The 72,089-nt window shown below is 40.5% G+C and overlaps 1 protein-coding gene across 2 annotated transcripts; it reads right to left on the reverse strand.

Moving 5' to 3' along the window:
* Window positions 1-14,469: 14,469 nt before the first annotated feature.
* On the reverse strand, window positions 14,470-53,435 carry Isoc1 (isochorismatase domain containing 1). Of its 2 annotated transcripts, XM_048356961.1 has the most exons (6): window positions 53,054-53,435; window positions 41,697-41,816; window positions 41,388-41,591; window positions 39,850-39,966; window positions 32,570-32,753; window positions 14,470-15,234 (listed from the first exon to the last, which is right to left on the reverse strand). In XM_048356961.1, the coding sequence occupies exons 1-5, from the start codon at window positions 53,354-53,356 to the stop codon at window positions 32,607-32,609; spliced, it is 891 nt and encodes a 296-aa protein (XP_048212918.1). In that variant the 5' UTR covers window positions 53,357-53,435; the 3' UTR covers window positions 14,470-15,234; window positions 32,570-32,606. The 2 variants fall into 2 exon arrangements, with proteins under 2 accessions (XP_048212918.1, XP_048212917.1); XM_048356960.1 differs by lacking the exon at window positions 14,470-15,234 and having other exon boundaries at window positions 31,681-32,753; window positions 53,054-53,434.
* Between the last annotated feature and the right edge of the window lie 18,654 nt (window positions 53,436-72,089).

Genomic DNA, 72,089 nt, shown 5'->3' on the forward strand with positions numbered 1-72,089 from the left:
GCCTACACATTTAAACTGGAGAGGGTTACATCAGAGATTTCCTTCAATTCCTATAAAATACTTAAAAAAGATTATTAGGACTTGCAAGTCATGTATGCCTTTTCTGCAAGTCCCTCCTCTGCAATCTCCTGGGGTCAACCCCAGAGGCCTAAAGCCAAATGTTATCTGGCAAACTGATGTAACCCACTACGCTTCTTTTGCAAGGTTGAAATATATATTTATGTCCATAGATACTCATTCACATGTGTGCTGGGCCACAGCACATTCGGGGGAAAGAGCACGGCATGCTGAGAGCCACTTCCTACAATGTTTTGCTATCCTAGGGCTCCCCTTACAGGTAAAGACAGATAATGGACCTTATTTCATCAGTAAGCCTTTACAGGCCTTTTTCCAAACGTAGAATATTAAACATACCACTGGAATACCGTACAACCCAAAGGGTCAGGCCATAATTGAGAGGCATAATAAGACTCTGAAGGATCAATTATTAAAACAAAAAGGGGGGAAGCCCCCATGACCAGCTGAGGACAGCGATGTTTACACTGAATACTTTAAATTTCTCTAAGGACCAACCTCTGTCGGCTTTCCAGAGACATTGGTCAAGCCAAACACCTTAAAGGTGGAAGTCCATTGGAAGGACCCCCTTACAGGAACATGGCGAGGCCCAGACCCACTTATCAGTGCGGGAAGGGGCTTCGCATGCGTTTTCCCAACTGGGCAACCGAATCCAATCTCTATACCAGCTAGAGACTTAAAATATTGTTCATCTGAATGACCACCCAAGGGCACCTGCCCTTGAGGGATGTCTCTCCTTGTTTTCTCTTCAGGAAAACAAAGACTGTGGTGGATTTTTCCATGAAGAAACGGGAAAGCCTGCCTGTACCAGCGATGGAACCAGTGTCGGCCCTGTTTCTTCCCTGGACCTTGCCTGGCGCCTTCTGGCGTAATGTTTGCTTTGGCAGCGTGGCCCACAGCGTTGCACAAGAACTAAAGGGAAATTTTGCACACTGTTGTTCCTTCCTTTGCCCTTCCCTTTGTTGCTTATCTTAGGGGCCCCCATTGGAGGAAAACAGGAGCTAAAGGGTTTGGACATCTTAATGTTTTATGATAAATGTTTACAATAAGCAAGGGATTGGTACCTTGTTGCAATGTTTTCTATAAAGTGTTTACTAACCTCAATCGTTAAGTTACCAGCACCCTGGCTGCCAAATCACCAGGACCTGAACCTCCCTCTACCTCACCATCGAGGAAAGGGAGAGCCATCTCCACTAACTTGAGTGACTCCGAAATGGACCAGGACTCCTCTATCTCCTATGGACTGAGCCAGATAAGAGACCCTCCATTGCATTGTGCCTGTGTTATAATTGCTCATGTGTTACAGTTGTTCATGTTGCATTTGCATTGTGTTATGATTGCTTATGCTCATGTCTGCTTAATGCTTCCATTTGCATTATGTTTGCATTGCCCTGTGCTAGACAAATTGGTCTCTTATATTGTGAGTGAAAAGCCAGAGCTGTCCAGACAAGTGGCCTTTGGCCTTTAGCCATTTAGGAACTCCATGAGGTTGGCCACATGCCCATTAGGACCTGCTGCTCACTGAGGTCTGCTGGCATGAGAAAAAATTAACAGGACTTTCTCTCAAGTGCCAATCCCACTCTCCCCGAGTCCTCTCATCAGGCTGGCCGGCCCAGCAGGCAGGTTGGCCTGAAGTGCTAGTACATTAGCTGAAGACGGGTAAGACCCCCCATGGGGGGGCAACCTAAGACATGGTGCGCCCTCAAGTAAGGTACCTCCTGCTGGTCAAAAGGAAAAAAAAATAAAAGGGGCAGATGTTGGGATTCATCTTGGCCTTAAGGGGGGAAGGGCAGCGTCTCGGGAGCGCTCCCGAGACGCTGCCCTTCCCCCAGCCCTGGGGCAGTGTGGAAGTGAGCCACACCTATCTCCTTCTGGGTCCTGAACCAGAAGGGATAGCTTTGAGACCGTCCCCCACCTTGTGCCAGCGAGCACATGTGCTCCCCTTTTTGCGGGCTTTGCCCAGAGGGCGGTACTAAGGCAAGTGGCGTTAGCCCATGAGGGAGGTCCTTGGGAGCTGCTCTTGGATGGACAAGCTCACCAGCCTATGACCAGCTCTTGCTCAATCCTCCTCCTCATCATTATATTACTGTAAGCCCCTCCCAATTAAACTGGATTGCTCTCCGAAGTGTCTCCCTCCGAGATCCGTCTCCACCTGGCTTCCTTGGTGGGTAAGGAGGGAGGAAAAGGGGATCTCGTTCAGCAGCATGCACTTTAGGCTTGCCCGTGTCCCTTTGCTCCACCTTGGCCGCCCGTGGGTTGGGCACCCAGGGGAGAGGGTGAAAAGGGGAGCACTGATAAGGGAGTAAGCTTAGCATCCCCGCACCAGGGGAGGTAAATCTAGCCCGGCAGTTCTTTTCTTCTTTTTCCTCTTTTTCTTCTTCCTCTTTTCCTCATCCTCTTCTTCCTCCTCCTCATCTTATTTTCCTCTTCCTCTTCTTCCTCTTCTCCTTTCTCCTATGCCGCCGCCGCCTCCGCCTCCTGCTCCTCCTCTTTCTTCTTCTTCCTCCTCCTTTTCCTCCTCTTCTTCTTCCTCCTCCTCCTCCTCTTCTTCTCCTTCTCCTCCCCTTCCTCCTCCCCTCCTCCTCCCATTCCTCTTCCCCCTTTTCCCCCTTCCCCCTTCTCCCCCTCCTCGCCCACTCCTCCTCCTTTTCTGTTTTTGGTGCTGTTCTTGGGCTTGAATTCTGGGTCTAGGCACTGTCCCCGAGCTGGCGTATGCACACACACACACACACACACACACACACACACACACACACTTCATGTTTTGAGAAGTTACACAGCAAAAGATAACCAGAACAAGATGATAAAGATGATACAGGATGAAACTGCAGTCCCTAGCCTCACGCTTATAAATTCTGATAGCCAGAAGAGAGTAGAAACAGTAAGAAATGTAAAGATCATAAGAAACTAACATAAGTAATTATTAACTAACAAATTGAAAGCCTAGATGCAAAGGATAAATTCCTAAACATGTACCAAGACTGAAGATTGAATCAAAAAGAAATAGACGTGTTTGTGGTATGTATATGTGTGCTGGTACTGAGGTTTGAAATCAGGGCTATGGAGCTGTTTTTTTCTTTTTGTTCAAGGCTGGTGCTTTACAGTTGAGCCACAGCTCCACTTTCAGCTTTTGGGTAGTTAAAGGGAGATAATACTCTCATGTTCTTTTCTGCTGGCTTTAAATTGCAACCCTAACATCTCAGCCTCTTAAGTAGCTAGGGTTATAGGTGTGAGCCACCAACATCCAGCAAGAAGAATAGAAATTCTAAACAGACCAATAGTAAATAACAAAATTGAAGTAAAATCTCTAATTGAAGAAAAGTTCAGGGTCCAGTGATTTTACTGCTGGGTAAAACAAAACATTTTCAAAAGAACTAATGCTAATTCTTCTAAAAAATTCTTCCAAAGATTGGCAAAGAAAAAATTGTATCAAACTCCTTCCACAAGGACAGCAATTCCCTGAAACCAGACAAAAATACAACAACAAAAGAAAACTATGGGGTAATATTCTTGAAACAAAAATTTCAAAAATGGGTGAGGACTAGTGGAAGAGGGTTGGGCTGGCAATGGAGGCTCTGGAAGGCTAAATACTGTTGAGATAGATTATTTAGAATGTGGAAATGGAACAGGGAAACCTGTGTGTGGAGTACATGTTTGGAGGGAGATGGGCAAAGAGTGTCACTGAGTGGTTAGATTGTTTGGAATACTGTGCAGAATGCATGGAGATGTAGAAATGACCCTTCCCCCATGCCTAATATAAGCTAATAAAAAATCCTTAAAATCTTAAAAATAACTATTAAACTAAATCCAGAAGTATTTCAAAAATATGATACATCATGATCAAGTGGTGTTTATCTAAGGAATTAATAAGGATATATAAATATAAAAATGGCTCAATATGGGCTGGGATGTAGCTCAGTGGCAAAGCACTTGCCTAGCAAGTGCAGCATCCTGGGTTCGATCCCTAGTACCAAAACAGTAAAGACCAAAAAAATGGCTCAATATATGCAAATTAATAAAAAAGTATCTATAGAATGAAGGTAAAAACTTACAATGAACTCAGTATATGCAAAAAAACCCAAAACAATTTTCATGCTCCAAAATTCCTTCAAGATAAAAACTCAACAAATTAGGTATAGAAAGGCATGCCTTATCATGATAAAGGCTATGAATGACAAGTATATGACAAAACAACAGCTACATCATACAGGGAAGGAAAAAGTTCAAAGCATTTTATCTAAAATTGGCAACATGACACACTGTCCAACTTTATACCTGTTAATGTACCATCAGAAATCAGAAGTCAGAGCAATTAGGCAAGATAGTGAAATAGAGGGCATCAACTTTTTTTTTTGGCCATTCCTGGGCCTTGGACTCAGGGCCTGAGCACTGTCTCTGGCTTCTTTTTGCTCAAGGCTAGCACTCTGCCATTTGAGCCACAGCGCCCCTTCTGGCCGTTTTCTATATATGTGGTGCTGGGGAATTGAACCCAGGGCTTCATGTATACAAGGCAAGCACTCTTGCCACTAGGCCATATCCCCAGCAGCATCAAAGTTTTAAAGGAGAAAAAACCCACACATTTTTTTCTGTGCAGAATAAATGATTTTATATAGAAAAAAAACTAAAAAAGATTCTACAAAAACCACAAATCTGATGAAAGTAAAGAAAAGTAAATGTAGTAAAGTTACAGGTTATAAAAATCAAAATATAAAATTTAGAATTGTTATATAACAGTAATGAATTTGCTGAAAAAAGAATCAAGATAGCAATTCCCTTCAAAACAGCTACTAAAATTAAGGTAATTACACAAACAAAACCAAGGAAACAAAAGATTCCTATTATGAAAATGAGAAAATGCTCATTAAAGAAATTTAAAAGGACAAAAAATTCAAAGACATACTATGTTAATAGATTGGAAGTATAAAAATTACCAACATGTCCATAGTAACCACTGTGGTTTATAGATTTTATGACACCCCCCCAATATCACGTCATTCTTCACAGAAACAGAAAGCTGAACAAGACTAAAATTCACATGGAAGCATAAAAATCCCTGACTAGCCAAAGGAATAGTAAGCTGAAGAACAAATATGTAAGCATTGCAAGTTTAAAATGTACTACTGGGCTAAGTGTGTGCTCAAGTAGTAGTTTACCCACTTAGCCACTAACTCCCTGTTCCCCCCAAAATATATTACTTACTTTAAAAGATACTATGATAATCAAAATAGTGCAGTATTGGTATCAAAACAAACACCTAGACTAGTATAATGTAGTAGTGCTGACATTATTTCATGTGTTCACAGCCACTTGCTTAAAAAAAAAAATCAGAGTACCAAGAAAATATATTGAAAAAAGAATCACCTCAAGAAATACTATTAATGAAACTGGATATACACTTGGAAATACTATTAATCAAACGATATACACTTGGGAGAATACAATCAATCTCCTACCTCAAACCATATTTAAAAATCAAATCAAATATATTAAAGGTTTAAATGTAAAAGTGGAAACTCAAACACTATTGGCAGAAAACATGAGGAAAACTCTTTAAGAATCAATGTAGGCAAAGTACATTTTTAATATAAGATAAAAAATGGGCAATAAAGCAAAATGAGACAATTGTGATGATATTAAAACAAGAAAATTCTGCACAGTGAAGGAAACAAAAGAGTGAAATGACAAATCTAAAAAATGGTAGAAACTATTTACAAATAATACAACCAACAAGTCACTAATAACCAGATTATCTAAGAAGTCAAACAACACCAAGAAAAACCAAATACCTTTTGAAATGGGAAAATGATCTAAGTAGCCATTTTCCTCTTCGAGGGCTTTATTTACTTACTATTTGTTATTTAAGTAGTTATACAAAGGTTTTTCAGTTCAACACGTCTGAGTACAATGCAGCAGGTAAATGGAGAGAGAGGAAGTGTGGGTAAATGGAGTCATCACTTCAGTGCACATATATGAAAATGGGATCGCATAACGAGTGGAAAGGCAAGATTGGGAGAGAGGGAGAAAATGATGGGAAGGTGCTCTGATCAAGATGCATTATACTCAGAAACTGGCATGTTAAACTAAAGCCACTTTGTAACTATTAAGTGATAATCAAAAGTTAAAAACAAAAAAAAGTTAAAAACAGATTTGGAATAATTTTTTTGGTTTTGTTTTCATTTAGTGGCCCCCTTTTTCAAATCTGACTTGTTGACTGATAATCTCAATCGCTCCTCCTGAGTGCTCATTTTTGAGAGTGGAACCTTGAGAAAATACAAACACTTTCATTAGAGGCTATATAAAAAGTGTATGTCCCTGACTTAGCAGCTCACCTTGTCTGTCTTCATGTTGTAATCAACAGTAAAATAGGCTATCGTGAGAATACACCTGACTTCAGTCATTTTAAGGGACAAAAAGAACTGGCTCCTTTTGCTTTTAATATGACCTAGAAAGCTGATCCAGTTTAGCACTGTTAAAAAAAGGACAGATTCTTCTATAAATGGTGTCAGAAAAACAGAACAGTTGCTTCAGACTATAAACCAAAATTAACCCCAAATATTATTATCTGAAAATTTAAAATGACTACAGGAAAACATAAGGGAAAAGCTCCATGACATTAGTTAATGATGTTTTAAATATGACCCCCAAAACAAAAGCAAAGGAAATAATCAGCTGACTGAAAAGACAATCTAAACAATGGTAGAAAATACTTTCAAATTACATGTTCTGTGAAGGGCTAGGACCTAAAATATGCAAAGGACTTGAATAATAACAAGAAAACGAATAGCTAATTAAAGAATGGTCCAAATAACTGAATATTCTTCAAAAGTAGACAGACCCATCCTTTTTGTTTAGATGTAGCTTTTGATATGAGAGAAAACATGTGGTATTCGTATTTCTAAGTATGGCTTAACATGTTGGGCTCCAGTTCCACCCTGCAAATGTCTTGTTCTTCTTTAAGACTGGATAGTATATTGTATAGTGCATAGACCACATTTTCTTTATCTATCTGTTGAAGTGCCCCTGGATCGATTCTATAACTTAGCTACTGTCCATAGTGTGGTGGCAGGCATGAGTATATAGGTGTCTCTATGAGCTGACTTGTATCTCTTCAGGAATATGTAGATACACACCACACACACACACACACACACGAGAGAGAAGAGAGAGAGATACTGCAGAGTCATATGTAGTTTTAATTTTAGCTTTTTTTAAATTAGATTTTGTTGACAAGGTGTTGTGCAAAAGGGGTACAGTTACTAATTTTAGCTTTTGAGGAACCTCCATATGATATCCATACTTGCACAATTGAAATACATCATATAAATGTATGTAAAGATCATAATGAAATCCATTAAGAACTTAAGAAAGTTAATGAGGATAAAAAAGTCACATAGGAGTAAATATGATAAAACAGTAATATATGCATGTATGGAAATATTACAGTTAAAACCCCATACATTGGACAATTAAAATGCATAAATGAAAGTGTGGCTAATGTGACATACAACCAGATGCTAGTAGCTCACACCTTTAATTCTAACTACTCAGCATGCTGAGATCTGAGCATGATGGTTAGAAGCCAGTCTGAGCAGGAAAGTCCATAACGACTGCAATCTCCAATTAAGCACCCATAAAGCAGAAATGGAGCTGTGGTTCAAGTGGTAGAGCATTAGCCTTCAGCAACAATGTTCAGGGACAGCACCCAAGCCCTGAGTTCAAGCCCCAGGACCAGCACGAGAGAGAGAGTATGTGTGTGAGAGAGAGTGAGACAGACAGAGAGACAAAGAGACAGAGACAGAAACAGAGAGGCAGAGAGAAATGGTCAAAAGATACATGAAAGTGCCCAAGTGGACCAGTCATGAGTGAAATGCAAACTGTAGTTTCAGTGAGAAATCACCTCACCACATTTGAATGGCTGTTAACTAAAATATGAGTGAACAAATGTTGATGTGTGGGAAAGCTAGGTGCCAGGAAGTAGCTCAGGTCTGTAATCCTATCAACTCAGAAAGCTGAGATCTGAGAACTGTGATTCAAAGTCAGCCCAGGCAAGAAAGTCTGTGAGACTCTAATCTCCAATTAATTACAGGAAAAGTCTGAAGTGGCACTGTGGTTCAAGTGGTAAAATGCTAGCCTTGAGCAAAAAAGAGCCTGGGGTCAGCGCCCAGGCCCAGAGTTCTAGCCACAGCACCAGCGGGGTGGCGGGGGGTAGGGAAAGGGAGCCCTTTTGTACTATTGAGTATTTAATACATAGGGTAATATTATGGAAGTTATTCAAAAAATAAAAAATACAGCCACTTATTCCAGCAATACTCTTTCTGAGCATATATCCAGAGAAAACAGTCAGTGTATTGAAGGACTATATACACTGCACTCCTATATTTATTACAGGGCTACTCACAGTAGCTAAACCATGGAATCAACTAAAGTATACACTAACTCATGAAGGGATAAAGAACACTCTTCAGTCTCAGAAAATAAGGAAGTTCTGTCATTTGTGATAGCCTGGGTCAACCTGGGGGATTATATTAAGTGGAATAGGTAAGATAAACAAAAACAAGGGCTGTTGTTTTATGTATAATCAACAGAAGTCAAACATATGAGCACAAATGTCCCAGATACAAGGACCTGGGAACGTGTTCCCTCCAGGAAGGGCATTGGAGAGATGTTGGGCACACGTACGAAGTTACACTTAGGAAGGAGGAATAAATTCAAGGGATTCATTTAACAACATAGTGAATGTAGTTAATGCTAATGTGCTATACTTTTCAATCCTGATAAGCATAGATTTTAAGTGTTACCATGAAAATATATTAAGTCTGTGAGGTAACACATCTTAGATTGGTTTTGACACTCATGATGTTAATATGATTAAGACCCTACACTATACAATTTGTGTGGATTAAAAACTAAAATTTAAAAGGATATCCACTTCAGTTTTGATAGTTAGATAAAATAATGTATATGAGCTACATTGCTATGATGGTAATGTATAGACTTTTCTAAAAGTATTACCCCCAAATTTAGGTAAAACTTTCTTTATTCTTAATAATCTGAAATAATAGAACTATATCATCCTTCAGATAAGGGAAAATCATTGTCATAAAATTTGTTTCATTTCATACCTATATACTGAAGCAGTCTCAAACTCCATTAACATTTTTGAATAACCAAAGCTAATAAAATAATTTTCACTTTGCTAAATATTTTAGTGCAAAACTGAATTATTTATTATATATAATATTAATAGTAGGAATTATGTTATAAATTCTGATTTTGAATTCTTAGATGGATTAACATTTCTGTGGCAAGTAGGTAAGTACCTTAAGTTAGAAATATTTCTTGGTATGCTTTGCAACTTCAGATTTCATCCAACATGTTGAAAATATGAAAAAAATCATTGTTGAGTAAAGGAACTTGCAGAAAACATCATCAGAGACAGATGCAGTCAGAAAGAAACATATTAACCTTGCGTTGGGCTTTAATCAGATTATGACTAGCTATATATAATAAAGTGAACAATGAAGTTAGTGGGTGAAATTAAGTCCCATTAGTTAGGCATGGTTAGCAAAGTCCTCCACAGAGGAATGCAATTTTTCTGCATTTATTTAGACCAATCTCTCTCCCAGACACAAATCCTATTCAAACACCTTTGAATACACAGAGCAGAACCTATAGATGTTTCTTTATGCATCCATAAAGAAGAAACCTCAGGTCTTTTTCTCAAATGGCATATGCTCTTTTGAAATATAAGTATACAAATTCAAAAATAATTTTGAGATGAATAAATCCACATTTTAACAGTGATAAACAAGGAGGCTTTCTCTGTGTTAGTGCAGCTTTTCTGAATTTGAAGCAACCGGATCTTACAGCAGAATTTACCAAATAGGCCACTTAAAAACCTCAGGCTGTGATGAATGGAGACCCTACAAAATTAAGAAGTGTGAGGAAAGGGGTGGGTAGCAAGGGATCGGTGAGAATGTTGAAAGGGGTGACATTGATCAAGATATATTGTATTCATAAACTACTTTGTGCTCTTTTGTAAAACTATGCACAGGTAATTTTTTTTTAAGCTGTGGGCATCTGGTGAGCAAGATATAGGACCCAAGTGAGCAGATCACTCATAAGCTAAGAAGGTTAGGTCTACGCCTCAATATCTCATCTGTGATGGAAATTAGGTCACTTTGAAGGTTGAATTTTGCATGAAATTTTCCTAGGCTTAAACCTATATATCCAGTTTCTCAATATGTCTTACCATCTTAGCCTTATTACAAAATACAGGGAGGGTTGGGAAGGATGGGGAAGATGTTGAAAGGGATGACAGGAATGAAGATGCATGTATTCATGATCAGATTTGTTGAAAGCTAACTCCTTTCTACAACTAATTAAAGATAATAAAAATTGAAATAAAAGAGTATTGGGTTGCAGCTCAATGGTTGAGTGTGTGCTCATCTTGCATGTGTTTAATTCACAATACTGAAAAATTAACAAGTGAATAAATGAATAAACAAATGAAAAAAGAAGAAACACACAAACAAAATAAATTCTGTTCTACAAGCAATGAAAGAATATCAACTGGGCACTGATGGCTCACATCTGTAATCCTAGCTACTTAAGAGGCTGAGATCTGAGAATCACGGTTCAAAGCCAGCCTGGGTAAGAAAGTTGGTGGGACTCTGATCTCCAATTAACTACCAAAAAGCTGGAAATGGAGCTGTGGCTCAAAGTGGTAGAGTACTAGCCTTGAACACAAAAACTCAGGGACAGTTCTTGGGCCCTGAGCTCAAGCTTCGTGATTGGAAAAAAAAAAAAAAAAAGAATACCAGCAGGAAAAATTTTTTATAAGAATTCATTATATATTCTGGATATTAATTCCATATCAGTTTTATTCACTAACTAGAAAAGAAAAGGAAATCAAACACAAGGACTCCAAGAATTTAAATACTAAATGGGCAAATAAACTGAAGACCTCTCAAAAGAAATACAAATGGTCAATAAATACATTAAAAAATGTCCACTATCTTTGCCAGCAGAAATATAAACTTATGTTTGTTGAGGCACTATTCACAATAGTCAAGTAATGGAATCAGTCTAGGTGCCCAACAAATGAATGTATAAAGAAAATGTGGCACATGCATATACAAAATACATACACATATAGACATACTCACACATGTATATGTGTAAGTGTGTGTGCACAAATGCATGCACAATGGAGTGGTTATTCAGCCTTTAAGAATGAAACTATATCATTTGCAGGAAAATGTATGGAAATGGAGAACATGGCAAATGAAATACTGCAGATTCAGAAAGATAAATACTGCATGTTTCCCTTCATTATATGGAAAGTAAAGGCAAAAAGAAAAAGGTTAAAAAGAAGTAAAAGGGCTAGGCACTAATGGCTCATACTTTTAATCCTAGATACTCAGAAGGCTGAGCTCTGAGGATCACAGTTCAAACCCAGCTCAGGCAGGAAAGTCCGTGAGACACTTACTTCCAGTTAACCACCAGAAAACCAGAAGTGGTACTGTGGCGCAAAGTGGTAGAGTGCTAGCCTTGAACAAAAGAGCACAGAGGATAGTAGAAACCAGGTCTGCAAAACAATAAACTTCAAATAGTATTTCCATATGTTTGGGTCAGAAACTTTACATTATGTATCTAAAACCAAACAACTACTAAACATAAAAAAGTCTAGAATAGACCTATCAGTGGATCACAATAGCTCAACAGCTATGTACACATGATCATATAAGACGAGGATAAGCAAAAACAACTCTAAGAGGACACAGGAGGATTCTATTGTTAACGTTATCTTTAACGTTATCTTTAAAGTTCTAGGTGAATTTCCTGTGGCATACCCTACATGGTTACTGTATATGATTTTGGTACACTGGATATTGTATATATGCCTACCTGATCTAGGGAAGGGAAAGAAAAATGAGGGTGTAAGATATCACAAGAAATGTATTCACTGCCTTATTATGTAACTGTACCCCCTTTGCACACCTTGTCAATAAAATTTAATTAAAAAAAAAGAGCACAGAGACAGAGTCTAGGTCCTGAGTTCAAGCTCCACAACCACCACCACCAAAACAGCAAAAGAAGGAAGGAAGGAAGGAAGGAAGGAAGGAAGGAAGGAAGGAAGGAAGGAAGGAAGGAAGGAAGGGAGGGAGGGAGGGAGGGAGGGAGGAAGGGAGGAAGGAAAGAGGTGACTATTAGGAAAAGGAAGGGGACTGTTGGGAAGAAGCAGATAGGTGTGGCCAATAGGAAGAAGACAAAACACTATCAAAGCACTTTATATACATAAATAAAAATGTAATAATGAAGCCTGTTACTTCGTACAATTAATATATACTAATTTAAAAGATCCCTCGGGATTCTAAAGCATAGCAAAAGTGAAAGCCATTGCCTCAGATAGCTTCTGTGAACCCCAATAGCAAAGACTCATTGGCACACTACTTATGAAAAGCAGTGATGGGCTAGCTACATCTTCTGTCCCACAGACTGAAATCTCCAAGTCAGGATTCTCATTTTGTACAGAGTGTTTGGTAGCTCTGACATCACTGACTCTTCATTCCCAGTGGCAGCTGTCTGTCAGGTGAGCTCAGCAGGGCTGATCTGGCTCTTTAGAAAGCATATGAGCTTTGCTCTGAAGGAGGCATGGCCAGCCTGCTTGTTTCTGTTATCTGCTTTGCCCTAGGAACAACTAGGTTTGGGAGGACTGGGTTATGCAACACTGACTGTGCATGGATTCAAGGTCACTTGGCATGACTAGGAATGCCCCAGTTGTCTTTCATCAGAAGTAACTGACTATACACAATCATTTACTAAGGCTAATCAGTCTTCCCAGTAAAATTTTCAGATACATCCTTAGCATAGGTATTCATGAGCTGCCTTAGCAAATGATAGTAGTTAAAAGCCACACAGCTTGTAGGGAAGCTGATGACACAGCCCTTCGCAGCTTTCCTTCCATGCTACACATGGCACTAGGCTTTTGTTTGAGGGAAATACTTGACATTCATGGGTAGTGTCAACTTTTTCCAGAAATATGCTTTGTAGTTTGGCAACTTGGTGTACATGGAAATCATTTAACATTTCTCCTACCCAACCACCTTTCGTTCAAATCTTTATCAGATTTCAATAAGAGTAGACATTTTTGACAGTTAAACAGGAAACGCTGAATGATTTTGAAAGGCATCAATCAACCAAGCTCACCTAAACATAGTGCTATTAGGTAGATTTTTATTTATCACAGAAATTATTCTAATATCAAAATAAAAACGAATAAAATGTTGCTGCAAAATAAGCAGTGGACTTCCATTGGTTGATGAGAGGGGTGACATTGATCAAAATGTATCATATTCATAAACTGCTTTATTGAATGTTAACTCCTTTGTATAACTACTTAAATGGAAAAAAAAATCCCTAAAGAAGACCAAACATTCTGAGAGAGTAATTTCAAAAAATGTTCACATTTGTGCCTTGTCTAATCAGATTTTTTATGGCTACCATAATTTTAAAAACAAGGCAATATGCCTTAACAATACATTTACAATTGCATTTTCATTTTCTAAAATGTATTTCTGTTTAGATGATAAAGGGTGCCATCATATAAGTTAGAATGACTTACTTTCTTTTCTAAGAATCTATCAAAGACAGTCAGCCATATTTGTATTACCTGTCCAATCTTCAGCACTGGCAAGCTTTATATATTATTTTGAAGTTTTCAAAAGAGTGTAACACTGAAACATTTTACACAAAGGACAGACAATCTTGTCAATCAATTCAGTTCCTATGTGAGAAAGCTTGGTGTTGCCTCAGAAAGGCTGCCAACAATGACTAAGTGAGCCAGGTGCCAGGGCTTACATCTATAATCCTAGCTACTCAGGAAGGTGAGATCTGAGGATCACAGTTCAAAACCAGCCCAGGCAGGGAAGTTTGTGAGACTTAAAAAATGGAGCTGTGGATGAAGTGGTAGAGTGCTAGCCTTGAGCAACAAAGCTCAGGGACAGCACTCAGGTTCTGAGTTCAAGACCCAAGATATGCATACACACAAACAAAAGTACCACTGAAGGAGCAAGAATAAGAACCAGAACCTTGCCAGAGACTACTCTTTCCAGCTTCAGTACCTGGACCTCCCTGTGGGAGACTGGTCTCATGGTTTCTTGAACTACTACTTGTGTTGCTGAGTGTGCCAACACTTCAAAGCTGGGAAGGCTCTTTTACTCAGGCCATTTTGAAGACTTTTTTTTTTTTTTAAAAGCTGGAAACCTTGAGAAATAAAGCTCCTTTTGGACAAAAAGAACAGGCTTGCTTACTGCTGGCTACAGCAGCTGAAAATCCATTGCAACATTCCATCTATTGCAACATTCCATCGGCCTTTACACACCTCAGCCCTTTGGGATATGGGGGAAAGGTGAAGTCTGCAAGTACACCCATGCTCCCTTCTGTTTGCAGTGAATGAACAATACAATTGATTCTTTGTTTTCCATCTGACTGGCAGCCCCCATGAAACAGCAACAGGCTAACAGCTAACTCCCAAGAAGAGCAGAACCAAATCCCAGACCTGATGGTCTCACTTGAGCTTGAAAATTCATGATTATCATTACAGTAACTGATTTGACTATAATCACACAGGGCATTTCAACAGGCTCTAGTTTATGTTTCCATTACTGCTAATGTTAGTAATTTGTGTCATCATCCTTTGTGTTGCTGAAGACCTTTTACTTTACGGACAGTAAAGCGAATGCATTTTAGACACTTAGAAGTGTTAAAATAGTTTTACTTTTAGATATAGTTATCTATTTAAATTCATAAGGCCTTCCACATTTGTAGTTGGAGCTACCAAACAGGCTATTTTAAAGGCACAATATGCATGTTTCAGAAGCTCAATTCAAAGCTGCCAGCACTCAATATACATTAGCAATGGATCCTTGTAAATGTAACTACAGGTTCTGAGACACCCCACCTCGCTTCTCATATATTGGACTGACTGTCTGCAGTGGGAGGGGTGATTACACGAGGAAGCAGCTGTGAGAACAATGAGCAAATCTGAAGCCCAGTGACTTCTCGAGTTGTGCAGTCAGATGCACTGTATAACTAACAATTATACCGAGAAACAAAGCCTCAGATATGACAGTCGTGCTGGAAGCTGGCTATTTTCTGCACTAGAAAACACAGACAGAAAGTAAATGTTACATATTATCAATATAATAGGCTACAAAGCATACATTCTTCCCCTGTAGACTTCTGCAAACAAGTTGGTAATTAATTGAGATGTAGGCGACAGGCTCATCTTATTCTCCTAGTGGCATCCTGTTTCTTGTTTCCTTCCTCCTTTTCTTCATTGTTACAAAATGATCATAATCAAGGCATCCAAATAGCTAGGTTAGTAGACTCATGTGCCAATTTGCTTCACTTTCTTCTTGGTTTGTGTGTGTGTGTTTGCGTGCACGCACACGCGTGCACACATACGTGTTAACATGCACAATGGTCCTGGGGCTTGAACTCAGGGCTTGCGTGCTGTATCTGAACTTTTTTGCTTAAGGCCAGCACTCTGCCACTTCAGCCACAGCTCCACTTCTGGCTTTTTGGTGGTTAATCAAAGATGAGTGCCTTATGAAATTTCCTACCTAGGCTGGCTTACAACCTTGATCCTCAGATTTCAGCCCCTGAGTATTTAGGATTACAGGTGTAAGCCACTGGCACAATTTTCTTCTTTGTGTTGATGACTCTGTGAGTGCACGGTAGATGGTCTTACAAATAATTGCATATGCTTATCTATCAAAGAACAAAGAATGCCAAAGCTTTGTACACTTTTCTATTCTGACTAGCACAAGAACCTAGTACCATAAGGGGGAAATTTAAAGAATCAGAAATATTATCTTTCTACTATTATATATAATGCATGAAATATATTACATACATGAGTATATATGAATTCATATAATTGTGAAGGAAAATATATGTGAAAAAATATATGAATATATATAGCATGTGAAGGAAAAGCTTTTTTTCCTATGATCTATTGAATATTTAGGGGAAACCATAATTAGATACTCTTTGTTACTGAAAAAGAACTGTATTTGGGGGAAAGACTATTAAAAATTGCATTTTTGGTGTGAAATAAAACTTAGGCCCCAAGGCCAGCAAGCTAATAGTTCATTCACTCAAAACAGTTATTTTATTAAACAATCATGGGAAGTCCAAGTTCTAGGAGCTGAGAATACATATACAGCAAAGACCAAAGCAAACAAAAATTCTTTGTACATGGAATTTGCATGGAAAAGATAGAGATGTATTTAAAAGTGTTAAATATTACTAAAGGGTATGGAAAAAATAAAACAGGGAGTTGTGTATGTGGTAATAGGGTGAATGTCATTTTACATAGGGTAGTGTGTAAGATTCCTCACTGACATGATAGTAGGTTGAAAGTATGAAGAAAGTGAGCCTGGGTACCTCTGGAAGACAGAGACCAACAGCAAGCTTATCTAGTTCCAGGATCCTAAGGCAGGCGTGTGTGCAGTTGTTCCAGGAACAGCAACCAAGCTGGAGTGTGCCTTGAACAATGGGAGAAAGGAAGGAATACTACATATGAGATCAGTAGGGATTACATAGGGCCAGACTTTTGCACCCAGATCTGGGGGCTGTATGCATTCCCCTGAATCTGCAGCCACTGCAACATCCAGGAAATGGGGTTGTGCTAGGTCTAGGCCTTACCTTCACAAGGATGGGCTCTGCTTCTGTACCCTGGAGTGCTGAGACACCACACAGAGAAACCCCAGCTCCCACAAGACAGAGTACGCAAGGAAGGCCAGGGGAGGAAGCTGGCTGAGCCCAGCTGTCCAGTCTTCCACAGCCCCAGCCATGTCAGGAAGTTAGCTCTGACCTTCAAGACTCAGCCAGCCACCCACTGCACTGTCAAGTGAGTAAGGAGAGGTGAAGCGGAATAGGAGGAAAAGCCCATGTCAATCTCTGCCTCAAAAAATCATGTATAATGTGTTCTGCAGCAATACGTAACAGAATAAGTAAAATAGACAAGGAGGAGGGACAGAGGGAGTGTAGTCTATCATAACCAGAGGGCATCAGGAGAAATATATATATATATATATATATATATATATATATATATACATACATACATACATGCATATGTATGCATACACACATTTATGTTTTATTCATCAGTCAGGGAGAACATCATGTTGTTGTAGGGTAACAGATGAACTTGGAAAAAATTATGTTAAGTCAAGTCAGGCCCAGAGAAACAAAGGATGTGGTTTCTTTCATATGTGAAAGTTACATTATAAGTATTACATTATATAAATATTATAAGCAAATATATAAATATATACAGGGTAATATGCATGTATACACATGCATATTAACTAAAATACTGTACACTTGGGAGGATTCCAATGATGTAATTCCTTTGAACAAGTAATTCATCACTTAACAAAATAAATTCCAGGAAGCAAAGAGGAGGAGACAAATGGAGAAAGGAAGGGGGAGAGAACGCAGTTATAATATTCAGTGTGTAGATGTGAAAATGGAACCAGGTCAATGGAGGGGGTGGGGGAGTTGGGAGGGAGGGTGAGAATGTTGCAAAGGGTGGCACTGATCAGGATGTAGTATACTCAAACTGACTAGTTGAATGGAAACCCCTTTGTACAACTACACAATAATGATAACATCAACAACCAGAAAAACAAGTGAAAAGTGACTGCTTGGTTGGGGTAAAAGCTATACAAGTGAACATGACCAATATGGAAGATGTTTCACAGAACAGAAAATGACTTGTAAAACACAGGAGAAGAAGGTTTAGTTTTCTGTCACAATGCTTGCCATGGTCATAATCGTTTTGTCTTTCCCCAAATATCTATGCTGTTCAGCAGCTATGAACATGAGAACACTTGGTGCTGGGGGTTCTGAGACTGGCTAAATCACGGGGCCCCTCATGAATGGAGGTAGTGCCCTTATAGGAGAGGCTCCGGGAAACTGCCTGCGGCTGCCATGTAAACCAGAACCACAACAGATATCCTAGGACCTTGGGCTTTCTAGCATTTAGTATTATACGCAATATGTTTCTGCGGTGTATGAGCTACCCAGTTTATAGTACTTTGTTCTAGCAGCTCAAAGCCTCTAAGACAATAATCACTCAGGCAGAGGTTGCTGTTGAGTAATTCCTTTGAGGGTCAGCTTTATCTGTCACCTTAGCTCAGCTCTAAATCCCCAGCCATTAACATACTAATCCAGGTGTTATTGTGAAGGTATTTTGTGGATGTGACTAAAGTTTATAACCAGACGATTTAAAATAATTATGATCTTTGATAATCTCTTTCAATCAGGTGCAAAAAACCCCAGTAGAATTTAGATTCACTAGAAGAATTTCTACCTAACTCCAGTATCAACTACTATCAGAATTCCAGCCTGCCCTTTCTTTCTTTCTTTCTTTTTTTTTTTTTGGCCAGTCCTGGGCCTTGCACTCAGGGCCTGAGCACTGTCCCTGGCTTCTTTCTGCTCAAGGCAACTACTCTACCACTTGAGCCACAGTGCCACATCTGGCCTTTTCTGCTTATGTGGTGCTGAGGAATCAAACCCAAGGTGTCATGCATATCAGGCAAGCACTCTTCCGCTAAGCCATATTCCCAGCCCTCAGCCTGCCCTTTCTAATGACCTTCCCTGAAGATCTAGACTTCCACTTTCTTGCAATTATCACCTCTTTCCCTTCTTGTTCCTCCTTCTCTCGCCGTCCTCATTTCTCTTGTTAAACTCCTATCAAGCACTTAGGGAGAGAGGATTAGAAGAACCTCCTGCTAATGCAAGTGAGCCTCAGAGAATCTGGGCTTCAACTGTCAGCAGGGTCCCCAGCAAAGGCAACCTGCAGAGACCAGCACTTTCACCAACATCACCTCCTCTCCACGCCTGTCTCCCTGGGCTCCCAACTGGGGCAGAAGACATTTTGAAGTCTTCCTAAGTTTCTAAGTTTAAATATGGCTAAGAAAAAGCCAAGCATTTATGGTTAAGAAGGAGAAGAGTGAGTTATGAAAACGGGGAGGTTGGGAACCAAGGGGCTCTCTTTCAAATATTACACAACAGCAGTGACCAGAAACCTGAGGAGGATGGATATGTGGGAATAAAACCATACTTTTCAGTCAGAAAATAAGCCTGTGGATTACACATTTAGTTCTTATTAGCCTGAAGAGTCCTGAATTGACTATATCTAGCTGTCTTTTCTGCCATCAGGAGACTGGCAGGGCTAGAGACTGAGTTTATTTATACAGAATTTTGGTTTTGCACAGATCAGCGGCTAATTGCATTCCTCTCTGTGGAGGTAGTTTCTTTTTTTGTTCTGGAGCCAGGATTCACCTGTGCGAACATTTTCTTGATCCTCTGAATCTCTAGGGCTTGCGAAGGAATATGAAATCCACACCTAGAAGACAGCAGCAAGGAGCTCAGTGTGGGAATGGAAGCTTTGCAGACCTCAGTGACCACCAACAATCCACAAAGACCAGGAGAGGCAGATTCTGCCTCATAACTATCAGAAGTGAAAATATGACTGTTAATTATGGAAGACCAAGCTGTAAAGCACAGATGGAATGAAATGAGAGGTTCTAAACCTTTACCTTCCAGGGAGAACACACATTATCTAAAACATTAAATAAAGCCCTATATAGGCATATTGTTTAAAGGTATGGTATGGAGTTATGCAGAAAAAGAAAGGCTGTTTGACTAGCTTCTTCTCCCAAAGAAAAATAAGGAAGGGGAAAAGGAAAAAAAAAAGTGGGCATTCCCTGTTAACAACAGATGTGCCTATGCTACTATTAAAACATTTAAATTATCAAGCCTAGTTCTCTAACAAAAATTAATTTCAAGGGGCTGGGGATATGGCCTAGTGGCAAGAGTGCTTGCCTTGTATACATGAGGCCCTGGGTTCAATTCCCTAGCACCACATATACAGAAAACGGCCAGAAGTGGCGCTGTGGCTCAAGTGGCAGAGTGCTAGCCTTGAGCAAAAAGAAGCCAGGGACAGTGCTCAGGCCCTGAGTCCAAGCCCCAGGACTGGCAAAAAAAAATTTTAATTTAAAAAAATGGATGGTAGTTTGGTGAAAATATTGAATTACCAACTCTGAGGCCCAGTAATATACACCTGAAGTCATCTGTATTTAATCAGACAGCTATCTCCAAGCAAAATGATTGCTAAATTAAGGAAAAAAAAAACAAACCCAACAAGCCCCAAAAGAGTGTATTAGTTTTCTAGTACTATTTAACAAATGATCAAACACAAAACAGTTTTTTTATATATATTTTTTATTATTAATTGAACATAAATTTTTTTACAAGGTGTTGTGCAAAGAGGGTGCAGTTACATAGTAGGGCAGTGTGTACATTTCTTGTGATATCTTACAACCTGTTTTTCCATCCCTTGTCTAGGTCAGGTAGACCCATATGCAATATACAATGTATCAAGCACATATACAGTGTTCATAGACTTGGTCTCTACTGTCTCTCCATCTCCCTTTGTTAACAGTCATATATCAGGGAGATCATGCCCCTTTGTTTTCTGTGTTCTAGGCTTGTCTCACTCAACATTATTTGTTCGAGTTCTGACCATTCCCTGCGAATAACAATATTTCACCATTCCTAATCGCTATGTAGTATTCCATTGTGTATAAGTACCATATTTTTTTGGATCCATTCGTCTGTGGAGGGGCATCTGGGTTGTTTCCATATTTTGGCTATTGTGAATTGTGCCGCGATAAACATGGAAGTACAAATGTCTTTTTGATATCTTGGGTTTTGCTGTTTAGGATAGATGCCTAGGAGTGGTATGGCTGGGTCATAGGGTAGGTCTATATTGAGCTTTTTGAGAAACCTCCATACTGTTCTCCAAAGTGGTTGTACTAATTTGCACTCCCACCAACAATGGAGAAGGGTTCCTCTTTCCCCACAGCCCCTCCAGCATTTGTTGTTTCCTGAGTTCAGAGTATAGGCCATTCTAACTGGGGTGAGGTGGTATCTCAGGGTTGTTTTTATTTGCATTTACTAGCAGGGATGTTGAGCATTTCCTCATGTGTTTCTTTGCCATTTTTATATCTTCTCTTGTGAAGTCTCTCTTTAGCTCTTTTGCCCATTTCCTAATAGGTTTATTGGGCTTGGAGGGGCTTAGTTTTTTGAGTTCTCTGTAGATGACAGATATCAGGCCTTTGTCTGTTGCTGTGCTGGTAAATATCCTTTCCCATATCGTTGGCTATCTTTCTATTTTGGTGGCTATGACCTTAGCTGTGCAGAAACTTTTTAATTTGTAGTAGTCCCATTTGTTGAGTCTTTCCCCTATTTGTTTTGTCCCTGGGACTCTATTCAGGAAGTTCCTTCCTGTGCCTATAAGTTCTAGTGTCTTTCCTACTCTGTCCTTCAGTAGTTTCAGGGATTCAGGTCTGATATTGAGGTCCTTGATCCATTTTGAGTTGATCTTGGTGCATGGTGATAGGCTTGGGTCTACTTTGAGTTTTCTGCATATGGCTGCCCAGTTCTCCCAGCACCAGTAGTTGAAGAGGCTCTGTTTATTCCATTGTATGTCTTTAGCTCCTTTGTCGAATATCAGTTGGCTGTAAGAGTGCGGTTTTATTTCTGGGTCTTCAATTCTAATCCACTGGTCTTCCGATCTGTTTTTATACCAATACCATGCTGTTTTTGTTAGGATTGCCTTGTAGTAGAGCTTGAAATCTGGTATGGTGATACCTTCTGCACTATTTTTTTTGCCTAGAATTGCTTTGGCTATTCTAGGTTTTTTGCTGTTCCATATGAATTTATGGATTGGTTTCTCTATTTCAGTGAAGAATGTGGCTGGGATTTTGATAGGTATTGCATTGAATTTGTATAACAATTTGGGCAATATGGCCATTTTCACTATATTGATTCTGCCTACCCATGAGCATGGGAGGTCTTTCCATCTCCTTGTGTCTTCTTTGATTTCCCTTATTAGATTTTTGTAGTTTTCATTGAATAGGTCCGTCACGTCCTTGGTTAAGTTGATCCCTAGGTACTTTATTCTTTTTTTGGCTACTGTAAATGGAATTGTTTCCATAGTTTCCTTTTCTGTTTGTCTATTGCTGGTGTACAGAAAAGCTGCTGACTTTTGTGGATTGATTTTGTATCCTGCTACTTTGCCAAATTGGTTTATTAGGTGTAGGAGTTTAGGTACTGAGTTTTTTGGGTCCTTCAGATATAAGATCATGTCGTCTGCGAATAGGGATAACTTGATTTCTTCCTTGCCGATATGGATCCCTTTGATGTCCTCCTCTTGCCTTATTGCTATGGCTAGGGATTCCAGCACTATGTTGAACAGAAGTGGGGAGAGTGGGCATCCCTGTCTTGTTCCTGAGTTTAGGGGGAATGATTTAAGTTTCTCTCCATTTAATATGATATTAGCAGTTGGTCTGTTGTATATGGCTTTTATTGTTTTGAGGAATGTTCCATCTATTCCTGTTCTCTCCAAAGCTTTTAATAGGTATGGATGTTGTATTTTGTCAAAGGCTTTTTTGGCATCGACTGAGATAACAATGTAATTCTTAATTTTAGATCTGTTTATGTGGTGAATTACGTTGATTGATTTACGGATGTTGAACCATCCTTGTGACTGAGGGATGAAGCCTACTTGGTCATGATGTATGATTTTCTTGATCAGTTTCTGGATCCTGTTAGCTAATATTTTATTGAGGAGCTTTGCGTCTGTGTTCATTAGTGATATTGGTCTGTAGTTCTCTTTTTTTGTTGGGTCTTTGCCTGGTTTGGGAATTAGTATGATATTAGCTTCGTAGAATGAGTTTGGGATTTCTCCCTCTGTTTCTATTTCGTGGAAGAGTTTGAGGAGTATTGGTATTAGCTCCTCACTAAAGGTTTTGTAGAATTCGTTGGTGAATCCATCTGGGCCTGGGCTTTTCTTAGTAGGGAGGTTCTTGATTACCTCCTGTATCTCACCATAAGTTATTGGTTTATTTAGTTGATTTGTTTCTTCTTGGTTCAGTTTGGACAGTTTGTACTTCCCTAAGAATTGATCCATTTCTGTAAAATTATTGTTTTTTGCTGAGTAGAGGTTTTGGAAATAGCTCCTTATGATTGTTTGAATATCGTGTGTACTTGTTGTAATTTTTCCAGTGGAGTCCCTGATTTTACGTATATGAGTCTCTTCTCTTCTTTTTTTTGTGAGTCTTGGAAGGGGTCTGTCAATTTTGTTTATTTTCTCAAAGAACCAGCTTTTAGTCTTATTTATTTGTTGAATGGTCTTTCTATTTTCAATCAGATTTATCTCTTCTTTAATCTTTGTGATCTCTCCCCTCCTAGTCGTTTTAGATTCTGTCATTTCTTGTTTCTCTAGTTGTTTTAGTTTCATGGTGAGGGTATTCACCTGCGCTGCTTCCATTCTTTTAATGTGGGTGCTGAGTGCAATGATCTTGCCCCTCAGTACTGCCTTAGCTGTGTCCCATAGGTTTCTTTGTGATGTGTTTTCTTTGTCATTGTGGCTTATGAATTCGTTGATTTCATCTTTAATTTGGTCTGTGGCCCAAGCCACATCTTTAATTTGGTCTGTGGATAGCAGCATGGGGTTTAGCCTCCAAGAGTGTGTATAGTGTCTGTGGTTTCCTTTGTTGTTGAGGGTTACCTTTAATCCACTGTGATCAGATATAATACATGGGATGACGTCAATACTTTTGTATTTGCTGAGGTTCTTTGTGTGGGCTATGATGTGGTCTATTTTGGAATATGATCCATGGGCTGCTGAAAAGAAGGTGTATTGGGTCTCTGTAGAGTGAAAGGTTCTATATAGGTCTGTTAGATCCATTTGGGAAATGGTGTTATTTAGGTCCTCAGCTCCCTTAGTAATCCTCTGAGTGTTGGATCTGTCTCTTGGAGAGAGAGGAGTATTAAAGTCACCCACTATGATTGTGTTTGCGTCTATCTTGCTCTGTAATTCTGTGAGAATTTGCTTGACATATGTCGGGCCTCTTTTGTTCGGTGAGTATACATTTATCACCGTGATGTCTTGATTCTGGATTTTTCCTTGTATTAATATGTAGTGTCCTTCTTTGTCTTTTTGAGTGGACTTTAAAGAGAGGTCCAGCTTGTCTGAGATCAGAATGGCTACACCTGCCGTTTTGGTGGGTGCATTTGCTTGGTAGATCTTGCTCCATCCTTTCATTTGAAGCCTGTTTTTGTCCCTTGCTGTAAGGGGGGTCTCTTGTAGATAGCAGATGTCAACTTTTTGTTTGCGAATCCATTCTGCCAGTCTGCTCCTCTTAATCGGGGAGTTTAAGCCATTTATATTTAAAGAGATCAAGGATAAGGGTGTTTTTTCTCCTTCCATTTTCTTGTTGAGCTGTTTTTTCCTCTTTTTTTTTTTCTTCTTGTCTTTAGTGAGCTGTTCTTTCTGCTGGATTTTGGCTATTGAATTTTCTTTCTGATTCTGTCTGTTTGTCTTTTACGATCTCTGTTGGGTGGGGTTCCCCTCTTAATATTCGCTGTAGGGCTGGTTTTTTATTCACATACTCCTTTAGCTCCTCTCTGGTGTGGAAAGATCTGGTTCTCCCTTCGAATGTGAACTCCAATTTCGCTGGATATTTGATCCGAGGTTGTAAATTGTTATTCTGGAGTACTTGGATGGTGTTCTTCCACTCACTTCGAGCTTGGTAAGTTTGTGTGGATAAGTCGGATGTTATTCGAATCCTCTTCCCATTGAAAAGTTTCCTTCTTCGCTTTGGCTGAATTCAGAATTTGCTCTTTAATCTTGAGGTCTGTAGTCTTGAATATTATGTGCCTTGGGGTGGTTTTCCTGGGGTCTGGCCTGCCAGGTGTCCTATAGGCTTCGGTTACCTGGATGGGGTCCCCTGTGAGATTGGGGAAGTTTTCTGCAATAACTTTATTGAGAACATGATTAAGCCCTCTGTTCTGATATTCGGCTCCTTCTTCTATTCCAATTATGCGCAGATTATATCTCTTGTCTTTGTCCATTAGTTCCTGGATTAATCTTCCCTGAAGCTTCACCTTTTCTTGGAGTGTGGTCATTTTCTGGTTGTTGTCAGCTGCTTCATTGTCCAGGCGAGAGATTCTGGATTCTGTATGGTCCACTCTTTGTGTTATGGTTTCAATTGCGGAGTTTATGGATGTCAGAGAGCTATTCATGGTTGTCATATCAGCTCTGATCGTGGAAATTTCTTCCTTTAAAGAGTTGTATTTTAAATCTATTTTTTCATGCATTTCAATTCTCAGGATGTGGAGATTTTCTTTAAAGGCGGCTTGCATTGTATCCATTTTTGCTTCCATTTCTTTAAACGAGGCTTGCATTGTATTCATTTTTGCTTCCATTTCTTTCTTGGCTTCCTGGGTGTCCTTCCAGATTTCCGCTCTAAACTCCTGGAATTGTTTTCTGATTTCATTTCTGATGCTTTCGATCATTCCTGTTAACATGGCCTCATTTGCTTTTTTAGTCTCCATCTCCTCTTCAGTCGTGCTTTTTGGAGCTGGCGAGTTGGCTTGTCCTTTGATGAACTGAGTTATGTTTCTTTGTGATTTGCACATCTGGAAATCTGGGTGGCTTCTCAGATTTGGTTTGTAGCTCTTTCCTCCCTCCTGTGTAGGCGTATCTACGGCAGCAGGTGCTGCCACTGTGGCCCCGCCCACCAGTGCAGGGTACACGCCTACCAGAGTGGGCGCTGTCGCCGGGGGCCCCCGCCCTCCTGTGCGCTCTTGTCCACTACAACATGCACTTTAGCGGGATATGCCTCCCAGAGCGAGTCCTGGGTTGTTGTGTTGTGCTTGCGCCCTCCCGCGAGTCCGTTGGGGGGGGGCGGTATGTGTGGGGCCCAGTGGGATCGACTGTCCGGGTGTGGCTTGGCACCCTCAGACCTCGCCTCCGCTGCGAGGGGGGGGACGTGATCAGGCTCAGGTGACCCTGCTGGGCTGGTATTGCCCACCAGCGCCTGTGATTTTAGTTGTAAGAGTCCGCAAGGTCCAGGTGCCTCGGGTGGGGCTTGCCCTGCCGGCCGTCCCCCAGCCCCTGTTGGGAAGGGGACGGGGCCGGTTCTGCCAGTTAAGGAACCTGTGGGGGCTGGGAGCTGTTCCACCCTTCCCCTGCTAAACTGGCTTCCCAGCGCCTGATGGGAGCTTCCCGCCTGATTTGGGGGTTCTTTGTTCCCTCGGGAGTGGAGAGGGGGAGGGAGGGAGATCTAGCTTCTTTTCGGGCTTGGGTCTCCCGTTGGGGGAAGGGATTATGGGGGACTCACTTTTGCTGCTTTGTGTGTGTGTCCCACGCAGCCGTTGGCCCTTCAGGGGTTGGCGAAGTGTCGTGGTGGCTTCCCCCGTTCCCTCTTTCTGCCGCGCTGGGTTCCCTTGTCCGAACCTGGTGTGGACCCGACCTTCTCGTCGCTGCCAGTGTGTGTCTTGGTCCACACCCTGCCTTGTGTCCGTGGGGTCTCCCGCTATATGAATTCTGTGCTCCTGGCAGCCTGTCTGCCGATCGCTGGGTTCCCCTTTCCCAGCCTGACCCTGTTTGGTCCAGGGTCGGCTGGTGGGGGGAGGGTGCCCTGGTGAATCTCCTGCTCCGTGTAGGTTTTCGGTTCTTCTTTTTTGCTCCTTTTTGTTTTCCTGCGTTTCTCCACTGCTTCTGGATGCTGGTTTTGCTGGGTTCTTGATGGGGTGTTGGGTGTTGGAGTTCCCAGCTCGCTATTCAGTTGGTGCGAGTCGGGGTGCCTCCCTATTCTTTCGGCGCCATCTTTCTCCCTCCCCTCATTCAGATTTCAATGTCACAAAACAGTTTAAAACACCAATTTTTTACCTGATGTTTCTGAAGGCCAGATGTTGATGACATGACTAGAATTTTGGCTCCAGTCTTAGAGGAAATCAAGGTATCAGCAAGATTTTGCTCCTACTGAGAGTCTCTGAGGGAGACTGATTCTAAGCTACTTCAGGATGCTTGCTAATTTTTTTTTTTTTTGCCAGTCCTGGGGCTTGAACTTAGGGTCTGAGCACTGTCCCTGAGCTTCTTTTTTGCTCAAGGCTAGCACTCTACCACTTGAGCCACCACGCCACTTCCAACTTTTTCTGTTTATGTGGCACTGTGTAATCGAACCCAGGGCTTCATGCATGCTAGGCAAGCACTCTACCACTAAGCCACATTCCCTGCTCGCTTGCTAAATATTTTGTGTTTGTACAACATGGGTCCTATCTCCCTGCTGGCTGTGAGAGTGGTTTGCAGATGGAGTGGTCTCCTGACACATCCATTTGGCGGTGTGGTCACACTCTTATCTTCCTCCCTCACTGCAGAAAGCCCTGACATGGACTCTTCTTCCAAGGAAGAGCCCAGCCCCTGTGAAAAGCTCACTTGATTAGGTTAAGGCCCAAGCTAGTCTCCCCATGTAGACTGCTGTGAGACCTTCATTATCTCAGCAAAATGTCACAGCCTACCTAGGACTCTAGTCCAGTGAGTGCATATCCTGCGAGAGGGGACCTTAGTGGCCACTTCAGAGCCATGCTGCACAGGAGACCAAACAAAATGCTCCTCTCCTCAATAGGAATGAATAGGTTATTTATATAAGTCAGAAAACTTTAAGCACGTGAATGCTGAATGAATTGCTGATGTGCTTCAGCATGAAGATGTAATTGACAGGTAAAACTGAATATTCTTACTACTCAGATAGAAGTATATATTGTGAAATAATTACAACCCTGAAGTGAATTAGCATAGTCATCATCTGGTACACCTGCTTGTGTGTTAAGAACATTTGCGCTCTGATCTCAGTAAATTTCTTCTAAAAAGATGCTCTTCATAAGATGGCTGCTGTTTAGCCAAAATAAGTAAAAGCAGCAACATAAAATATACAAACATACAACATGCTCTTTTCTAATTACAAGTCTAAAAGTCAATTCCTGGAAATTCAAAACATTGTTATCATATACCTAAATAATTCATATATCTCATTACAGTTAGCCTCATGATTTTTTATTATTTATTTATTGTTGGTTGTAGGGCTTGAACTCTGGGGCTAGACACTGTCCCTGTGCTCTACCACTTTAAGCCACACAGAGTGCCACTCTGGTGGTTAACTGGGGCTAAGAGTCTCACAGACTTTCTTGCCGGGGCTGGCCTTGATCTGAGATCCTCAGATTTCAGCCTCTTGAGCAGCTAGTATTACAGATGTGAGCCACCAGCTTCCTGAGCTTCATGATTCAACAAGAGTTAAAAAACAAACCACAAAGTTCCATACAGAATTAGTGAAGTGCTAACTAGTTTAATGACAGGAGAAATCTGATTTATAGTTATTTGATAGTGAAAATCATTATTTTTATACTGTCAATCATTCCCCAAAGTGAGTTATAAAGATGTGCTTTAGAGAAATACCCAGAAAGAAATGAGATTAAGAATCGTGGCCACCATAAAATACATGCAAATCAAAACAACATTGAGATTCCACCTCACCTCAGTAAGAATGTCCTTTATCAAGAAAACTAACAATAATAAATGTTGGAGGGGATGTGGCCAAAAGGGAACCCTACTTCATTGTTGGTAGGAATGTAAACTGGGTCAGCCACTCTGGAAAGTGGTATGGAGATTCCTCAGAAGGCTAAACATAGAGCTCCCCTATGACCCAACAGCCTCACGTTTGGGCATCTACCCAAAAGACCAAACAAGAACACACTAAAGCCACCAGCACAACAATGTTCATCACAGTACAATTTGTAATAGCTAAAATATAGAACCAACCCAGATGCCCCTCAGTAGATGAATGGATCAGGAAAATGTGGTACATATAAATTTTATGCCTCTATCAGAAAGAATGACATTGCCCCACTCGTAAGGAAATGGAAGGACTTGGAAAAAATTATACTAAGTGAAGTGAGCCAGACCCAAAGAAACATGGACTCTATGGTCTCCCTCATAGGGAATAATTAGCACAGGTTTAGGCAAGTCACAGCAGAGGATCACAAGAGCCTAATAGCTATGCCCTTATGAATGCTTAAGATAATGCTAAGTGAAATGAACTCCATGTTATGGAAACAATTGTTATATCACTGTTGTAATTACTTTCAACATGCCATGTGAAACCGTAGCTTCTATTGTTGATGATCCTCTTGTATCCCCTTCCTGTGGTTGTACCAGCACTATCACTGTATCTCATCTGAGTACATTGGATACTGTATATACAGGTATTATAACTAGGGAAGTGAAAGTGAATATCAAAATCAAGAGACAAAGGATAAAAAGACAAAAAATTACAAAAGCAATACTTGTAAAACTGGTGTAAACCAACTGAACAACTCATGGGGGGAGAGGAAAAGGGGAACGGGGTAATGAGGGAGGAGGTAACAAACAGTACAAGAAATGTACCCAAGGCCTAAAGTATGAAACTGTAACCTCTTTGTACATCACTTTGACAATAAATAAGAAAAAAAAGAAAGAAAAAAATAAAGAATCATGGCCAGAGAAAGCCAACAACAGTGTATCTCAGTAGCTTTATCAAAATATTAGTTAGAGAGGATTTAATCTGTGCACTTCTATTATTCTTTCCCTTTAGTTAATTTTTAGCACTATCAATTAATGGAAGAAATTATAGGACCAGACTTAAATCATCCATTTTTGTCTTTTGTAAACTTTGGAAACCTCATTTATCTCTGGATCCCACTGTCTAGGTTTATAAAATGAAGCTAGAAATTTTATAGCTAAAATCTTGGCCATTCTCTTTTGCACTAATGATCAACCCTTAAAAAGGGGGAAAATATTCCACTTGGAGAAATACAATGCTTTTAATGGATACCCTTTGTTGGGATGAGTTATCACTTTTAATTTTAGGTTAAGTTTTTATAGATGTTTGAGCATGTCTGAAAGTAAAGCTCTTTGTTCCTGCTTCTAAATGTGATGCTACTGAATATACTTTCCTATTCTTTTGCTTATGTTGTTGAGTTTTCTATTTACCTCAACTAACAGAATTTAATTATCCTACCAATATATAAATTCCTTAGATTTCAAGGCTTAATGTGCAAAAATAAATTCAGTTTTTCTTCTAATATTAAAGTCTTGTCATCTAATTGGCATAATCTACAAAAAAGAGAAGACAGAATTCACAACTAAACTATTATGAACTTTAATGTACTAAAATCACTGCAGTTTTGACTTTAATGCAATTCACATTTACAGAAAAGATGTATGTGATTTTGCACCACATTAAGTTTATAGGGGAACTTTCTATCTCTAGCATGCAGCACACTGAACACTGAGGAGGCGCAAGTAATTTCTAAATGTGTAAATAGTGCACAGGTCTCTTAGTTGAGGAGGTTAGTAGAAAAAATGGAAATAAGAAAACTGAGAGAATGAAATAATATTTGAAGTCACCCAATAATATGTTATACAAAATTGCCTGGAAGAGATTCACGTCCTAATCCTAAACCTGTGAGTATTGCACGGCCCAGAGAAAATCAAGGCTGCAGACGAGCTCGGCTGCTCTCGGCAGACATGGCCCATCAGGCCAGGAACCTTGGTAGGGAGAGGAGATGAGTAAAACCGGCAGGACAGACCTAGGAAGGACTGGGACCAGTTCTGTTGCTCGAGAAGATGGCATCGTGGGACCAGAAAAGCCAAAACTTGGAGGCAGATTCTAGCAAAATGGCAGGAAACAGAGCCTCCTCAACAGGCTGCAGAAAACAATACAGCCTTGCCAACACAAAGCTTGATTCCAGCCAAGTGAGCCCCATTGCAGACCATATAGCTTGTTGCTTTCAGACACAGTTACAGCAGTCACAGGAAATGAAGTCAGGGGAGCAGAATTGATTTCCGCCATGAGAAGGGCGCATTGCCACGGCATCTCACTGCCATGGGAAAGGCCTGGATGCAATGGTGGGGGGAAGCAGCTGCTAGGGGGTAAATTCTTCCTTCTCTAAGTGTGGATCCTCTGAGCAGCAGCGGGGTGGGGGTTGGGGGGAGCTACCTCTATTTTATTTTTTATTTTAATACATCATCTTAACAAGGTCCCCAGATAATGTGCATTGATATAAAATTTGGGAACCATTAGAGTAAATTTATTAAAGATGATTTTACAGTGTGGAGAAACTTCTGATTCTGTTGGAAAAGCTATTTACCATACTAACAAAGAGAATAAGAGGCTGATGTTAGTTACCTAGACAAAAGAAAAAAAAAATTTATAGTGCTCTTCCACACACTCTTCACCAAAACCCATTAGTCTCTACCTGCAAAAGTTTTCTTCTTTGATATTTCCTATGAATTAAAAGTGTGCCAAATTTTTATTATCTTTAAATATCCCTGCACTAGTAACTCGTAGATCCACCTTGTAGGGAGACAAAATAATTTCCACACAATATGCTTTCTTTATCTTTAATTACTTTAATATAAAAGACAGAAATGTTCCACATTTCACATAGTATTTAAAAAAAGTTTTAAAACACTTGGAAGTATTAGTGAAAATAAATTTATTGACGAGTAACAACGACTACAAAATGATTACTACCAAATCTTACTGATGCCTGTTGCATTGACAATATTTAAAGGGTAAGTCAGAGAAGTATGATATGGAATATGAACATCTTGAAACTGCATGTTTTTACCCAGCTTTTATCTCTCTGCTAAATCATGTGCTATTTAACAGATGTATTTCTAATTATTGTAAAGCTACAGCTTTACAGCTACAGCTCTCCACTGAAGGAGGAGCTACATAGCATTACATTTCCATATACTTTTTAAAGAATGAATATGCAACAGAAAGGGGTGGCACTGATCAAGATGCACTGTATTTATAAACTTATAGGTTGAACTGAAATCATTTTGCACAACTACTTAAAGATAATAAAATAAAATAAGCAAAACTTAATAAATTTTTTCTAGGTCAAAGAGAGCCAGCTAAAGAGCAAACAAACAAAACTAGTAAACAGAGAGTTAGGGATGCTGATCAGAGTAAGAAAATCAGTATAATCAAGAAAGATATGTAATTATTGAACATAATTTGATATGGTTAGATCAATGCAACTCAGTGAAAAAGTAACTCACAAAAACATGAGAGAAGCAGGAACATGGTTCACAGTCCTGTTCCTGTATTATACTCTTAAGCAACCTGTAAAGTAGAAGCACTGAATCTACAATAACATTGTCACATACATCTTACAATGATATAAAAGTCAAACAATTATTGGTAGATATGATTTTCTTTGAAGTACACAATTTAAGAAAACGTCACCAGAATGTGCACTTCAGAAAGGTACTGTCAGTATGTATGGTATAGACAAAACAGGCACCTCCAATGGATTGTTTTAATAAATAAAAGCCCATTAAGTAAAAAGGCAAGCAGCACCTGGAGCCTTTGACACTGGTCACTAAATGCTGGTACCCAAATGATCTAGCCAGGGGAGGATTACTAAAGAGCTGCAAAAAAGGAGCCATTTTGACTTAACATTTTAATTCTAGCAGAGACAAGCGCTTGTCTGGGGCTAGTCCTGTCACCTGACGGTGGGTTGGCCACCAGTCCTTCGATGTTCTCCTACACTTTGGAAAGCAGACCCGACTCTGGAGCACTGGCCTTAATGAGATTCTGAACTTCCTTGAATTTCGGATGGTCCTTGTCAGCCACCAGCTGGAGCAGAACAGCCTCACTTGTGGTCACGATAATCCCGGTTCTGGCAAGACGCTGGAAGAGAAAAAATAAACAAATAGAGACAACCAGGAAGTGAGCAAGAGAATACACAGCATTTGAAATGGGCAAATGTATGCCAAGATACAATACACAAGAGTCCTCTGCTACAATGATGGCCCTCAGATCATCAGAGTCAGTAAGGGGGAATTTGTCAAAGTTAGGCACATTACAATCTCATTTGGCTTTTCTAAGTATTCGTCAAATGGACCAGAAATAAGTAGAAAGAAGGCACCTGGGACAATGAGCCAAAGTGGAGGGCAGAGGGCAGTCAAGACAATGACTGTAAGCCAGGAGGTGAGAAAGGAACATCACGGAACATCTGTACATTTCTCTTTGCTGGTACACTTCTCGCTGCTGCTATTTCCTAAGTACTACTTAAAGATCTGTGCTCTGCAGCTCATTCACTCATTTAAAGGAGTGCTGCTTCTGACTTTGCAATGTATAGATCTCATGTGATTTTACTTCTAGCACTCACTGAGATAAAAGGAGGTGTTTTTGTCCATGTTTCCTCCATGTGTGTGACAGAACTGTAGGACCCCTGGAATGAGGATGCTTAAGTTCTTTTTGTCTGCCTGCAACATCTGACATATAGCATGAGAGTCCTTTCTCTAACACTGGTTCCCCTGTCATTACGGACAGGACAGGAAAGGTGCCTCATGTAAAGCTTAAGAATGTGCTCTGGTGATAATGAGGCCACCGTCTCATGAATGCTCAGAATCACTCAACAAGAATATAAACTTTAAGGCTGTGAAAAGACAAATAATGTCTTTTCCAAGCTGCTCCAGTGCAATCACAGTTACTAGGAAATCTTAAGATGGGAAGAGAAGGAGAGCAGAGAGAGCAAGGAACAGAAAATCTGATGGGGACAAAGAAGGTGGAGGGAGAGAGGAAAAGAGGAGAGGATGGGGGAGGGAGAAGGAGAGGGAGAGGAGGAAGGGGGAGAGAAGAGGGAGAGGGAGGCCAAAACGGATTAGTTTATGAAAAATCTAGCCATGAAATCTGTTAGGAGAAGGTATGGCTCAGCAAGAATCAGCTTTTGGAACATGCTCCTAGACCTGGACATGGTATCTGCCCTGCCCCAACCTGACAGGTGCCCAATCACACAGAGAACACTAGCAGCTTTTTCAGACTCACCTGGCAGGTTCCTGCCTGCCACCTGACCATACCTGGCTCAAAGCCTACTTTCTCTCCTAGGTTGAGGGAGAGGGAGATGGAGAGGGAAAGGACTCCATAATAGAGATCTATTTGTTAATAAAAACCCTGGAGGAAGGAGAGCAAACTTTTAGTTGTTGTTTTGGGTTTTCTGGGTGGTACTGGGGTTTTAACTCAGGGCTTGTGTTTGCTAGGCAGGCATTCTACCATGTGGTCCATCTCTCCAGCCCAAGAAGGCAAAATGTCATCCCAAGAAACATCTACTATAAGAACTATGAAGAGAAAGTGGTTAGGAACAATTCCTAGGCAATCAGAGAATAGGTCTGGTTCATAGAGTAGAACACCCCTGAATAGTGGGGCCATCCCAATGAAGTGGAAAGAAATTTTCCTTGGGTGGCTACCCATCCACAAACCAGGCCATGCCACTGGTGGACGTCTCCTCTTTATCACCAAGGACACAGAAGCAAGCATAAGCCATGGGCTTGGATATAAATACTTAGAAAGCTAGTTTTGTCCTCAGTAGCCAATAAGGAAATAGTGCAGGGCAGGTGGCCAGGACTGTCATTCTGGAGTTATGGACGAAGGCAGTAGGAAGCAAGTTGATCAGTGTCCTTTATAAGGTGGAACATTTATGAATATTTTTAAAAGATTTCTCAAAATTCGAATTTATGACTTGGGTTTAGTCAGCTGATTTTCATACCCTTGGTCAAAGCCTCCTATGCCTACTTCAGATAGAAAGGCAGAGAATACAGAGTATGTGCAAATCAGTGAGGACAGCCCTAGATGTACACTGATTTCAACATGGCTCTCCTTTCTGCCAGCCACCTGTTCTGTTCCTATCCTGTGTTCTCTCCTCTTCCCAATGAGGAGAGCACTTGCAAGGGTTCAGCATAACTCTGAATCACAGGATTTCAGTGTCTATAAAAGTGCTCTAGACAGTGTGACCCATCAGCAAAGTTTATTTTTCACTCATCTTTCTAGTTTCTGAATGGGACAGAAAAGGGAAAAAACCTCCCAGGATGGAAGAAGAAAACTTGGAACCTCAACAAGCACTTGTCTACAGCATATAACTTTTCTAATATTCTACTGACCCAGGCCTGGTCCATTCACAAACCCAACAGCCTTCAGAGACGCTGAGAGGCAGGTCACAGGGACAGGATAGGACACTCAGGTTTCAGAAACAGATCTGGGCAAGAAGACCTACACAATATTAATTAGCTCCAAGTTTGAGATGTGGCCAAAACGGATTAGTTTATAAAATAGTCTAGCCATGAAACTTGTTAGGAGAAGGTATGGCCCAGCAAGACTCAGCTTTTGGAACAGGCTCCTGCCCTGCCCCAACCCGACTAGGTGCCCAATCACACAGAGAACACTAGCAGCTTTTTCAGACTCACCTGGCAGGTTCCTTCCTGCCACCTGACCATACCTGGCCCAAAGCCTATTTTCTCTCCTGGATTAAAAAAGAAGAATTAAGCCAGGTACTGATGGATCATGCCTGTAATCCTAGTTACTCAGAAGGCTGAGATCTGAGCATTGTGGTTCAAAGCTAGAGGGGACAAGAAAGTCTTTGAGACTTCCACCTCCAATTAACCACCAAAAAGCCGAGGTGGAGGTGTGGCTCAAGTAGTAGAGTTCTAGCTTTTAGCTATTTAACAAACATGAACACATGTTCCTTCTTCCCCTTAGGACTCCTCAGGACTAGTCCCTTCTGGGTCTTAAGAGTTTAAATGTTTATGCATTTCTGATAACCCTTCATACAACTACTTAAGGATAATTTAAACCAAGAGAAACATTGAAAAGAAAAAAGGACTAATCTTATGAAAACAGAAAATAATAACAATGAAAAAGAAAGAAGTAGCAGCCAGCATTTGAGTATTTGCTGTACTGCCAGGAGTGTGTGACCTCACTTAGCCCTCACCATAACTCTCCACCATAGCCACTGTTATCCCCACTCCACCAATGAGAAATTACAATGGAGATCACCTGACTGGCTCATGGACACTCAAAACCACATTACTGTCTGACTGTCTGGACTCTCAAAATCCCTGATAAAGAATGAGGTTTGTATATTATCTGAGTGCTTTTAATCTGAGTCTTCTGCCAGAATGGAACTACCAACAGTCAAAATTTCCTGGGATAAATGCCATAAAAAGTCACACCTTCCTGCTTAGGATTGTTTTTGCTATTCGGGGTCTTTTATTGTTCCATATGAATTTCTGGATTGCTTCCTCTACTTAATTAAAAATGGTGTTGAGATATTAATGGGCATTGCATTGAATTTGTAGAGAGCCTTTGGCAATATTGCCATTTTGATTATATTAACCCTCCCAATCCAGGAGCATGGGAGGTTTTTCCATTTCCTTAGTTCTGCCTTAATTTCGTTTTTCATGTTTTTAAAGTTCTCATCATATAGGTCTTTCAATTCGTTGAATAAGGTTATTCCTAGGTATTTTACGTTTCTTGAGGCTATTGCAAAAGGAATTGCTTTCCTGATTTCAGCCTCGGTCTTTGGGTCATTAGCATATAGAAAGGCCGTTGATTTTTGAGGGTTTATTTTATATCCTGCAACTTTGCCAAAGTTTTGGATTAGCTCTAGTAGCTTGGGAGTAGAGTCTATGGGATTCTTTAGGTATAGGATCATGTCATCTGTGAAGAGAGAAAGTTTAACTTCATCTTTTCCTATTTGGATCCCCTTTATGTTTTCTTCTTGCCTAATTGCTCTGGCTAGGAATTCTAGTACTATGTTGAAGAGGAGAGGAGAGAGCAGACATCTCTGTCTTGCTGCTACCAAACTTCTAGCTGTATTATAAAGCTATAGTAATAAAAACAGCTTGGTATTGGCATTGGAACAGGCCTGAAGACCAATGGAACAGAACTGAAGACCCAGAAATGAACACACAGAACTATGCTTACTTAACCTTTGATAAAGGAGCTAAAAAAATGGGATGGAAGAAAGCCTCTTTAACAAATGGTGCTTGAAAAACTGGTTCAACACCTGCAACAAACCAAAACTAGATGCTTATATATCATCCTGCACCAAAATCAACTCCAAATGGATTAAAGACCTCGAAATTAAAGCAGATACCCTGAAAACACTAAAAGAAGGAGTAGGAGAAACACTTGGGCTCCTTGGCACAGGACGGAACTTCCTTAACAAAGACCCAGAAATGCTACAAATCAAAGTAAGGATGGACAAATGGGACTACATCAAACTTCAGAGCTTCTGCAGGGCAAAGGACATGGCTCACAAGATAAACAGAAAGCCCACAGATTGGGAAAAGATTTTTACCAGCCACACAACAGACAAAGGCCTCATATCAAAAATATACGCAGAACTCAGAAAATTAAATTCCTCTAAAACAAAACCACAAAGAACCAACAGCCCCCTCAACAAGTGGGCTAAAGACTTAAAAAGAGACTTCTCTGCTGAGGAAATAAGAATGGCCAAGAGACATGAAAAAGTGCTCTACATCACTGGCCATAAAAGAAATGTAAATCAAAACAACATTGAGATTCCCTCTCACCCCAGGAAGAATGTCCTTTATCAAGAAAACGAACAATAATAAATGTTGGAGGGGATGTGGCCAAAAGGGAACCCTACTTCATTGTTGGTAGGAATGTAAACTGGGTCAGCCACTCTGGAAAGCAGTATGGAGATTCCTCATTAGGCTAAACATAGAGCTCTAAGACCCAGCAGCCCCACTTTTGGGCATCTACCCAAAAGACCACAAACAAGAACACACTAAAGCCACCAGCACAACAATGTTCATCGCAGCACAATTTGTCATAGCTAAAATATGGAACCAACCCAGATGCCCCTCAGTAGATGAATGGAACCGGAAAATGTAGTACATATACACAATGGAATTTTATGCCTCTATCAGAAAGAATGACGTTGCCCCATTTGTAAGGAAGTGGAAGGACTTAGAAAAAATTATACTAAGTGAAGTGAGCCAGACCCAAAGAAACATGGGCTCTATGGTCTCCCTCATAGGGAATAATTAGCACAGGTTTAGGCTAGTCACAGCAGTGCATCACAAGAGCCTAATAGCTATGCCCTTATGCATGCATAAGATAATGCTAAGTGAAATGAACTCCATGTTATGGAAATGATTGTCATATCACTGTTGTAATTACTTTCAACATGCCATGTGAAACCGTAGCTTCTATTGTTTTTGTTTTGTTTTGTTTTGTTTTGTTTTTTGGCCAGTCCTGGGCCTTGGACTCAGGGCCTGAGCACTGTCCCTGGCTTCTTCCCGCTCTACCACCTGAGCCACAGCGCCCCTTCTGGCCATTTTCCATATATGTGGTGCTGGGGAATCGAACCGAGAGCTTCATGTGTAGGAGGCAAGCACTCTTGCCACTAGGCCATATTCACAGCCCCTTGTAGCTTCTATTGTTGATGATCCTCTTGTATCCCTTTCCTGTGGTTGTACCTGCACTATCACTGTATCTCATCTGAGTACATTGGAAACTGTATATACTGGTATTAGAACTAGGAAAGTGAAGGGGAATATCAAAATCGAGAGACAAAGGATAAAAAGAAAAACAAGTACAAAAGCAATACTTGCAAAACTGTTTTGTGTAAACCAACTGAACTACTCATGGGAGGAGAGGGAAAAGGGAAGTGGGGAAGGGGAAATGAGGGAGGAGGTAACAGTATAAGAAATGTACCCAAGGCCTAAAGTATGAAACTGTAACCTCTCTGTACGTCACTTTGACAATAAATAAGAAAACAAAAGTCACATCTCAGAGATACATAATTGTAGGAGGGAAGGCCCTGGCATTGCTTTTCAGGCAACGGAGGCTTTTTCTGCAATACAAGTTTTTACTTCCCCGAGAAATACTTCAGTATCTGGGCCCCAAATATAAAAATAAGTTGTCAGTAAATCTAACAATCCTAATGGACTTAAAATAGTTTAAAAAACAAAACAATTTCTACCTGAAATTCCAGTATGGGGCTTCACTGCTTCAAGGCCAACGGATGGCTCACCAGTGCCTTAAAATACCACTTCCCGAAAACTACGGCTGTCCCAGCTAAGGCCTGTTTCCCCATCAACCCTCCTTACTGCCTTTACTCTTCTGCTTCCTTTCCTCTGTTCAGCCTCTCCCTTTTAATCTGCTCTTCTTTAACATCTGGGGAACACATCAAGCTACAGAGCTGATTTAGCAATCTCACAGAGCACAGTTTAGAGCCAGCTTGTCTGTGGAACACTGCAGAAGCTAAAAAAAAAAAAATCTAGTTCTCATTCTCAATAAGCATAAACAACTCATCCATTAAATCAACATGTATGTTACTCTAACTTTATTACAGAACTAGAATTAAATAACAAAGCTAGACACCTGAGTATACTGGAATGAGTTTCCGAGGATTCTGTGGTAGTTCACACAGACTTGGAATGGAAAGTGCTTCAGGTAATATTGAGAATGAATCACAGATTATCTAACTCAGTGTGACATAGTGAAGCTCTAGCTCTGGAGTCATGAAACATTGCTTGAGTGGTATCCACAATTATCTCAGAAATTCAGGTCTGGTCAAATCTAACACAAAGTGGAACCAGGCTTATGCCTGTTTTGCCCTAGTTTTGGACTACATCTTAAACCCAAGTGAACCTTTTCTACTTTGCAAATCTTCAAACAGTTCAGATTAGGCTTCCTTAAAAAAAATCTCTTAATCTACATGTATTTGAAGTTACAACAAAATATATAAGGGAATTTTTGATATAACTAGAAACCTAGTTTTAAGAGGGAAATAAAATATAAAAATAAGGTATGTGGTGAGACCCTGACAGTTGTTCAGGGCACAAATGTCTCTAGAAATGTATGAGTCTGACACTGTCCGATCAAGCTGAAACATAAAAGTAAACTCATTACTGTTAAATTTTCAATATTGTATGTTGTTAACTTGTTACATACTGTGTTCAAGCAGGATGCTCACCTCAAGAGCAAACATCCTGTCCATCATGCTTCGTGAAGAGGTGGCATCGGCAACAATATGAACCTCGATTCCTCGGCCCACCAGCTCCAGAGCCGTTTGCTGGATGCACACATGAGTCTTATTGGAAGGTGAAAAACCATATGTAAGGATATGGGAAAGATTTTACAAATGTACAATAGGATAAGGCATAGAGAGCACTGCAAATCTAACAGCCTTCTCCACAGCCTGACTTGCTTCCTGTCAGATAGCTGCGTTTGAGCACAAATCAGCTTCTCTGGCATTGGTTTATTAATCTGGACATCAGGAATTTGATTACACCCATGGTCCTCATTTTTTAACACATTCTAAAGGGTTTTGTGGAAATTGATAATGATTTCTGTCTATGCCCTCTGCATGACCTTCATGTAGCTGACTACTCCCACTGAGTTTAGGTGCCAGGTCTACTTGGGGTTGTTTCTGCATGAATACCAAAGCCCAACACACACAAAAAAATGGGTTGAAGTATTACAACATGAAAAAGATACACGCTACCTATCATCCTAGGCCAAGCTAGAACAACTTACTACATAGATGAATGAGAAACCATATGTAAATGCCTGGTAAACCCAAAGTACTTTATACAACATAAAAACACAGAAACTACAAATCTAATGGCTTGTTTCACATTCATTTTTGCCTCTTATTAGCTAGGTGACTTGAGTTTAGGTCAGCATTGAAAGCTTTGGTATGTATGTTCATCTAAAATAAGGAATAGGTGTATACTCAGTATAGTAATACTGAATTAATAATACAGTGTAATTATATTAATAATTAATTATCTGGACTCCCTCTTTATAAATACTAACTTGTAACAATTCATTAGTAGGGAGTATAAGGTATACATATACTCCAATAATAGCTGAATTATACAACCAACAAAAGCAGATTTCAATACTGCTACAATGCCAACTTTATCTTCATATGTCAAAAGAGCTTTGGAGAATTACCAGCTGACACCTCATTATAATGAGTGCTAGAGGACTGCTCAAAGGTAATAAATATAAATAATGAATCAGCTGAAATCAGCACTATCAACTTTCAAAGTTTGTGCATGTAATTCATACTTGATGAATAATGAATCTCTAGATTTTTCCTAGAAGAAACTTGTAACCAAAGAAAAATGTTATGATACATAAATAAAAATGCCTTTGGTGATGATGTTCCAAAACAATTTATTTATAAGAATCAGTCAGGATAAGTTCAAATCCAGCTTAACTGCTTACTAGCTGTCTGACCCTGAGCAAGTTACATAGTATCTCTGTATTTTAATTACCCCATCTATAATATTAGGAGACTGAATACTCAGCTTACAGGGTTTTTGTGAAGGTTCACCGCGTTGATATTTATAAAGCATTTACATCCATACAATGCAAGTCATAAACACAAAATTAGCCATTCCATAATTACTTACCTACCTACCTGGCATTCTATATACAAAATCACATTCTGAAAATACCACAAGTAGTATTGTGCCCCAAACGTAAAGAGTACATACTTACTTCTACTCCAAATAACACAACACTTCTGACTCCAGGAATGTCTGCTAATGCTGCCTCTACTTCTGGTAATACCATTGAAAACTTGGTCTTCGGCAGAACCAGTTTTACCCCTGTTAAGTCAATTTCTTGAACAGTACTTCCAAGACCTTTGGGGTACTGCTCTGTTACAATAACTGGAATTCCTAAAATCCGGGCCCCTTGCAACTGAAAAAGCATAAGCAAACAAAGAACGATGATCAATATATACGAGTACATATATATGCGACTATATATCATGCACAGCAAACTGGAGCAAATAACCACACATACCAGCCTTTGTCCCACGCTGATAATATCCCCAAAATACTTGATGGCTGGCCTGAACCTTTCCTGCATATCACAGCAAAAAAACACAGTGCTTGAAGGTGTAAGATTTCCCAGGGTAGTGAGCTGAGGAAAAACAGAAAATACAGGGAATTAGTCATTGTTATATTAGGACATTTACTTCCTATGTTCCTACTGTTTGACCCAGTAAGTTAATTTCTACAACTATTAATAAAAGAAAGTATCTGAATTACAGAAAAAAATACCCACAGCTATTCTCTTGCCTTTTAGTAGTGGAAATTAAAAACAAAACCAAGGGTCAACAATACAGGAATAGTTCAATTTAAACACATTCAGAATGACATCTTTATTCTTAAACATCATTTATCACCATCAAGAAAATCCATGAATTAAGACGGAAGTTGGGTATTAGATCTCTAAATTTCTTATCTGTTGCTGTAGTTTGCTTATTTAGGCCCAGTAAGGACCTACCAAAAAGCAAAAATGACTACTGAATATAAGAACTTACCAGGATTTGTAAACATTTATAAGAATCTATGCAGATCCTTAGAAATCCATGGTGCCTTACTGGCCACCTTGCAGAAAGCTATGGGAAGGACCCAATGCCACTACTCTTAGGAGTTATTCCTTAAAACAGCCCACTAATTATCTTGTTTGTAACCCTCAAAGCCACCCACAGATGAACAATTGCTAATAATTTTCTTAAGGAGTCTGTGTCCCAATTACACAGTGGTGGCTTTACTCAGCATGCTTTTGCCTCGGTCTTGTTATCTGTATGAGGCAGACTTGTGGAAAGTGTTCCTATATGAATTAAATGAACCACGGAAACAAGCCTCTGATCCTTACTGTGGTGGCTATTCTCATCAGTTCATACTTAATTTTGTCTGTGCTCTGGTCTGAGAAACTCAAGTTCTTTACTCTCTGGATGTTACTGACATGGCATTATGTGTGCTATTAACCAGGTACAATCCAATGTTAGAATGTGAGTCATCTCTCATGCTAACAACACTCTGTACTGACAAAATGAACACTCAAGCACCTTTGATTATGCATTCTAGAGCTGGCAGTTTGCTCACTCCATTTTCTAGGGCAAGAGTTATGCCTCCGTTTTGATCATTTTCTAAAGCATTAACATCTACATATAAAAAGCATGGCCAAGAAAATCATATGATTAGGGTATTGTTTAACCAATTACTACTCATGACCATGCATTTAAAATTCCCAGCAAACATTAAATCTTGGCTCAGATCTATATGTTTTTTTTTTTTTTGAATCATGGGTATATTCATTCCCAATGTGATTAGGGAACACTATATAAAACAGTTTACCTGAAACTGGCCAGTTTGAAAGTACTGTAACAGAACTCATTCAAGCCTATCATTCTACTTGCCACCATTCCCACCAGTTACATAAATGTGCTGGTGTCTATGCACTGACATATATAGTAGAACTCCAGTCCTCAGATATGAACAGCATTGCCTAATTCTGTACACATCCCCTAAAGAGTGGTTTGAGCCAGGCATCCATGGCTCATTTGAAATCCTAGCTATTCAGGATGGTCAAAATAATATTAGCAAACTTAAATAAATTCTTAGCCAGAATATCTGAGTAATTATTCAGAATTGTGGCTCTGCCTGTAACTTGATTCTTCCTTGTACTTGGCTTTAGCTAGTGAGGCAAGTTAACAGATCAGTTTAAGTCATATCAGACCTGGATTGAAGTCAGAAAATACAACCCTAAAATTCCTCAACATCCCACAAAACGTTCCTGGTCTAGGAAGTTGTCATTTATAATCTGAGTAGATATAGAAGGAAACCATAGAGAATACAATGGCAAGTCATGTTTTTATGCAGAGACAACCAGTTACAATTTTGTAAATCAAACATGTTCTACCTTACACAGACATTCTCTGTCCTCCTTAAAACATGGCTGCATTTGGTAATGAGCTGAAGAACAGGGTATAAAGGGAGGAGAGTAACTTTACCCAAGACACAGGAGAATAGCTGATACTGACTACTGCAGTTAACCATAGTGGTAAATGTATACTTAATGATGTGATTAGAAGGACCTTAATATCTCACACACCTCGTCTACCCATGAGGAAAACATCGAACACCCCAAATGAAGGGTTCTACCAAAACACCTTACTAGTTCTGCTCAACCTGTCAGACATGAAAAACAAAGTGAAAGAAAATGTTACAGCCCAGAGGAACTGATGGAAGCACAACAATGAAAGTGAGGTACTGTCCTATACTGGATTTTAGGATGGGAAAAGGACATCAAGAAAAGCTCCTGAAACTCAAATAAAGTGGAGTCTATTTAATAGTCGTGAATCAACGTTGGGTCCATGGCTGAACACATGCATCGCAGTAAAGTAAGACAGTAACATAGCAGTAAAGTAAGGCAGTAATGACAAAGGAATCCGGCTATAGGAGTACAGAGTCTAGATGACATGTTTTAAGTCTAAAACTATTCCAAAATAAATACTGTTGAAATAAACTATTTAAAACAAGAATTGTGGCCTTTCTATCCTATGGTGGTTGGGAGAAATGGTGTGGCTTTACAAATAACCTTACAAGCCAGAAGGAAGTTTTGTGTGTGTGTGTTTTTAAGTCTTATAGTTTCATTTATTTGTGTCCTGGATAGTATCCTGAGGGTCTTTGTGCTGTCTGCATTCTTCCCTTTCTAAACAAATTGTTGCACTGATTGTTTAATTTCAAATTATTTCCCAGTTCACTGATTCTCTCTTCCACATATATGAATCATTAGTTGGAGCTCTCTATCGTGTTTTTTTAATTATTACTTATTAATTGTCAAATTGATGTACAGAGGGGTTATAGTTTCGTACGTTAGGCCATGGGTACATTTCTTGTACTGTTTGTTACATCCTCCCTCATTCCTTCCTCCCCCCTTCCCCTTTCCCTCTTCCCCCATGAGTTGTTCAGTTTGTTTACACCAAATGGTTTTGCAAATATTTCTTTTGGAGTTGTTTGTCTTTTTATCCTTTGTATCTTGATTTTGATATTCCCTTTCACTTTCCTAGTTCTAATATCAATATATACAGTTTCCAATGTACTCAGATAAGATACAGTGATAGTGCAAGTACAACCACAGGAAGGGGATACAAGAGGATTATCAACAATAGAAGCTATGGTTTCACATGGCATGTTGAAAGTAATTACAACAATGATACAACAGTTGTTTCCATAACATGGAGTTCATTTCACTTAGCATTATCTTTATGCATTCATAAGGGCACAGCTATTAGGCTCTTGTGATGCTCTGCTGTGACTAGCCTAAATCTGTGCTAATTATTCCCTATGAGGGAGACCAGAGTCCATGTTCCTTTGGGTCTGGCTCACTTCACTTAGTATAATTTTTTCCAAGTCCTTCCATTTCCTTACAAATGGGGCAATGTCATTCTTTCTGAAAGAGGCATAAAATTCCATTGTGTATATGTACCACATTTTCCTGATCCATTCATCTACTGAGGGGCATCTGGGTTGGTTCCATATTTTAGCTATGACAAATTGTGCTGCGATAAACATTGTTGTGCTGGTGGCTTTAGTGTGTTCTTGTTTGTGGTCTTTTGGGTAGATGCCCAAAAGTGGGGCTGCTGGATCTTAGGGGAGCTCTATGTTTAGCCTAATGAGGAATCTCCATATTGCTTTCCAGAGTGGCTGACCCAGTTTACATTCCTACCAACAATGAAGTAGGGTTCCCTTTTGGTCACATCCCCTCCAACATTTATTATTGTTAGTTATCCTAATAAAGGACATTCTTACTGGGGTAAGATGGAATCTCAATGTTGTTTTGATTTGCATTTCTTTTATGGCCAGTGATGTAGAGCACTTTTTCATATGTTTCTTGGTCATTTTCATTTCCTCAGCAGAGAAGTCTCTTTTTAAGTCTTTAGCCCACTTGTTGAGGGGGCTGTTGGTTCTTTGTGGTTTTGTTTTGGAGGAATTTAATTTTTTTAGTTCTGCTTATATTTTAGATGAGGCCTTTGTCCATTGTATGGCTGGTAAAGATCTTCTCCCAATCTGTGGGCTTTCTGTTTATCTTGTGAGCTATGTCCTTTGCCCTGCAGAAGCTCTGCAGTTTGATGCAAATCAAACCAAAAAAAATTCAAACTCTGTCCAACCAATCTTCTATTCCTTGCCTCAAGCTCATTTGAATTCCAATAGGTTGTTGTAACAATTTACAATTTTATATAATTCCCGAACTTCCTCCTTTGATCCATGAATTTTCCTTAAACTGAAATCTATTGGACAACTGAAAATACTGACAGTAGTCAAACATTATACATTACTTTGAGATAATGGGTCCTGCCGCATCAAAAGCAGACTGGACTAACTAATGTCCTAAGGAAAAGCATGGTAATGTAATGACTAATCAATATATGTTTCAGAAACATGAAAAAATCACATAAAAATATATGTACATATATTCATACCTTCATGTGGTATATTATGTATTTTCAGACCCATACACATAGATACTGCATTTAAATATACATTCATTTAAATAGAAAAAGTTAATATCATACTTAATAGCTCCCTTAAAGTTTGAGATCAAACTCAAGTATAAATTCTTTAGAATTTTCATAGTTTCAATTTGTTCTTCGATTTCATATTTAATAGGCTTTTCTTCCCCAAGGCCTTACTAATGTTACTACTTCCTTGGAAATGTTCAATTTCCTTTTTCTTTCTTGTTTTTCCAGTCCTGGGATTGGGGTTTGAACTGAGGGCCTCTGATTGAAAGGCAGTTGCTTACCACACCTCTAGCTATTTATTTTGTGGGATGTTTTTGAGCAAGTATCTTCCTTCCTGTCCAGGCATATGCCTAGCCTGTCATCCACCTATATTTCAGGCTTCCTGCTGTAGCTAGGGTGACAGGTGTGTACCAGCATGCTAAAGTTTTTCTACTGAGATAAATTCTGAGACTTTTTTTGTTCAGGAATGGCCAGGAATCCTCCCTCTCTCAGCTGCCCAAGTACGTGTGATTACAAGTGTGAGCCACTAGTACCTAACTATATTCACCTTCTTTAAAACCAATGTGCTTTGACTATTTTCCAAAGATGACTGCTAAAATAAAATGAACCTGTCCTTACTCAGGAAGACACAAGGTAGCTTGTCTAACTAAATGACATACTCTGTACCACTTCTCACCCCCCACAAAATTAAATGCAGGGAAATTGTCACAGTTAGAGATGGTGTTCCCCAAAATTCATACATGAAAGTCCTACATCCTAGTACCTAATAAAATGACCTTTGGTAGAAATAACATCACTGTAGATACCATACTTAAGTAAGGTTATGGTTACCTAAGATTATATGACCAGAGTCCTTATAGAAAGGGAAAATTTCAGATACACACACACACACACACACACACACACACACACACACACACACACCAAGAATGTCCTGTGAACATGAAGGTGGAGATGGAGGTGGTGTGCCTTCAGACCAAGGAGTGCTGGAGACCACCACCAAACACAAGCTAGAGAGCAACAAGAAGCAGATTTCTCCTTGTGGCCCTCAGAAGAAACATACCTACTGACACTTTGATCTCAGACTCTGCTCTCCATAACTACTAGTATCTGTGGCTTAAATATTTTGTTAGAATAGCTCTCTCACAAACTATGAATACAGAATCATTTATGTTTAGGGATGACTAAAGTTTGAAAGTATAAGTGTGTGCTCCCTAAAAAATTTGATCATCACAAGATAGGCATAATTGCTTGAAAGAGAGTTTGATGAAGTTCTAGGATATCAGAATTTCAATCCAAAAAGCTTCCAACTTGCTTTCCACAGCTAAAGGAAGGCCTTACTTTAACACCAATTAATTTAAAATAGAGAGGCATGAGGTAAATGTCCCATTCCACCCCAGCCTACAAGGATTCTCTACACAGCATGGACCCATAAGCATTAGAATCTGAGTCCAAATATCAAATTCACTTATATTAGTTATATACGAATTTCACATCTCTGAATGCAATTCCCCTCTCTGTATTGGAGTATGTATAAGAGTATCTATGCCTCACAGGGCCATTTCAATGATTAAACAAGCTACATTACATATAGTCCATCAAGAATATGTTAGCCTATTATGATATCCTAAGAAACACTACACTACATTCAGCAGCTTGTGTTTTTTTTTTTTAAAAACTGTCTAATTAAGTTTGTTGGGCATGGGCTTGGCATTGAGGGGGGCGGTCCTGAGAGGCCGCCTCTCCTCCCGCCCTGGGGCTGCTTGGCTGTTATCCACTCCTACCCCCCTCGGTCCTGTCGGGAAAGGGTAGCTGACTAGTCCCGCCTCCCGTCTCAGAGCTCGTGTGGGCCAAGAATGGCGCCAGGCAGTCCTGTGGGGTGTGACATTAGCCCATGGAGGAGGTCCTAAGACGCTGCCCTTGGAGGGACAGCCCAAGTAGCCTGTCACTAGTGTCTAGCTGGCCGCTCCAGATCCCTCCCCTTCCTGCCGCCACTACTGCTAAAAATGTGGCTGTTTTTCCCTGAATAAACCGGAATTCCAAGAAGCTTTCCCAAGAACGCCCGCGTGTCCTGCATCCTCATTTAAGCATGAGAGGGGGGAGGGGCGTCTTCACGTCTACACACAGTCCAAGGCTTGCACGCGGGGTCGCACTCCAGCTGTTCCACCCAACACGCGAGCGGGTGAAAGGGCCTCACAGAGGTTAAATATTATTTACTAATATTCCTTGAGAAATCGATGTAATGCATGCACGTACGCGCGCTGCGTGGGCAACCCCCACCAATACTGCATAAACTTATGTTAACATTCAGCAGAATCAGAAAAGCGATTCATAAAGTAGTTTTACAGATGTGGCCAAAAGGAGTTACTGTTACATGATTTGGTCCTAGCCAAATCTTTTTAGGCCTTTCAGTTTCATCTAGACTGGGAGAATATGTCACTAATTTTTATAATATGTTCACCTACTGTAAACACTGATGTTATAGGCCTAATACTACTCCCTAGTTTGCCAACTAACATCTAAGCTAACTCCTCAAGAGAAGCCAGCAGCTTCTCAGGCTGCTGACTGGAAGCAAGAGGAAACTGGACAGAACGCAGAAACATAGTGATGTATAAATCTACATGAGGATTTCCTTTGCCTAAGTGAAAGGAAAAAAGATGCAGTTTATAGCTTTCCTGCTCAAACACAGTTTATTTATATGTAACCTCTAATACATTTCCAGGAACAAAAAGCATACAATGGTTGGCACATTATCCCGGAATGCTAGATTTTAAGTGACCCCCTACCAGAATCAAACCAATGGGTGGGCGGCCATATCACCCCAGATCCTCAGTGGCTGAGTACCCCATCTCCAGATGTGCACTGCCTGTTCATTCACCCTGATTTCTGAGCCATAACGGTTCTTCCTTCCAAGCTCCTAAAGCAAAGGTCCTACCATCAAAACCCAGTAAGTCTAAGGCAGAGCCAAGTCCAGGCCTTCTCCTTTCTAAATTCTTCCTTTTCTCCCTTCAGACCACCAGCTCTGGCTCTTCTCTCCTAGTTGTAAAATGTCTGTGCCCAGTTTAAAACTTTCAAGACTATGAAAGCTAAATCCAAATCCCTTCTCAACCATCCTAGGAAAAGGTCAAAATAACCTTCTCAGGGAGGCCCTTATCTCCTGCCCTTACAGAGCTACTAATGCCTTCCCTTCTCCCTACAGAAGCAGCCTCCTCCCTGAAGTCCTTCTCATGCCGGCCTTCACTGTCTGTATTCTGCTTAGGCAAAACCTTCCCAAGGCAAAGACAGGAAAAAGAAACATTCTTGTAAGGGGATGATTTACAGGTATGTCCAGGGTTTCCATTAGCTAAAACTTGGGAAATGCCTTTTGAAAAATTAAAAATGTATGAGTCTCATAAAATGACCTCAATTCTCACTATATAATCCTCTCATTTATCTTCCTTCCTATGTCTCTATATCCATAGGACTTCAAGCATTTGATAAAGCTGCTGCAAACAAATGAACCATGCATGAAACTTGAGCTATGTCTTCAGCTACCTGAGATGTCAGCAGACAGTCTCTATGACAGGATGGTTAAGGAAAAGACCTGCCAGAGAGGATGTTACCACCACCAACCAACAGCCACAGCAGTCACAGCAAGTGTTAAGGGAGACTCAGATCCTTACAAAACAAGAGCGTATTTCACTGTATGTGATAATCTGGCCCAGAGGTTTCAGGGCCTACACTTAGGAAAAACAATAAATCACACTATTTAAGCAGGAGACTACCTCTGGCAAGTTCTTTGTGCTGCTTTGAAGAAGGGGCCTATGTCTCCCTATCTTCACTTTTCCAAATGGCTACCTTGAGGCTGAGTGACAGGTATTTATTTAAAAAAAAGAAAGAGTAGCATCAAGGCAGATAAACAAAAGCTCAAGTTTATTGTTTTCCAGATTGTTCAATACTCTCATTAAGAACAAAAATAAATAAAAAGGAAAGAAAGAAAACAGGAAAGGCTACCACAGGGGCTAGCTTTATCATATAGAGTTGTTTCCTAACCTCTATCTCAATGCTCTGTTCTTCTGGGAAGTGAGTTAAGATGACAAGGTAAGGACAAGAACCAAATCCAGATTTGCATCCTCTGTGCCATGTATGGCTTTAAAGCTGCCACTGAAATGTTTGTGGAATGAACTCGAGCACCTCTTCTAGCCATAAAATGTCACTGGAATTACACAGATGGGTTCCAGAAAACACAGTAGTCATAAAAAGAAATACGTTCTCTTATGAGAGAGAGAGACAGAGACAGAGACAGAGACAGAGAGTGTGTGTGTGAAAGAGAAAGAGAGAGAGAGACAGAGAGAGAGGACTCACATAAATATAAAAGTATTAGATATGGTACTTGGCATATGTATGTATAGTATTCCTTTGTATTATCTACTTTATACTACAAGAGGCACTCAGTTGAAACAGTCAATGCTTTATGATTAGTAGAACAAAACAATATAAAAGTAATTTACATATTCCAAAAATATGAAGTATAAACATATGACCTGGCAAAGTTGTTCAGACCTATGAGGCTCAGGTAGCAGAGCTGTGGGCTAAGGCCAGTTCCAGACCATAAAAGCAGGAGACCCTTACCAGAAAAGGAACCTTAACAACAAAATAAGCTGGAGGTGTGGCTCAGGTAGTAGCACGCACAAGGCCTTGGGCTCAAACCCCAGTACCACCAATTTTTTTTCTTAAATAAACATATGCAATTGATGAGCTTAATAATTTCTGGCTATTTAATGCAAAAAATAGCAGTGCTTGGGCTGCGAATATGGCCTAGTGGTAGAGTGCTTGCCTCACATACATGAAGCCTTGGGTTCAATTCCTCAGCACCACTTATGTAGAAAAAGCCAGAAGTGGCACTGTGGCTCAAATGGTAGAGTGCTAGCCTTGAGCAAAAAGAAGTCAGGGACAGTACTCAGACCCCGAGTTCAAGCCCTGGGACTGGCAAAAAAAATAGCAGTGCTTAATGAATGTAAAAAAAAATGCTATTGTTAAAATTATTTTAAATATAACAACAAGAACTGATTGTACATAAAATATTAAAAAAGCTGTGACTTGACGCTTATTGCGTTTTGAGTTATGTCTGAGACATTTCCAGCATATACATTTACATTATTAACTTTCAGAGTGTTTCATTTGAGTTGTCAGGCCTTGAAATTTTCAAGATATAAAAATCTTACCTTGGGAAATGAGAAAAAAAAATTCAGATGAGGTCTGAGTTGGGTGGGAGCTCACTATTTCTTCCAAAGGTATCAGGAAGTGCTTTGCAAACCCCGGATCTTCAGAGGAGCCCCAGACCTTCTCAGAACTTGGACACTGACCTTTGTAAATGGATTTATCAAAATGCATCCAACATTGGGGTTTTGGCAGCAGTAATCTAAATAGACTGACAGGGAGGGTTGCAGAGTGACGTCAGCCCCGAGAACACGCAAAGATATAAAAATGAAGACTCCTTCCTATAATCCCAGCAAACCAGAGGATGGGGCAGGAAGGAAGGAAGTTCAAGGCCAGCAGGGCTACACTGTGAGGGAGTGTCTCAAAGTATTAAAGTGAACATGCAGAGAATCTTAAGCACCAAAGACAGTGCTGTGTATGTAGGCTGCAAAGGAAAGCCTGGGCATCGCATCACTACCCTTTGGGCTCTTTCAGAGGACACTGAACCCCTTTGGACTCTGTCCTCTGAACCTAACTTCATCGGGGCTAAACTGCCTGCTCCGGAGGACTCTGGCATTGGTGCTGGGATAATGAATAGGAAATATGGCCCATTCAGCTTGCAACCAGGCTGATAAAAACCTAGATAATGATCCTCAGAAAATGGCACTTGGGGGTTGGAGCATGACTCAAGTGGAAACCACAGAATGCAGAAAAAGAAGAAGAGAGGAAGAGGAAGAAATAAAAGGAAAAAGAAAATGGCACGTGATTTAAAATCCCTGCTAACCTCAAATCCCTACATTTCCATTTGGGCTTCCCAAGATTTGTCTTGGCAGTTTTACAGCTATAGAAAAAAAATGCAGATGGTGTAGTGGCTAAATTACACTTTATATTCTTTTCTTTCAGAAATATAAATTCTCAAGTGAATCCTCTGATTTTAAAGAAAAGAATGACTTACCTAGTATTAGTGCACTGCTTTGAACAATATAAAAATAACGAATCCCAGTAATCCTCAAGTTAAAACTTTTGTCAGCCAGCTGGGTGTAGGAATTTTTAATTCCTGCTCCGGCTTCGGTTGGGTATGTAAGGGGTAGTGCAGTGCTGGGCCAGCACCTTCTGTGCGCAAAGGCTACCGAAATGTCATCAAGGGGACCCAGCTGTTGGACGGTGGCTAGGAGGCGGCTTGCAAAGGGCGATTCCCACTCAAGGTTAAGGAACGCGCAAGCCCTCGGATCCCAGCGCCAGGAAGGGGGAAAGGGTCGGCGAAGTTTGCGTTTTTCTTAAGGCGTGAACACAACTCCGGGAAACCATCACGGACGCCGACACCCCACGGGCTCTTCTCTCTCGTTTCCCAGCACCCATCAAAATAACGCCGCGGCGCGGACCGCACAGCGCTGTGGAGACGCAGGGGGCTGGCGCTCCGGGCGGGAGCACACCGCGGGCACTGCATTGGCGCGGCCGCCCGGAGGCCCTTGCCCCAAGTTCGGGCCGGAGACCGACGAGGGCAGTCACCGTGGGCCAGCCGGATTCTCAGATCCGGGAAGACGAGACCCGGCCCTGCCCGCTCGGCGAGGCGCGCCGGGCGCGCGGGCGGCGGCACCTGAGGAGCGCGCGCCGGGACGGGGACGCGGGATCGCGGGGACGAGTGGCCCGGGCTCCGGCGTGCACTCACCTGGATCTGCAGCGGCACGAGGCGCAGCTTGCAGCGCTCGCTCACCGCGAAGCCCTTGGGCAAGTCCACGTACTGGCCCCACTCCTCGGCGAAGAGCTGCACCACGAATTTCCGGTGCATGTCGATCTGGTCTCCGTACAGGCCGAGGAACTTCTGGATCAGCAGCTCGTAGCCCGCCCCGTGCGGCACTGAGGAGGGCCGAGCGAAGACCGAAAAGCAGAAGAGCACCGGGACAGGGCCCGACGGCGTCCCCACGCCCCCGCTGCTGGCGAGCGCCGGGACGCCCGGCTCCAGCGCCGCCATGTTCCTTGCCCGCGCGCGGGTGTGCGATCGCCGAGGCCGCCGCCGGGACGCAGACACCGCCCGCCGGTCCGCTTGCCCCGCCGGCGCGCCCCGCCTCCGCGAGCAGCCCGCCCGCCGGCGCGCCCGGGCGGAGGGGCGGGTCCCCCGCGCCTGGGCTGAGGGGCGGGTCCCCGAGTTCCCGGTGCGCCCGGGCTAAGGGGCGGGGTACCCGAGGCCGCGGTGCGCCCGGGCGGAGGGGTGGGGTCCCCGGGGCCGCGTTCGCCGGAGCGCTTCCCGCCCTAGCGGAGGCGGAGGCCGCGGCTGGGGTGGGCGGTGAGTGAGGCCCCGGGTGCGCGCAGCCCGGGAACAGCGCGCGCCCGCCGTCCTCCCTCTCTAGCCGCACCCGCCGCCTCCCGGACAGCTCTCGGAGCGCACCGGGGCTGGCCCGGCAGACCTACGTTCTCAGTGCCCCGGGCTCCAGGTGGCCCGGGACCGACTGCGTCCCCCGCCTTTCCCGCAGCCTCTCCCGCCTCTGACAGCGCGGTTGACCGGGGCGGTGGCTCCGTGTCGGTGTCTGGGAGGATGGGGCGGCGGGAGAGCCGGGGGCGGGAGGCGGGGGCACTGGGTGCCAGGATAATCCCCCGGGACGGGTCACCTGTGAGCCTCGAGGGTGACAGTGAAGAAGGGCAAGGAATTGTTTACTTGCAAGTCAGCCTGAGTGGGAAATTTCATAATTTCTTTTTCAGTACCAGGCAGCACAGGGTTTAAAATGATGAAGGTTTGCGGTCTCTGGCCTTCCTTTATCTCAGCTCAGGTTCTAGAAGGACTTGGAATAGGTTGGAATGGAACCGCAAAATACAAGAAGGATCCTAAAACAAAAACTTCCCATTCCAATAGGATTTCGTTTTTTCAATGAGTGTAAAAGACGACCCGCTGATAATCCTGGGCACTATAAACCATGATAATTAACTGGAATTAGAAGAGCATAGAATTCAGCCAACCAAGTTTCCTGTAACATCAGATTCTAGGATGATAAGTTCCTCATTGTCAGCATCAAGTGGGATTTGAGATTTAGAGATGCTCTGTTCTAGTAAGGGTGTGTGTGTGTGTGTGTGTGTGTGTTACTGGAACTTGAATTCAGGGCGTGGGCACTGTCCCTTAGCTTTTTCTCAAGGTTAGCGCTGCTCCACAGTTTGAGTCACAGATCTACTTCCGGCTTTTTTTTTTTCTCCTGGTTAATAGAAGATAAGAGTCTCATGGTCTTTCCTTCCATCCAAGGTCCTGAGATCTCGGCTCCCTGCCTAGCCCAGATTACAGCCTGAGCCCATGAGGCAGAAGTAAGACCTTTCTGTGTGTTCCAGTCTTGGGGCTTGAACTCAGGGACTAGGCACTATCCCTGAGTTTTTTTGTTCAAGAATAGCATGCTACCACTTGAGACATAGTTCTAGTTCTGCCTTTTTGGGGTACTTAATTGGAGATGAGAGTCTCAAGGACTTTCCTGCCTGGGCTGGCTTCTAACGGTGATTCTCAGATCTCAGCCTCCTGAGTGGCCACCAGTGCTCAGCTCAATGATAACTTTTAAAGCAGAATTTCTCAGCTACCACTCCTGATTTTCTTTTAAATACATTTATTTCCCAGAGGGAAATGATGTCTAGTGTCATCCTTGGTCTGTGACCTCACTAGATGGCTTGTACCCGCTGGCCTTCAATAAACCAAAAATATTTCTAGACAGGACCAGATAACCCTAGCAAAGAACTTTGCTGTCAGGTGAGAGGCATACCACTTTACTAAAACTCTCATATCATCCTTTGGCCTGTCTTGCACCCAAATTACTGGTAGTTTCTAGGTCTTAGTGAAATTTGAGGGAATGCATGTACCACTTACCTAACCTTCAAACCTCAAAGGGTCTTTGTGTTGATATCACTTCACTGCAAGGCTGTCCACATGTAGATATGGAATTTGTTCTAATAATCTAGTAATTTCCAAAGAGAAGCTTCTCCATAAAGACTAACTATGGAAGTATTCTTTCTATTCCACTGAGATCTTCTAAATTAGCAGAGATTAAAGATGGGCCCGGGTTTCAGGGTACCCTCAACAAGTACCTTTGCAATTGTTTCACCATTGATGGTGGCCCTAAGCTGACCTAGCTTGTTCCATTCAGACTTTTGAAATAGGTTTTTTTGATTTTGCTAAACCATTTGTCATATACACTACATATCCTGGGGTAGGCCTTTGACAGCCTAATTGAATGGTAATAGCATCTCAAATAATATGAATAAAATAGCTGTGTGATGGCCACATTCACCTTTATTGAGAGCCAGTTGTGTGTCAGGGAGCCTATCACTATAGAAAAGTGACGTGCAGGCCCATTTCACTGACAAGTTACTCTTCTCAAGAATTCAATTAACAGAGTGATGACTAGAGTGACTTTTATAAATGTTATTGGAAGGAGTCTGTGAAAAAAAAAAGCCCATAAATGCATATCCCAGTGACAGCTAGACTGTGTGGATGGGTCCATTTCATTATTGTGGAGAAAGTGCTAAAGTGAAATGATCTCAGAACCCTAAGAAGTTTAGCTAATTAAAAGCTAAACACATAGTTTCAGAATTTAAATTGTAAGCACTTGAAGAAGTTACATTGTATCATACTGATCAGTATATTGATATACTGCAAAAACAAACCCCCAAATCTCAGTGGATGAGTACAACATTCACTTGATTCTCATTTTTTCTAAGTGAAGGGCAGCATTTGACAAATGGATTGCTTTTTTATTCTAATCACTCCCTATTCTCCATCCCATCCCTTGCATATCACTTACATATTTCTACTTCTGCTTACTTTTCAAGTTCTTTTCCCATTTTCTCTTGTTCCCCAAACCTATTACCATTTTAGCACATGAGTTCTCAGTACTCACACCTGTGGCTTTAAATACACTCCAGTACCTTTGTGTTCTAAACTGATGGCATCTGGACCCTCACCTCTGAACTCCAGACAAGTGCCTATTCGAAATCTCCCACCAGATAGCTAGCACAAGATAGTTAGCAGATGTCTTACATTCAACAGAAATAAAAAAGGGTTCTTGGTTTTGCCACCTTTCTGAACATTTTCCTTCCTCTGTTAGTATCTAAGCAAACAGCAGCTTTAGTTTAGTCACTGGACACAATAGTCATGTGTTTATCAATTAATTTTCTCTCTTTTCTCCTCCTTATCTCCTTCAACGCATTCTCAAGACTGGATGGTTAAGAAGGATGGTTAAGAATACCACATCTGTTATGGACACTAGTCTTGTCACTCTCGTCATCACTCATCTGTTCACAGTTTACCAGGAATAGCACATTGTGTTTGACTTTGTAGCTCAGTTTACCTAACTAACTCCATTTATCACACAGACAACAGGATGGTGCTTTAAAAACATATTAAAAGCTACAGCCCAGCTCAAAATCCTTTAGTACATAGAAACCAATGTTAAGAGAATAGAACTTAAAAAGAAAATCTATGGGGGCTGGGAATATGGCCTAGTGGCAAGAGTGCTTGCCTCGTATACATGAAGCCCTGGGTTCAATTCCCCAGCACCACATATATAGAAAATGGCCACACATGGCACTGTGGCTCAAGCGGCAGAGTGCTAGCCTTGAGCAAAAAGAAGCCAGAGACAGTGCTCAGGCCCTGAGTCCAAGCCCAGGACTGGCAAAAAAAAAAAAAAAAATCTATGATAATTTCTGTTAAAAAACTTGAAGAAAAGATTGATTATGAAAGAATGGGTGGGAGGATTAACCATAGAAATGGAAATGTCAAAATAACCAAATGTAACTAAAAACTGGAAGTAGACTGTTGAGAACAAAATGTTCCTTGGGATAGAAATCTGATTATATAATACAAAAAAGTGATTTAGTAATACTATGAAGAGATAAATATAAGTTATCTAATGTGAAGAATAGAGAATATGAAGATGAGTATTATTAACTCACATATAAAATAATTTAGCATATGTATTTGGCATCCAATAGGGAAAAGACAGAGTGGGAAAAAGGGAATAGTTGAAGAACTTATGTCCCCAAATAAGACTTACTGTTAAGGACTCGGCATGTAACTTTTATCCTAGAGTCTGCTTTCTAGAGAAACCAAGCCTGTGACATTTTGTGTCAGGAATGACCCAAAGTGGCCAATGGGGATGAGATTATTAGGCTGGTAATACATAATTGGCCACTAATATCTGCCAGGAAAATAGAAATGTTAAAAGTATCATACTTCCCTGGGGCTGGGGATATGGCCTAGTGGCAAGAGTGCCTGCCTCATATACATGAGGCCCTGGGTTCAATTCCCCAGCACCACATATACAGAAAATGGCCAGAAGTGGCGCTGTGGCTGAAGTGGCAGAGTGCTAGCCTTGAGCAAAAAGAAGCCAGGGACAGTGCTCAGGCCCCGAGTCCAAGCCCCAGGACTGCCCCCCCCCCCAAAAAAAAAGTATCATACTTCCTAGTTACCAAAGCAGGTAATTAAAAGATAAAACAATATAGAACTATAATTTCGTACATTGTAATGATCTTTTACATAATTAAATATGTACCTGTCCTTAGATATATATATGCACACACACACATACACTAAAGATTCTGTGTTGTTAAAGATATTATTTGTCACTGTGGGACTTACAATGTAGTAGGGGTAGGTAAGCAATAAACGTGTGGAAATAAAGTGAGGTAACCCTAATTAGTAATAAAGCTAAAAGGGAATTCCTAAGGCACAGCTGAGAGAGATATGGGACAGAGGACATTTGAAATAGGCTGTTAGCCATCTGTTTTCTTTAGGAGGAAGCATTTGAGCTGAGAGCTGACTGGTAAGAAAAGTCATTCCTGAGAGAGGAAGAATAACAAGAGTCTTTTGTAGTAACCCTAGTAACATTTGAGAAGAGGTGAGCTTATGTTTGGAACATTGGGAATTGTACAATATCATACCAGACAAGTGAGCAATGGTCACATAAAGCCTTGAAAACCATGTTGAGAATTTGGTGTTATTCTGAATGTAATGTTTTACATAGGCAAACCACACAAACTGATTTGTGTCCAAGGGGGCAGCAACTAATAACAAAAAATGATTAAACCCAAAATATTGGTTGTGTCAAGGTTATGAACTTCTTACTCTATGCAGTTAGTACCATAAATAAAATGAGTACACAAAATTACCATTATTTTAGAGGAAGTAGCATGAGGAAAACTTTTTATAGGTTAGATGTTAGAAATAAGAATGACTTACAGCTTTAGTTCTTGGGTGTCTGGCAGTGCCATGGTGCCATTATTAAGGTGAAGATAGGGGAGAAGTGTGTGGTGATAAAAATAAAGAATTCTGAAGTGGCTATATTAGATTTAGATGCTTTTGTATTCATAAAAAATAGATAGTATGTGGGTAATTACATATATAACTATACTTTAAAGGAAAGGAGGCTTAAGATATAATTCTGAGAGAGAGAGATCAACACAGAGAAGATACTTTAATATTTAAACAGTGAGAACAGATGGCTAGATCACCCAGAGTGAGAGAGGAATTACAGCAGAAAATAAGGCTAGTGACAGAAAGTTAAGTTTGAATAATTAGATGGATAAGAGAATTGATGCGGATAACACATACACACTGGAACCACAGAATTTAAGGGCCAATTGAAGTGCCTAAATAGTTTTAGGCCTGTGGAAACATAAATTTCAGGTTTCAAACGAATAGTCCTGTATTAAATGCTTCTGACATACAGAAAATGGTGGCAGAAAGGTTTGTGGTGACATTGACAAGAGCAATTTCCCTGAAATAAAGGGGCTAAAAGCCTGGCTTTGTTGAATTCAGTGAGCATATTGCTAACAAGAAATGAGCCCACCAGTTCTTTAGATAAACAATATGGGTTCAGCGTTTACTTCATGACAGGGTATGCAAGAAACACTTAATTATTATCCTATCCTGGTGAGAACTAGACAGAAGAAAGGAAGACATTTTTGGTTCATTGAAAGTGAGGAAAACTGAAACAGCCCAGTCTTTAATTGACAAAATGGACTAAATCTAGAGTCAAGTTTCTTCTTTTCATTCTCCTCCTCTTCTTCCTCCTTCCTTCTTTCTTCATCTTCTCCTCCTCTTCCACTCCTCCTTCCTTCCTTCCATTTCTTTTTTCCTTTTATTTCTTCCCTTCTTTTCCTTCCTTTCTGCCCACTTTCCTTTCTTTTCCTTCCTTCCTTTTTTCTTTCTTTTCCCTCCCTCCCTTCCTCCCTTCTTCCTTCCCATCCTTCTTTCCTTCCTTTATTCCATTCTTTTCCCTTTTTGCCTACCTTCTTTCCTTCCTTTCTTTTCCTTTCTTCCTTCCTTCCTTTTCCCACCTCCCTTCCTTCCTCCCTCCCCCTCTCCTTCCTCCCTCCCTTCCTTCCTTCTTGCCTGTCTTTCTCTCCCTTCCTTCCTTCCTTCCTTCCTTCTTTCCTTCCTTCCTTCCTTCCTTCCTTCCTTCCTTCCTTCCTTCTTTCCTCTCTCTCTCTCTCTCTCTTTCTTGCAGAGCTTCTTTCACTTGCCAGGCAAGTGCTCTTCCAATGAGCTAAATCCCCAACTCCTAGTTTCTGCTTCTTGTAGGGTGAGTTACAGTTTGCCATTAAAAATGGACAGCAGAGAATGTGCATGGAGTTACTGATTTGGGAATATGAAAATAAAGGGGTCAACTGTCTAAACATATTGTATTTTTGTGATATATAACTTTGTATATTATTTTTTTAATGACTGTTACCTTCATTTCTTAATACAGTTTAGATGTTCGCCACTCTACTCAAGGCAGTCATAATTTTTGTCCTGTTCCAATATTCCTAGTTGTCTTATTTTATTTTCAAAGAACATACTTTCAGAGCCACATTTCTATCTTAGCTCATTCACTTCACCATGACCATATTTTGAGGATAGAAAGATGTTTGCAATTTATTATGTTTTACATTTCATGTATTGCATCAGGAAGTTTCTGTCCAGGGCTGAGTTGGGTTCATTTTTCAATAAAATGGACTCCTGGAGTTGCAAGGAAAAAGCCCAACTTATAAACTCTTTTCTAAACTTAGAACTATCATTCTTTCCAAAATGCATCTTAAAATCTTGAAAGTAAGCCATCTAAGACAGTTTAGTGACATCTTCACTTAATCTTATTTTATCTGGGTTTTAATTTCAGCAGTTGAGCTATTGCTGGTGTGGAAGTGTTAGGCACAGTGTGACTGTCATTGTTTGGCGCAGTTTTGTGATGTGTCATGCACTGACTGAATGTTTGCAGAACCTTACAGGTCAGCTAAGCCTTGGTTTCCATATCTTCCCCCTCAGAAGTTGAAGGAAGCACCCCTGCTCCTGCATGGGCTTCATTTGGACCCCAGCTCCTTCCATTCCTCAGCTCCACCTATCTGGGATTATCCCCATGCTGTTCCTACTGAACATTTTCTCTTTTCTTCTTCCACATTCATCAGCCTGTTTAGCTCTCTCATAAGAAAACTTCTTTAAAAAGATAGCACAATGTCTCTTCTTTTTGTTTTATTAGACAAAGTCTTGCTCTACAGTCTAGGCTGGTTTCAAACTTCCTACCCTCTTGTCTCAGCTTTCCAAGTGCTCAAATTACAGACATGCACAAAGATACTCCCTTTCTACTTATCTCCATATGGCTGCTGCCTCCCTCCCTGCACTAACATTGCTCTTACCAATGACACCAGGAATCTTGCAACAAATCCCATTATGTGTCTGTGACTAGGAGCCATAACAGTACCCTCCCTACTGAATTTTTATTTCTGATGACCCTAGTTCTTGAAATCCTGCTATGTCATATTTGCCATTGCATTATACCCTTTACTTCCCCCTCACTGTTTTTTTTGTTTCTTAACCAGATTTTCTTCTACCTTATTGTTTCTCCATTGAGCAAGGGATTTCTGATCATTTCCTTTCTTCAACTTAAATGAGAAAGTAGGATTTCTTATACCTCTGATTCCAATGTCTTATGTTATAGGCAGAATCTTCCTTCATTTAAGCTTTTTAAAAACAGGTTGGAATATCTTGATCTCCTATCACTTTTCAGGAACTTAAATTTGAGAGAGTAAACAATCTCCATAGCTACAACAAACAAATAAGCAAATATACTATTTGAACTTTTTGTGTACAAAGTTTAGCGCCCCCTTTTGTCTACTAAGTCAATTGTCTACTTAACACTCTGGGTTTCAAAACTAATGTTTTTACCTTATATTTTTTCAGGTACTTTTTAAGTTGACTATTGCTAACCATGCCCCGGAGTAAGCATGTTACATATTATTTAATTTGATTCAGGTAATAACGTGAAACCACGATGTTTTGTTTTAAATATACCCACACCAAGTTTACAAAGAAGATTGTGGCTCAGAGAGCTGAACTGGTCTACTTGGGGGAATGTAACTTGCATCTCAGTGTGGCAGCTGTTTACTTGATTCGGAAGACCTTTAGTCACTTTGGTGGACTACTTTCCCTTGCATGCACTTTTTCTTGGGGAAGCAAGTATTCGTTTCTGTTGTTCCTTATGATGCTCTCTCTTTGAGGCTATGGCACACACCCATGCAATCCCTTCTTGGGAATTTGTCCCTTGGAATAGCAACAAGACATCTTAAATAAGCATGAGAGTGTTTGAGGGGCCAGCTGTTTCCTCCTTCTAATGGCCACACTGCTCCTCTATCATGCTGCATCTGCTGGTGAAAAATTACATGTTTCTTTCATATCACTCATCAAAATAGACTTCTTTTTTGAACCCCCTTCTATATTCTAGCAGGTAGGTTTCTTGAAAGTAAAGTTAATGGTCCTTGAATTGTCCTTGTTCTTAGTGTTTGCATGTGTGAACATCTGGTCACTTTTCTGTCATCCATAAGAATTAGTATTCATTTCTAGTAGGATTGTTGTTGAAGTCAATTACTACAACTGAGTGACTTGAAAGGGATTTATTCTCTCACTATTCTGGAGACCAGAAGTTCCACATCACTGTGCTGGGAAAAAATTAAGATGTTGAAAAACTCCTTCTGGAGACTCTAGAGGAGAACTTGTCCCATGCATCTCCCATTTTTCTGGTGGCTGCTGGCATTCCTTAGGTTGTGGTCACCTTACTCCAATCTCTGGGTCCATCTTTATATTGCCTTCTATCTGTCTGTGGTCAAATCTCCTCAGCCTCTGCTTTAATAGATAAAATCACTAAGGCCATCCAGATAAACCTCCACTTCAGAATCTTTAGCCACATCTGTAAAGACTTTTTTTTTTTTTTTAACATACCAAGTCACACTTACAGATTCCAGATAGTAAAGCCAGACATCTTTGGAGCCATGACTCAGCCTACTACAGTAGTTTATATGCTTAATTCATTTAGTCAAACAGCCCTTAAAATGAGTGATATTATTATTCCCATTTGCTGATGAGAAACCGAGACAAAGTGATTTCACAATTTACTCAAGATAAAATGGCTAAGTGCAGTGTCTGGATTGAATCCCAGAAAGTCTGTGACCTTTAAAATTACTTGTTGCAGAAGTATAGGAAAAAGAAGTCATAAAAATGAACACAGCAAATAAGTAAAACAGTATGGAGATTACCCCGAAACTGAAACAGAATTATCATGTTATCCTGCCATACTGCTCCTGCACATCTACCTGGAGGAATGTAAATCAGCTTACCATAGAAATACCTGATGGGTAGGTTAGGAGAGACAGAGGAGAATGATGGAAGGGGTAGCATTGATCAACATTCATTGTAGACACAAACTGATATTGAATTTAAACCCCTTGGTACAACGACTTAAAAATAATTTGAAATATAGAAATACCCAAGTATCTATGCTTATCACAGCTCTGTTTGAAATTGCCACGCTAGGTGCCAATCAGCCAATGAAAATATGATGTACGTATGCATACAATGGGATATTACTCAGCCAAATAGAAGAATGAAATATCATTTACAGGAAAATGTATTAAATTATAAACCATCATGTCAAATGAAATAAGCCAGATTCATTAAGACAACTATCACATGCTTTTTCTCATTCATTGAACCGAGAGCTATAAATACAAACAAACCAAAGTCATACCCCAAATAGAGGTCTGTTTCAGTGAGAGAGGCAGGAGATGAGGAGAAGGGAGGGTGAGAAGCGAGGTGAATGAGATCAACATATATGCATCTATGGAAATATAATAATATAATCCATTATTTCATAAAATAAAATAACCCAGTGTATCAAATAAGAAAAATTTCTCCTTTAAACCAGTCTCCTAGGTTATGGAATTTCCCTGCCTCCTTATCTTTGGCAGGACTCCTTGTTCCATCTTGTAATTTATCACCTCATGCAAACACAATCACTTTAAGTGCAGGGCTTTGGGATTAATATGAGAAAAGTATGCTGTATAAACTGTATGCAGTCAAAGTATTTGCTGCATTAATGGACTTAGTCCATCAATCAAAAGGAGGTGTTCTACTTCCTTTGGGTTGGCAGCAGGCAGTAAACAAGTTTCTCTAGATATTATATATATGTATATTTATGTGTACGCATAAACAGACTCTTCTGGAACAGCTTGATAGACTTCTGTACTCTAGTGCTGTAACCCACTAAATGGTTCTTTGGCAACTCTTAGACCCAACTATTAACAGACAATCTACAACCTAAAGGCTCTTGCCTTTGAAGCTTTTGGCCTGCACATCTCTGTTTCTCACTCAGAGCAGGCTATTTTAATGAAACGTCCCATTTTTATTTGTGTGTTCTGTGCTCCCTTCCTGACGGCTCTGCCTTTATATCCTTTCTCACATCTACATTATTGATAATAATTCATTCTTAATTTACTATCCAAAATCCATTCTCTATTTTCTCCTCAACATTTTTCATAATTCTTCCTATTTACACATTTGTAGGATCTGGTCTCTTGGCTTGAAAGTCACATCCTGCTTTCATACAAATTTCTTCTGTGAAGCTAAACAGCAAGATCTCACATGTTCCTCAGTACAGAGCCTGAAGCTGCTAGGACAGCACAAGTATTGTTATACTTGAAAACACTGCAAAGATATACTCAAGCTAACACTATATCAAATGAAAACCTTTCAAGCACGATGTTTGTAGGTAGAATGAGACTGTCTCTCATTGGTGAGCGTGTCAACTCATACGATCCTATAAAAAGCAACTTGACAGCATCTATCAGGGACCTTTAAAATATTCATGATAATTATGCATTATATTATGTAAGTCAGGGTAGATTAAGAGGCTATATCTAAATCAGTTAGACATAATAGAAGTTTGTTCTTTTTTTATGAAAGTGCTCTAGTAAGTTTTCTGAACGTACTCATTCAGAAGCCACAATTGGGTCTTTCTAAAAGAGGTGCGACCCCCAGTGTCCTCTTTCTCTGCTTCTGGCAATCAAGGGGAAAGAGACTGTTGCAAAAGATAGCTTCACTGAGAGCTTCAAGCCCCAGGTGGCACAGCCACTTCCCCCACGTCCACATCCAACTGTAAACGAGCCTAGGAATAAAGTCCGGCTGTATATCCTAAAATAAGAAGCATGCTGGATGCAGTGGTTCAAGCCTGTCATCCAAACTACTTGGAAGGTGAGATTGGTGGTTAACAGCTCAAGGACAGCCTGGGCATAGCAGTTCAAATACTGTATCTTGACCAATGTCTGGACACAGTGACAGCAAGACAATAGAACAGGTAGGAGGATCATAGTGCAGAGTAGTCAGGGGATAAAGGGAGACTCTGCCTCAGAAATGAAGTCCAGAAAATCTGTAAGTGTGGCACCAGTGGTAGAGCCACTGCCCTGTAGTGGTGCAAGACTTTGAATTCAATTCCCAGTACTACAAAGAATACAGAAAAAAAATTAACCTTTGTGTTGATTAACCAAAAATTCCAGCAATATAGACATTTCCAGAGAAATACGTCTGAATACACTATTGAGAACATGACGTCAAGAAATGCAGGTTTTGGTGCAGATTAAATAATTGTATTGAAGCATGAGCTAAAATGAATTTACTAAAATATTTGTTACAGACTAATCCCTGCCAAACCAAAATAATTGTTTCACTCCGCGTTTTCCACTCAAGGCTGGAACTCTACTACTTGAGGCATGCATCCACATCTGACTTATTTGCAGATAAGAGTCTCTGGGATTTGTCCTCCCAGGCCTGGCTTAGAACCCTGATTCTCAGATCTCAACCTCCTGAGTAGCTAGGATTATAGACATGAGCTGACATCTTTTCTACAAGTTACTTGGTACTCTAGTTTCTTCAGTTTGTGCCCATCTTTAGTGATCAGGCATTCTACTCTGGTTATGCAAGTATGCTTGTATAAAAGTCTGTGATTATTTAAAAAATGAAGATATTAATGGTTTTATTTTTTCTATGAAATATATTGTATATAATAGTGGTATCCACAATGGTGCCGTCAATCTAGTTTTTAGCAGTTTTATAATATCTTATTATATGAACATAATATAATATAAATAATTCATTCACTCAGAATAAATGGATATAAATGAATATCTGGCTTTTTGCTATTCCAGAGCAATGTTGTTATGAACATATTTTATAAGTCTCCTAGCAAATGTAGTAAGTTCTCTTAAGTTTAATGTCAGAAGTGAAATTTAGGGTCATAAGAGATGATAATATTAAGGTTAACTTGATATTGCCAAATTCTTCTCTTACAGAGTTTATATTCCACTAGGGATAGAGAAGATTTAATTTACACAATTTTTTTGCCAAATTTTTAATACTTTTTCTTTTTTAGTCAATTTTATGACACAAATAATATCTTTCTGTAATTTTAACTTTCCTCTTATTAATTTTGCAGTGAATTAAGTGTTTAATATTTCATGTGAAGCTTTCAGATTTCATTCTATAATAACTTTATTTAACATTACATGTTATATGTATAATACATTTTTTTTTTTTTTTTGCCAGTCCTGGGCCTTGGACTCACAGCCTGAGCACTGTCCCTGGCTCTTTTTGCTCAAGGCTAGCACTCTGCCACTTGAGCCACAGCGCCACTTCTGGCCTTTTCTGTAGTTGTGGTGCTGGGGAATCAAACCCAGGGCTTCATGTATACGAGGCAAGCACTCTTGCCACTAGGCCATATTCCCAGCCCCAATACATTCTTAAATCGTTAAGTCATTTCAAAATCAAAGCATTTCAAAATGTTACTATCTGTTTTGTATTGCTTAACCAATAAAGTTAGGGCTTAATATATTATTAATAAAGCTTAAAAGTTAAATTAATATTTGGTAATTCTGGTGGGAAATTATTCTTTCCAAATTGTTTTTGTTGTATTGAATTCACTAAAGGGATTTTGGAGGACAAATGTATGTTCTACGCAGAACAAACAATGACAAGCCACTAAATCTCTTACAGTTCACCTTCCCTGCAGCTAAAGAAAACAGAATCTAAGCATGTCGCCAACCATCCAGATTTTTGCACTGCTCATCTAGGCTCAAATATCTGCTAATTTAGATAATGGTTATAGTCCACCAGTTAATAGTATTTGTGGCAAAAGCATATGGCCAGTACTTGGAAGGCCAGCCATTAGCTGATGTGAGTCATTTCCAAGTGACACAGAGATAATACCTATTGTCAGTATGAATTATATTTGAGTAGTGTGACATTCCCCAGGGTTTGCCTTAGAAATAGATATCAGTGACTATTTATGTGTTGACTATCAAGGGGCCCTGAAAATAATGATGTACAGACTGAAACAAGCACTAAAGCCTCAAGGGGGAAAGGGAGGCAAAAAGTTCAAGCAGACTGGGGGTTCTGAGATGGAGTCACTTAAACTTTGCATTAGTAAAAGGGGTGAAAGGTTATATTGTTATTAACCGTGTGTGTGTGTGTGTGTGTGTGTGTGTGTGTGTAGCCTATTTCATATGGACTTTACCCCTTTTGTAGTTATTCTGGAGACAGGATAAACTGTGGGGCATGCCCGGATGCCTTGCTTCAGAAAGAGGAAATCCCACCCGCTCCCACCTGTTTCCCAGCTCTGGGGCCACACGTGGCTGTTACACCACAACCTGGAAAGGCGGTTCTACCCGGCCCCGTCTCCCAGTCTTGGGGCCACATGTGGCCAAGATGGCACCTGGTGGTGAACCCAGAGGCGGTCTTGTGGGCTGTGATGTAGAATTAGGCCATCTCTTAGGATTGGTCCCTCGGCCCTTCACACAGCCCAGGCCCCCCTTCACAGTCCCTAGATAGGTGCGTGTACACCCCTCCCCTTCCTGCCGCTCTCTGACCTATTTAAGAGAGGAGCTTATTTCAATAAAGCGAGACTTGCTCAAGACATTCTCTCAGACATGTCTGATTGTCATTCGGTGAGGTGGGCGGGGTGCAGGCAGTCCGTCAACCTTTCTCCTTTCTTGGCCCGCCCTGGTTGGGGCGTGCTTCCCCATCTCTCCCACAGGTCAGGAGAGCGCTGGGGGCCAAAGACCCCCGACAGAATCTCCATGATCATTTGAATCTTCTCCTTATATACATACATACACCCACACACAGTCACACATACACACACAGTAACACATACACAGACACAATTTCTGATTACCCACATGCTTATCCAAAGCGAATTTAAATTTCATGGCCACCAATAATTTCAAAGGGGACTGAAATTTCTTTAATGGTGTGTTTGTAAAGAAGCAAACTGAAAGTATTGAAAATAGAGCACAGTGACTGTTTACTAGATATTGGTTCAATTAGTTCATTCTTTTTCTCATAAACAGAATTCACCTATCCCTAACCCTAAGAAAGATAATATAAAAATCCCAGTTATGGCATTAAGTTCAATATTGAGAACCACTGTATAAAAGTTTTCAGTTTTCAGGGCTGGGGATATAGCCTAGTGGCAAGAGTGCCTGCCTCGGTATACCCGAGGCCCTAGGTTCGATTCCCCAGCACCACATATACAGAAAACGGCCAGAAGCGGCGCTGTGGCTCAAGTGGCAGAGTGCTAGCCTTGAGCGGGAAGAAGCCAGGGACAGTGCTCAGGCCCTGAGTCCAAGGCCCAGGACTGGCCAAAAAAAAAAAAAAAAAAAAAAGTTTTCAGTTTTCTGCCTCATTTCACCATTTCACAATACTACTCTTGATATGAAGGCCTTTGAACAAAAAAGACTAACTTAAAGTGCATGCAGAGCAAGCAAGCAGGAGACCATTGAAGAGATTGGGAACTGCTGAAAACAGTCCAGTGATTATACTTTAGGAAGCCTTATGAGCAGGATCTGGAGACTACCTGGCATTTCTCTCATCCTAAACAAGGCAGAAAATATAAACACAAGGAGTTCTCTTCTTAGCATTTTGTCAAACCAGTATGATGAAGTTGAGACCCCCAAGAAGCATAAAGATAAATAGGCCCTAGGATAGCTTACATTGATTTCATACTTCTCTGTCAGTTACTAGATGTGCAAATTTACCTTCCCTCATGGGTTGATTAAATTTAAACTCCAGGACTCCTTTAGCAAACACATTTCCAATGCATTTTCACTCAATTTTCTCCTTGCCAATAGGATCTGTAGACTCTCAGCTCATTTGAACTAAGGTGTAATCTAGACTCTAAGTTTGTTGAAACTGAGACTTCTCATAGAACATGTATGTATACAAGAGAAAGAACATTGCTTTTCTAAAGATGGAAAATGTTGGTTGAAGGGAAATACTTTTTCACGACTCTTTTCAATAGCTGATGACACCACAATTGGCTGAGAAATGAACTGGAATTGAGAGAGCCTGGGGGAGTGTCTTTTAATATGTAGATTTTGTGTCCAAAGGAATAACCTCAGGAAAGACTGAAACAAGTTGGGAAGAAGCACAGAATAGCATGAAGCAAAGAGAATAGTTGAAAATAACAAGGTCTGGGGAAGTTTGAAGCAGAAGTGAGTGGGGCAGGCTGACATGCATGGTTCCAGTGTGACTGTCCACCCATCACCAGCAGCAGCGTAAGTATCCCGGGGGTGTCAACTTGAATAGAAAAACCTAGACAATGTGAGTCTCCATCTACTGGCTTATGTTTATGTTTGTGTTGGTTTATGCAGTGTGTTAGTGTTTGCACCAATTTTGAATGCAATCTTCAAGTTGTTTTTTATAAAGGCAAAAATATAATTGTGCAAATAGCATTACACTACAAAAGCAATACCTAGGGTCCCGTCACAGAGGAAGCTAATTCCCAGCCCAAAACGCAGCTGCATTCCATAGCTACCTATGCCAAGGAGGCCGCCTCCCTCAGGCAAGTAACTCTCAGTGGAGCATAACAGGCCAGAGGCCTGTTGAGTTCACAGCCTAGTCAAGTCCAGGCATCAAAGGCAGCTGCCTCACAGCAGACAGAGGAGCCACAGTTCCTGTGACTGCTCACGTCCCCATCGACAGAGGACGCCCAAGGCCTGCCTGCAAGCTGTGCGAACCTCAGAGACCAACGATTGCACCAACAGGTGAGAAGGTCAGAACAGAACCACCCCTTGCCAACTGAAATCAAGTCAAACCAGCCAATCAGGAAAATAGACTGCAGTCCATTGCAGGGAAACCAGAGACTGGTTTCTTTTTCTTTTCAAACATTTTTTTTAAGCTTTTCTTTTAAATTTTCTTTTTAATTTTTTCACACCTGAAACATCATTGGCTGTTTTTTTTTTTTTGTTTGTTTTTTGTTTGATTTCCATTTTTACTGATTTGTTTTATCAAGTTATTTTTGTGTTTGTTTATTTGTTGGGGTTGTTCCTTTTCTGTTATTTTCCTTTTTATTTACTTATGCATCCTTTTTAAACAATTTTTCTCTGTTTTGTGTATCTGTCTTCCAGTATTTTTACTTCATTTCTCTCGTTGCGTCCTCTTCCTTTAAAAATTACTTTCCTATAAATAACACCTACACCCTTTTCTGCTAACTCTCCAGTGTCTGTCATTTTATCAATGTTCTTTCTACTGATTCTACTCTTCTCCACATTTCCACGTCACTGAAACTAAACCAAAATCACCCCCCCCCCCCAATACACTTTATTCTATTCTCTTTACTACCTCCAACTTACCCTCCTGACTTACTGCCTGGACCTCCAGGTTCCATTGACTCCTGGTTATTGGATAGAGGGTATCCCAGCTTAATACGAGTGAATCAAAGGGGTTCATAGAGAAAGCCAGTCCTAAAAGAACTTAATATAAAAATAAGAATTGTGTATAAGGTTGTAACAGTAAATAAGTAACTATTGAATACAGGGCCCAGGATCGGATGTTATATTGAAATTGTATTCTTTAGGAACACCAAATCTAACTTTATAGACAGGTATACAAGTTATCTGTATATAATTGTGAAATTGTAAGATTTACACAACAGTGCTTGGTAAGGGCTGCTTTGGGTCTTAAACAGTGCTCACAGGTGCTGGTAGACTGGCATTCCCAATTCAAATGGGCAGAAGAAACACAAGAAAGATGGCAAATAATGAAGTCTTATCCCCCCACTCAAAACAAGCAGGAAGCAGAGGAGTTAATCAAAAACATAGAAGAAAACCCCCAAAATGCTCTACAAAGTTTACTGATAAACATGATAAATGAAAAGTTTGAATCTCTTCAGTCAATTATGTTAGAGCGTGAGGAGGCAAAGCAAAAATTAATGGAGAATTTCATGGCATCCACAAATAGAAAGATAAGTGAGCTTCAAGAGTCAAATGAAAAGATAGCTACCCAACTTAAAGATTTGAGAGACAACACTCAAAACCAAAGTAATGAAGTTAATGAAGTAAAGAAGTCCATACAGGACCTAAGAAATGACATGGAAATCATCAGGAAAGACCAGTCAGAAGGAAAAGAGATTCGAAATCAAGTAGCTAGCCTACAGTCCCGACTAACTGAAGCAGAGGATCGAATCTCAGGAGCTGAAGATTCCTTAGATTCTATGGAGAAAGATAAAAAATCAATACAAATCCAGTCCAAGCAACAAAACAGATCGCTACAGGAGATTCAAGACACAATCAGGAAGCCCAATTTAAGGATAATAGGTATTGAGGAAAACTTGGAGAAAGAGGTTAATGGGATAGGCAACCTATTTAACAGAATATTAGCTGAGAACTTCCCAAACATCCAGAAGGAAAGGCCTATACAGATACAAGAAGCATTTAGAACCCCAAATCGACCAGACCAGAATAGGACTTCCCACCGACACATTGTGATCAAAACAGCTTCAGCAGAGTGGAAGGAAAAAATACTCAAAGCTGTTAGGACAAAGAAAACAATCACCTATAAAGGAAAAGCAATCAGAATTTCCCCAGACTTCTCAGTAGAGACCATGAAAGCAAGGAGAGCCTGGAATGAAGTATACCAAACTCTAAATAAAAATAACTACCAACCAAGAATTCTGTACCCCGCCAAACTCTCCTTCATAGCCGAAGGTCAAATAAAAGTCTTCCACAATAAGGAAAAACTGAAACAATATATCTCCACCAAACCAGCTTTACACAAAATCCTTAAAGATGTACTATACAGGGAAAATAATCAAGATCCCAACACAGACAGAGAAATGAACCCTAATTAGTAAACACTAGATCAAGAAATGGGAAGACACAGCTTTAAACAAAACAGTGATAATGAAAGGAACAAACGATCACCTCTCAATCCTAACTGTCAACATTAATGGACTTAATTCTCCAATCAAACGACATAGGCTCATAAGTTGGATCAAAAATCAAGATCCATCTTTCTGCTGCCTCCAAGAGACACATCTATCCAGCAAAAGTAAACATCTTCTAAAAGTGAAAGGCTGGAAACAAATCTATCAAGCAAATGG

Source organism: Perognathus longimembris, chromosome 11 (genome assembly GCF_023159225.1).
Source record: "Perognathus longimembris pacificus isolate PPM17 chromosome 11, ASM2315922v1, whole genome shotgun sequence".
Taxonomy (NCBI): Eukaryota; Metazoa; Chordata; class Mammalia; order Rodentia; family Heteromyidae; genus Perognathus; species Perognathus longimembris.

What these genes read in the sequence shown, in the direction of transcription:
- Isoc1 (XM_048356961.1), bottom strand. Translation starts at nt 53,356, where the DNA reads ATGGCGGCGCTGGAGCCGGGCGTCCCGGCGCTCGCCAGCAGCGGGGGC. An exon ending in TCAGCGTGGGACAAAGGCTG is followed by an intron (nt 41,592 to 41,696) that starts GTATGTGTGGTT and finishes ATGCTTTTTCAG; the next exon opens with TTGCAAGGGGCCCGGATTTT. An exon ending in TTGTGTTATTTGGAGTAGAA is followed by an intron (nt 39,967 to 41,387) that starts GTAAGTATGTAC and finishes CCTTCCAATAAG; the next exon opens with ACTCATGTGTGCATCCAGCA.